Source organism: Sphaerodactylus townsendi, linkage group LG05 (assembly GCF_021028975.2).
Source record: "Sphaerodactylus townsendi isolate TG3544 linkage group LG05, MPM_Stown_v2.3, whole genome shotgun sequence".
NCBI lineage: Eukaryota > Metazoa > Chordata > Lepidosauria > Squamata > Sphaerodactylidae > Sphaerodactylus > Sphaerodactylus townsendi.
In genome coordinates this window covers 111,084,002-111,156,090 of record NC_059429.1, presented here as the reverse complement: position 1 = coordinate 111,156,090, position 72,089 = coordinate 111,084,002, and the positions used below count along the sequence as shown (strand labels likewise).

The 72,089-nt window shown below is 44.3% G+C and overlaps 1 protein-coding gene across 1 annotated transcript; it reads left to right on the top strand.

Annotated features, from left to right (window-relative positions):
* Nucleotides 1–14,160: 14,160 nt before the first annotated feature.
* On the top strand, nt 14,161–55,293 carry HNF4A (hepatocyte nuclear factor 4 alpha). The gene is given in 11 exon segments (XM_048497313.1): nt 14,161–14,337; nt 26,228–26,402; nt 30,024–30,118; nt 39,651–39,757; nt 41,143–41,180; nt 41,182–41,296; nt 44,860–44,947; nt 46,879–47,034; nt 49,170–49,406; nt 49,937–50,062; nt 52,057–55,293. Coding segments are annotated over 11 exon segments (1,401 nt in total). The 5' UTR covers nt 14,161–14,216; the 3' UTR covers nt 52,200–55,293.
* The last annotated feature ends 16,796 nt before the right edge of the window (nt 55,294–72,089 follow it).

Sequence of the window (72,089 nt, the reverse complement as noted above, 5' to 3'; positions counted from 1 at the left end):
AGCTGGATGGTGGTGTGGTAAAGACATTTGATGCTCAGCTCATGAGAGACCATGGTTGTCAGGCACAGTATGCTTCCCTGCTGAAGCTATTCACTACAAAGTTCATGGCATCTCTACATGAAATCGGAAAGAAACAACCGTCATCCTACTGTCTCACCTTGATGGGAAGACTCAGCAGAGACTACCCACTTGCTGGCCTCTCATAGATCTGGATCAGTTAACTGCAACCCTAATGCTTTCATCTTCGTGGAAAGCTACAGTGTAAGAGCAAAGCAAGACTTTCTGTCTGCATGATCTCCTGTTCTGTGATGAGGTCCCATGAGTACCAACTTGGTTGTAATTCCAAAAATCAGTTCCTGCCCCTTCCTCAGAAGTACTTTTAAACATATCAGAAAGGTACCCTGCTGGCAAATATATGCTTACCTGAGCCCTCCGGGGGAGGGCGGTTTATAAACCCAATAAATAATAATAATAATAATATATGCCAGCTGAATATCAACCTTGATCATTAATCCTTAGCATTCAAAACCAGCCTGCTTTATTTCCCTCCTGACACAGCTTCTGAACCTGTAGAAAGGCAGGACAATCAGGAACTTTACTAGGGCCGTTTCCGCACGGGCGGAATATGGCGGCAGGCCACTCGTTATTACAGGGGGCGAAGCTGTTTCAAGAGTCAAAGGCCACGCGCCTACTATCTCGCTGAGCCGGCGTTTTCAGAGTGCGCTGGGAAGCGCACTTTTCTGGAAACGCCGGCTGGAAGCCGCTGCCGTGCGAACGGCAGCGGCTTCCCGGCGCTTCCCCCCCCCCCCCCCCCCCCCCCCCCCCCCCCCCCCCCCCCCCCCCCCCCCCCCCCCCCCCCCCCCCCCCCCCCCCCCCCCCCACCCCCCCCCCCCCCCACCCCCAAAGCCGCTGCCGTGCGAACGGCAGCGGCTTCCCGGCGCTTCCCCCCCCCACTCCCTGCCTGCACTTACCTCGTCCCCGGGCCTCCGGCAGTCACCGCTGCCTGGGGATATGCCCCCCTGCCTCTGGCGCACCCGGAAGCAGGCACGCAGGGCCGGGGGGGGCGTATCCTCAGGCCTCGGCGACGTGCCGGAGGCCCGGGGACATGCCGGATCGGCCAGGCGATGGCGCTCCGTGGTGCCGTCGTCCCAGCCGGTTCTGGGACCGTCCATGCGGATGGTCCCAGCGTCGTTGGGTCGGTGCCGACCCAGCCGCTTCCGCCTCCGTGCGGAAACGGCCAGTGATTTCCCACCCACCCCACCCCCCCCCCCCCCCCCCCCCCCCCCCACACCACACCCCCCTCCCCCCCCCCCCCCCCCCCCCCCGCCCCCCCCCCCCCCCCCCCCCCCCCCCCCCCACCCCGCCCCCCCCCCCCCCCCCCCCCACCCCACCCCCCCCCCCCCCCACCCCCCCCCCCCCCCCCCCCCCCCCCCCCCCCCCCCCCCCCCCCCCCACCCCCCCCCCCCCCCACCCCCCCCCCCCCCCACCCCCCCCCCCCCCCACCCCCCCCCCCCCCCACCCCCCCCCCCCCCCACCCCCCCCCCCCCCCACCCCCCCCCCCCCCCACCCCCCCCCCCCCCCACCCCCCCCCCCCCCCACCCCCCCCCCCCCCCACCCCCCCCCCCCCCCACCCCCCCCCCCAGGCGCGCAGGGTAGGGGAGGCGCGGTCCCCAGGCCCCGCGGACGCGCGGGAGGGCCGGGAGAACAGATAAGGCGACCGGGCAACGGCGCCCAGCGGCGCCGTCTCCCCGGTTCTTTCTGGGACCGTCCGTGTGGACGGTCCCAGCGCTGCCGGGTCGGGCGCCGAAGTACGTATTCGTCAGCTCAAGACTGCAAGTGCGGAAACGGCCTAGGTGAAGCTTTTCCTTATAAGCAGAAACAGCAACGAGAAAAGTTTCCTCTGCAGAATTTCTGTTTATCATGGAGTTGTTAAAGACTCAGGAGTCTTGCTATGTTAAACACTGATAACCTTGTAGGAGTCTCAAAACTTTGCATGCCATGGGAATGTATTAGGCTTTTTTTGGCTTCCTTGATTCTGGGCATATCTGGGGAATCGCTTCCTGAGTCTTTGGTCTGATTTTTTAAATTCTAGTCCAGAAGTGTATCAGGAATCATGGAGAATGACAGGTCTGGTTTTATAATTACATGCTATGCTGACAACTGGAAACCAGTCATAGTGAATTCATAGCCTACGTCAAGCTGATTGTGGCTCCTGTCAGCCTTATGCAAAGTCAAGGGCCAATACTGGCTGAAGCTACCATTTGTCTGGATTGTATGAATTTGCTTGTACACTGCGGTGCTGTGGGTTTTCTGGGTTTATCTAGGAATGTACTGATCCCCTGAAGATGCCAGCCATAGATGCAGGCAAAACGTCAGGAGAAAATGCTACTGGAACATGGCCATACAACCCGGAAAACCCACAACACCCCAAAACTCTAGCGGAGGAAGGGGAGGGGTGGGGTGGCATGCAAGGGAGAGGGAGGGGAGGGAGGGGTGGGGTGGCATGCAAGGGAAGGGGAGGGAGGGAGGGGTGGCATGCAAGGGAGGGGACATATAGAGCAGCATGTCATTTGGACATATAGAGCAGCATTTCCTAGTGGTTAGAGTATCTGACTAGGATAGAGAGGCCAGAATTCAAATCCTGCCTCAGCCATAAAGCTCACTGGGCATCTTAGAGCCATCTTTCAGTCTAAACTATATCATGTTACATTATAAGAATGAAACAAAGAGGTAGGGGGAGAAAGTTATATGCCACTCTGAGGAAGGAAGGGGTAGAAAAATAATTTAATAAAACACACTAGATGCACACTTTCTTCTGGGCTGCAGTGCAGATGTACCCCTGACTGACACATGCCTGCCGGCCACTTTTTCCATGGGGAAGTGAACCATAAATGTTTGACCCCTTTCCGTCTGATTCAGCTGAATTCCTCAGGGGTGCTTATTAACATGACGGGGAGGCGGGGAGCTACTGCTCTGTAATTGTTTAAGAAATGAATCCAGGCAAAAGGCAACTGGGATTTGATAGTGTGGAAAGAAGATTCCTGTTTACTAAAGTCTGACAAAATACAAGCCTTTGGTGGCTTTATCTCTTCCCACTTTGGAAACAGCCAAAGAGCAAATATATACTCAGGTCATGGAAAAGGGGCAGGAACAAAATATTGACAGGGAGGGGAAGAATCAGTTCTTTTTATTTATTTTTTAAAACCTCAGGGCCCTCGATGTAGGGTCTTACACAAGGACTAAAAATCTTCCCTGGACAATTTCTGGTGCTATTTCTTTCAGCGGTGAACAGGTCAGGCAGTAAACTATCCTCTGTTAATTTTTTAATGCCAGATAAACAGGCCAAGAAATGATTAGCGCAAAAGCAAGTCTGGCCTGCTTTGGAGGGAATTGGGAAGAATGAGAATGAGAAAAAAATCTGCTGGAGTTATCTGTTAACCACATCAAGCGTCTCCAGCTGGAAGAGTTATTTCTTCCTATCGCTTCAGCGTTTGATCCCTTACCCTTTTTACATTGTCTTCCTTTTCTTTTCCTTTTTTAAATCATAAATCATGGCCCAAAATGATGAATTCAAACACAAGCAGGACTTGCAGGTGCCAAGAATCTTCCTACCTGTTTTGTCACTGGTGATCAGTAGGTATCTTCGTCCCCCATTTCTGACTCTGTAGTCAAACAGACACACACAAAAATAAAGTTTAAAAAATCCATTCCTTCAAAGTATGAGGCTGTTCTGGCAAGAAAAGTTGGCTTGTGATCCTCTTCTCAGCTTCAGACATTCAATGTCAGCACCTGGGGCAAAAGCATTACTAGATAGTCGCTTGAAATGGAGTTTGGTCAGTGGTCGGAGATCTATATTCTGAGATAGTTAGGACTTTGTCCGCAAACTGGAATTTGAAATTTCAAAGGGGGGGAAAGCAGAAGGGACGGTTTGAGAGATGATTGTGCTGGCATGATTTCCCTAGGACTTTAGTTCTTAGTCTTGTCACCCTGGGCAGTACCTGAGTGAGGTTTATTTCACAGTCTGCCTTGATGTGTGAAAGATGGCTTCAGATGGCGTTTTCAGTTATGGGCACAGCATTCCTACGTACTTAATACAAGAGCTGCAGCACTGCTTGTGTTCATCGCCACCAATGTAAAATAAATCCAAATAAGTTGAAAAGTGCAAACAGGCCGTCTTTGCACAAGGTGCCTTCTTTGGCCAGGGGTGATCTTAGTTTTCCCTCAGCTCTTCTCAAGCAGGGGCGATACCAGAGAAAGAGCCAGCTGGGGGTCATTATTGACTTTGCTGTCAGCATGACAGACCTTTCATTATTCAAGTCAGAGGTGTGTTTCTTTCTGTTCTGTACTTCCTCCTCACAAGAGGCTAATCTGGTCTCAGTAGAAGCAGGTGTTGTGTGAGAATAGGAGGAAACTTAAAAACAGTTTAACTTTTGTAGCTGTTAACCTGTATGAGAGCCAGGATGGTTTAGTAGTTAAGGGGCGGGACTAGACTCCGGGAAACCCAGGTTCGACTCCCAACTCTGCCATGGAAACTTGCTGGGTGACCTTGGGCCAGTCACACAGTCTCAACGTCAACCCTGGCAAGTATTTGGATGGGAAACCACCAAGGAACACTAGTGTAGGCAATGGCAAAGGATGTCTCTTGCTCTGAAAACCCTGCAAGCTCCCCATAAGTCAGCTGCGACTGGATGACAATACACGCACAATTTAGAGGAGTAGTGGGCCTATATGAATTGTTCAATCCAAAACAGGAGTCAAGACAACGCTAGGGCTAGATGGTTATGAACCAGGAAAAGTCAAAGGCCATTTCTGCAGAAGTTGTTTACTTCATATCATGGCTGATGCCACATTGTTTCACAGATGATCACTCAAATCTTGGTTTGCTCTAAGAAATGCTAGTTTCGTTGCTTTCCCTCAATCTCTGCAGCTGGGCAGTGCAAGAAGCCAGCACTGGACAACAACCCAGGATTCAGCCAGGATATCTGCATTCACTCACCATGCAAAACTGCAGTTCAGATTAAAGTGGTTAATAAACTATGGCTTCCAATCCTGGTTTGATAAACCATAGTTAGTGGAATGATCAGCCTTCCCACAATGATGCTGACAAGTATGAGCGTTTCCCCACTTACCATCGACCACCCTTTGCTGTGCGCTACTCTCAGCGCGCGTCATTTCTGCCGTGCTCCCGTGCTTCCCCACGACAGCGCGGGGTCATCAAAAGGCGCCGTTTTGAGGAGCACCAGGAATGACACGCGCTGAGGGGGCACAAGAGCGGCAGCGTCAGGGCGGCTGCGTTGTCACTGCCCCTGTAGTGGGGAGTGCCGCAGGACCCCACGCTACTTGGTGAGAGTAGCGTGCAGCAGATGGTAAGTAGGGATATGACCTATGTTCACTTTAACCATGGTTTTGTATTATGTCTGAACTGAGCTTACTTCCCTGCACAACATACGGCAAGCTATTGTCCTGCTATGTGTGTCTGTGTAGTTGTCGAGTGCCAAGAAAAGTAGAAAGACATGTACTGTGCAGTGCTGAGTAAACTCTTCTAAGCCCTTTGACTTCAGTGTACTTATAATGGTGTAATCTCTGCTCAGTGCTATTCACTAGGAACTGCTATTCACTAGGAACAGGACTGCAGATTCCAGCAGTAGTATATCTGAGTCATCTCTGCTAGAGATGAAAGGTTTATGATCCCTTGACAATTTCCAGGTATTTAATCCTTCTGTTCCCCTTAAGAAATACCCCCTTGTGCATACACCTCTTTAGTTTGCTATTTCTAGCATCCTTAATCCTTCCGGAGCTGGTCCTTCAGACCTTGTAGCAGGGAAAGAAAGCTATTGGTGCCCTATTTAGTTAGGCTTGTTTTGCTGAACTGAGCAAAACATACTGGATGTTTACGATGTTGCACTAGACACTATGGCAAATCCTGGTCATATTTAACTTGGTGTCTGTGCGCATTTATCTAATCACAGGGGATCACTTTATCCAAGCCTGGATTGGGGCTGAAAACCCTTCAATTGAGTTGTTAAGGCTCTTTCTGTACCTCCCTGACCCTCTCACGCTCCATTGTTTCTTTGTATCTAGCAAATGAATTATTGGCTCAGCAGGCTCCAGGCTGAAGGGAAGTACTTCAGAAGAATAATTCTGTGTTTCATGGTCACACTAGGATTGCCAGCCTCTGGGCAGCTGTTTTGAGACTCTTTACGGTTGAGAAAAGTGGGGTATAAATCCAAATTCATATCATAATTTCTAGGTGAAATCCCACCCCAAATTCCCACCTCTACGGCCAACACCTCCAAATCTCCAGGGATTTCCAAGGCCAGAAGCCTGCTCCATCTGCTCATAGTGGCAATGGAAAGGCACAAATCATGATTTTTGCAACAGTGACAGTCCTTTTTCAAGCCAGCTGTGGGTTTTTTGGAAGTGTTGGTAGAAAGTGTTTTTTGGAAGTGTTTTTTGGAAGTGTTGGTAGAAAGTGTTGTCAAGTTATTGCCAGTTGATGGTGACCCCATTGAGTATTCAAGGCAAGAGATGGCTTGCCATTGCTTGCTCTACATGACAGCAGGGTTACCAACTCTGGATTGGTAAATTCCTGGAGATTTGGAGGTAGAGCTTGGGGAGGGGGGATTTGGGGAAGAGAGGGACCTCAGTAGAGTATAATGCCTCCAGCAGAACTGATCTTGTAATCTGGAGATCCATTGCAATTCTGGCCCAGAATTTCTGGGAGATCTCCAGGTCCTATCTGGAAGTTGGGCACCTTAGAGGCCATGTTCCCAGTGGTTGGTAGACTCACCTTTCTATGTGGCCCTATCCAAATATAACATGCAAAAATGTTTTTTTAAAAAAACTCTAGTTAGTTTTCGAAATGAAAAATCTGCTTGCAGATGTTTGGCCAAGAGGAAAGCAATTGACATTTCTTACTGGCAGTATCCCTTGGTGGTTCAGACCACCAGATGGACTTACTTGTTTGTTTACAAAATGTTTATCCTGCCTTCTTGCCCTTGCAAGGGCTACCGAGGCTCACAGGAGCCGAGCTACCCCTTCAGCCATTTTCTTATCAGTTCCGTGTACTGGCCTGTTAGTTTCACCCTTGATAATCAGTGAAATCTGGATGTGTCTTGGCACATGCTCGTTTCATTGACTTTGTTCTGGCCAGGCGTTTCTGTCACCAGGGAGTACATGAGGGCATTGCCAGGGAACAAGCCAGTATGTCTGCATCTGTGCTTCACATCAAACCATAGCTAGCACTAAGGCCCCTTCTGCACAGGCAAAGTACAGTGGATTGCAGTCGGGGTAAAGCAATCCAAATTGGTGTCGGGGCATTCACACGCCTCCGTGCAGGCAGTGAGTGAAGCCTGCGGAGGGAGTGCGAGTTGCCACCGCACCTTCACATGGAGGTGCATTTTTTTCCAATCACCTCCCTCTGCTGCATGGCTATGGGGGCAGGCAGGCATGGACCTCCACAGCCATTCTGCTCTCTCCTGTGCCCCTGCGTAGCTTTGCAACAGAGAGGCAGGGACTTTTTAAAAAAGGGAAGCGTGGTCAAGTAATGCGCTTCTCGGGACAGTTGTTCGCTTGCGATCGGCTAAAAGCTGCATTACAACCAGAGAATCACGGATAGCATGATTCTCAAATAACCCATGGGGGGGGGGAGGAGATGCAGGGTGGACTCACATTAGAAGTGGGAACCGTGCGAAGTTCCCCCTCAAAACAGGTTTTATCCTGTTGTTACCCTGGGATTATTGGCCCATGGGGAAGGGGCCTCAGTTTGGTTAATAATCCAGCTTCACATCCTGGTTTCAGTTCTTGGTTTGATAGACCCAGACCTGCACAGTTTTGGATTATGATTGCATTGCTGTCTGCCAGGAGAATTGACATGTATGGTGGCTGATGCTAGAGCAGGGTTGTTAATTTGATATCTGCAGATTAAATCACCTAGGTTGCAAAAAAATGGAACAGGGATGTTTTCATTATATAAGCAGCAGGTCATAATGATTAATTATTAGTAGCTGTTCAGTGTAATTCAGCTGATGCTGTTAAATGATAAATTGATTTAGAGTTATTGAGTTCGAGTAATTGTACAATAAGTGGATCATAAAACCCACTGCTCAGCTTAAGTGGCTACAACCATTTCTCTACATAAATTGGTGCCTCCCAGAACGAGCGATTAAAGTAGTGTCAGAAGAACTGTATGCTTGCTATTCAGGAATGTGATTCCAAGACCAGTTAATTGTATGAATAGGCTCCCAATGACTTTAGCTGGGTGAGAAGGGTACACAAACGTGGTGATTGATAATGTAGGTAGGGCTGCCAACCTAGAAGTACAACCAATCTCCATCACAAGAACAGCAGCGAATTTCACATTTTAATCATTTTAGTTTTATTTTATTGCATTTATACCCTGACTGTGGCCGGGCACAGGGTGGCTTACAAATGTATAAAACAATACATATGAAGATATAACTCTGGATAACATTAAAATACCAAAAACCTAACGCACCTTCACAGATGGTGAAGATTATAAAAATCTCATTCATCTTATAATCAACCTCTCCAATCTTCCATTACCCCCTTTCCTATGATAATGAGAGGGGTAATGAGGATCAGATGACAATAAAAACATATTCAGTGTTTAAAGAACTATTTTTTTTAATGTTCATCATGCATCTACTATCCATCAACATGGTTGGATATCCTCAAGTTTTAGTATTTTGGGAGAAGAAGAAAGAGTTATCTTTGTCAACTCTCCAGTGGCGTAGCACCAAGGGGACAGGGGTGTGTGCGATGCACCAGGTGCATGCCAAGGCGGGGCAGGGGCGTTCCGGAGTGTGATGGGGTGTTCCGGGGCGGGGGTGAGCAGGGGTGAGCAGGGGCATGGCAGGGACATGGCAGGGGCATGGGACGCAGTCCCCCCTCACTCCTGCCCTGCAACTCTCTCTACCTCCTGCATAATTTTATAAATCTATATCACGTCCCCACCTTAGCGGTCCTTTTTCTGAACTGAAGAGTGCCAGATTCTTCTTTATCCTTTCCACATAGGAAAGGTGGTCCAGCCCTTTAATCAGCTTGGCTGCCTTCTTCTGTTCTTTTTTTCCAGCCCTGCAATGTCCTTTGTATTTAGACTAAGGAAATTCCTTCCCCTGCAGATACAGCTGCTTTGGAGGGTAGACTTCATGACATTATATCCCACTGATGTCTCTCCTCAAGTTGTATCCTTCCCACACCCACCCCCAAATCTCCAGGAATTTCCCATCCCAGAGTTAGCAACCCTGGACAATACTCACAAATATCTGAAGGAAGGGGTGAGGCTCTTTTGTTTTATGTTAAATGCATGTGAGATGTATCATGTGTCCTTCAGCCCAAACGGCCAGGAAGAAGAAGAAGAAGAAGAAGAAGAAGAAGAAGAAGAAGAAGGAGGAGGAGGAGGAGGAGGAGGAGGAGGAGGAGGAGGAGGAGGAGGAGGAGGAGGAAGGAAGAAGGAAGAAGGAAGAAGAAGTTGGATTATACCCCCCCCCTTCTCTCCTATTGGAGACCCAACGGGGCTTACTAACTCCTTTCCCTTCCCCCTTCACAACAAACACCCTGTGAGGTGGGTGGGGCTGAGAGAGCTCAGAAGAACTGACTAGCCCAAGGTCACCCAGCTGGCATGTGTTGGAGTGTACAGGCTAATCTGAATTCCCCAGATAAGCCTCCTCAGCTCAGGAAGCAGAGCAGGGAATCAAACCCGGTTCCTCCAGATTAGAGTACACCTGCTCTTAACCACTATGCCACTGCTGCTCCTTAGAGATTTATTTATTTCCTTATCGTATTTGTACAATTTAGGGTGGTAACCATGGGATTATTATCCTATTCTATCATCCCAACAACCCCTATTGGTTACTAAAACTGCCAGTCAAGTACTGAAGTGGCAGCATACATCAGAATGGTTTGCACTCCTCTTGGAGAATCAGGTTTGAAGCTTACAGCATCTATTTGCAAGGACATTCAGATCTCCTCTGTAGTTCACAAGCTGTGTCCCTTTGAAAAAAAGATTTGGTCACAGATATCCATTCTTTGATCATATCTAGGTTAAATTACTACTACAGTGTGTGTGTGTGACTTTGGGTTCAGTGGGGAGATTCAGCAGGTTCACACCACTTCGGCAGAACCGGTTGTTAAAATGGTGCTTGTAAACAACCACTTGTTAAATTATTTGAATCCCACCACTGTTTGGGTTCCTCTGCAGACTGTTCAGAAATTTAGTGTACTTTGGTGCTGCTGAGCCTGCTTGGAAACATATTTTGCTGGTTTAACAGAGCTGTACTGCCACTGGTATGGCTCTGAGCACAACTCAAAGTGCTGCTGATCATCTCTAAAGCCTTCAGATCATACATATTTCCTTATAATTTTTGTACCACGCATTAGACAGCCTTCTCCCTTATGAACCAGCTTAACCATTAAGATTTGAATCAAAGGCTCTGCTGTATCTGCCCCATTCTTAAATTTGAGGTGGTCGGACATGAAGGTCAAGACTTTCTTAGTGGTGGCTCCTTACTTGTGGAATGCCCTCCCACAGCTGTGAGTTTGAGGCATTAAGTGAAGTTGTTGCTGTACTTCTGGGCAGTTGGCAATCAGTTTAGGGATGGTCTCTATGTTTGGTTAGGCTGTAGACCAATGAAAACCTCTTCCAGAATGATGGAGATAGCACAGGAGTAAATAAATAAGCTTATCTGTCCGGTTGTAAATTAGTCTGAGAACCAGCCATTTTTTCGTTCTCAACTACAGTCTGTTTACCCCAAGCGTGATCATCAGTCACATGGAGAAGTTCCATATCACTTTATACCCTTCACAGTGTTTTTAAGTCAGTTCACACACTTAAGTGCTTTAAGTGGCCATTAGGATCAAACTGGATAATACCCTAGAACAGAGGTCCCCAATGTGGTGCCCATGGTCACCATGCACCTGCCAACAACTTTTCCGATGTCCACTAAGGCCCCTTCTGCATATGCAGAATAATGCACTTTCAATCCACTTTCTCAATGGTTTGCAAGTGCATTTTGCTCTTCTGCACAGCTGCAAAGTGCATTGAAATCAGATTGAAAGTGTATTAGTCTGCATGTGCAAAAGGGGGCCCAAGTGTTTTTAGGAAGTGGTTGGGGACCAGAAGAGTTTTCCCCCATCAAGGCTTCTGTTCTGACTGACTATTGGAGATTTTATTTGCTCTGCAATAAAAGAATTGACACTGTGTTACTGAACTAATGTTGTGACGATCATTTTGTGGATAGCTCCACCATGTTGTGTCAGGATTCCAAAGATGCCTGCCAGATCAAAAAGGTTGAAAAACTCTGCTCAAGGAAATCCATGACGGATTTCCAGAACATTTTTTAATTGCAACATAACAACGGTGGGAAATCCCAATTTCGATTAATTCTCCCTGCTATGTTCTTTTCCCAAACTCAAACAGCCCCTTGGAGTGTTTGGTTTTCCTATTAACAGAAACATTCAGACAGTATACGGGCAATGTGTATATGTCCTCAAATGAGGGATACTATTTAGCAATTAAAAAATGCTCTGACGATGCATTCATTCATTGATCTTTTTGCGCCTGATCTAATGTGATCTGGAATCTCAAGATCAGTCCTAGTCAATGAATAATTAAATTAATGCAGAGGCTGGGAGGGAGCCGACTAATATCAGCCCCTCACCCTCCCTGCCCCCAGTTCTGCCTCTCTGCTGGGGTAGGGGCCCAGGAGAGGGTGAATCTGTCGGCATGGCTGCCCTGCCATTCCCATGGGTGGATTCGCCTGCCCTCTCCCTCTTTGAATGGGGCTCCTAATCAAGCTGATTGCATTCTGCATTGTATCTTTGTTTCCTGACTCCTTTCTTTCTAACATCCCTCCCACCTCCAGACTGGGTTATAAGGACTCAGGGGTCTCAATTCCTACTTGTCTCTGGTAAAGGGAGCTTTGACATTCAAAAGCTCATACCCTCCAAGTCTTTGCCGACCCTGCCAATTGGCTCCACATTTTTCTCGTTTGGCCCTTGCCACTGTGATCCACAGGAGGGTCACCTCCAGCTTAGTCTACTGGAACACAGTCTGCATTGAAGACTACTGGACTGCTGACCGGGTCTTCCTGATTGGTTTTACATAACTTCAATCTTGCTGCAGCTGCACTGGCTCCCATTTAGTTTCTGATACCAATTCAAGGTGCTGATTTTGACCCATACAGCCCTAAATGGCCTGGGACCTCATATCTTTGGGACCGTCTATCCCTGTATGACCCCCTCTCACCCCTCCAGCCTTCATCATGGGGTCTGCTACAGGTACCTAGTCCATGAACAGCGCATTTGCCATCCACTAGGGCAAGGGTCATCTTGGTAGCTGCCCCTGCCTTCTGGAAACAGCTGCCTAAGGACATTTGTGCATTGTGGGATTTATTCACGTTCCATAAAGCACGCAAGGCTGCCTTGTTTTGTGCAGCATATAATTAACTAAGAGAATGGATGAGCTGGCTGGCTGTCCAGAGTTGTTCCAGAGTTGAATACCCAAGGATTTTAAATTGGAGTCTGTTTAATTGTATTTATTATCTATTTTAGTTTTAATGTTATCTTGTGGACCGCTCTGAGTCCTCTGTTGAGGAGAGGGTCCGAGTTTGACATCAAACAGTCGATTGCTAATGTGCTCTGTGATTTCAATTCACTTCTTCTACTGCAGATTAACAGGACTCCCTTCTGAAACTATCTCGCACATTCCTGTTCAAGGAACATAATGTATCCTACTGTACACATGAAATTGCAACCATGCAATCCCTCTTAATCTGTGAATGACCTGCAAAAATCATAGTGTCTAAAAAACCTCAATCTAATCCGATATATATCATGCCAGTCTGAGGAAATTCATAAGGAAGACTGGTTCTGGTGGGTTTTCCGGGTTGTGTGGCCGTGGTCTGGTGGATTTTGTTCCTAACATTTTGCCTGCATCTGTGGCTGGCATCTTCAGAGGTGTATCACAGAGAAAAGTCTGTTTCGCACTGTGTCTAAGTGAGAAGGGAATGTTTAATGGGGAATATATTGTCCATGTCCCAAGGTGGGGAACCAAACATTAAGTGTTTGGGTGGAACTTGCTATGCAGAGGTGTGGTTGAGTGCACTGTATTGCGGGTGGGATTATCAGTCCATTTTTTTAAGTACTGGGAGCCACGCTTTGCTAATTTTTAAAGTCTCTTCTTTCTTATTGAAGTTGTCCTGCTGTTTGTGAATTTCAATGGCCTCCCTGTGCAGTCTGACATAGTAAGCTTCTGAATTGTCCAGAATTTCAGCGTTCTCCAATAAAATATTATGTCCAGTTTTGTTTAACACATGTTCTGCAACTGCAGATTTTTCAGGATGGTTAAGCCAACAGTGTCATAAGGAAGAATTGATAAATAATCTAAATCCTTTCCAGTGGCCTACAGAAGGAGTCAGTGCGGAAATATACTAAATGCCCAGTTTCCCTGTTTTGCATTTGCGTGCCTGCACCTGAAAGATCTGTTGTAGGTAAATGGTGTGGAGTGGGAGTTGTTTATACTGAAGTTAGAGCCTATAAAACATGGTTTTATAGGGAAGTAAAATGAAAGTTCCACATTGTTCCAGCGTACGATGGTGTGTAAATTACACTTCCAGTTACACTGACCTTCAACAACACGAGAGGCAACAAGGTGTGGGTGTGGGGAAGAAAGAGGATCTAACAGAATGAACTTTATGAAATGGAGACAAAATGAAAAGAGAGGGAGGAATGTTTGCCTGTGGTCCAGATCCACTGGGTCTGATTCTTTGCTATTGTGGCATCCGGGCATCTGTTTCGGCAAATCCTGAGGAGGGCACGGCTTGCTCGCCCAGTTGCAAACCTTATCCATGCACCTGTCCCACAGTTGCTGTCGGCAATGAGGTGCCAACCCATACAATGATAAACAGTCAACAAAATTGCTACTGCTCTACCAAAAGAGGAGGGGAAAGGAAGGAAGAAGAAGCTGAGCTGAGCAGCATGCGCTAGAGGGTGAGATGATTAAAGATTAACCCCCCTGGCCTCCTGCCTCCACCCCTCTAGGTAGTATAGGCCTTGAAGCTCCGCAGATCTTTTCAGAGGAATATTTGAAATAAAAGCCAACAGATAGGTGGACGCCAGCTAAATCAGTTTGGAGAGGTTGCGGGGCCAATAACCTCTGGCTGAAGAATCGCTGCAATCCGGCCCCGTGTTTGCTGATGATAATGCGCCTTTCCAAAGCCCTGATAGACATGGAGATGGCAGATTATAGCGCAGCTTTAGACCCAGCTTACACTACTCTGGAGTTTGAGAACATGCAAGTCCTGGCAATAGGCAACGGTAAGTCACAAGATGGAGTTTATTCTTCTCTGTTGACCCTGGAAGGACAAAGCAGCCAGATTTCAGAGATAGATTTGTTCAAGTGGACTGGAGTGTGTGTCTGATTCATCCTTTCGCTTGTTGTTTCTTCGTGACACAATGAAAACCTGAAAGGGCCATGTCCGTGGAGGTTCTCCACACGAATCCCTTTCACCCATTTACAGAAAGCGTTTTTTGTTTGACTAGCGCTCCACTTGGCATGTACTGGCTCACATTTCTAGGGATGGGTGCAGTATAGAAATATTATAGATCTTCTCTCACGCCGCATAACTGGCTATGAAAGGCAGAGAAACAAATCTGAAACGTGGAATGGATGGTGAGTTCTGAGGGGGAAGGGGAAATATTTGGAGGATGACTGTTGTTGAGTCAGTTTTGGAAGGATCAGATGGGAAATGCAGAGACATCTTCAGTTTTAAGCGTTAGTAGGGACTAAACTGCACACTGATAGTGTAGTTGAAATCTCTGACGTTCCTGGTGCCGTGCACCACAGGAGATTGCAATTTAAATTAATCTGTTTCAGGATTGTAAGAGCAACATTTTAGAGTGCATCACTGTAGGGTAATTTCAGACAGTCATATTTGAAGCCTTGTAAGGTAGTCTTGTGTTATTATCCCCGTATTGCTGGTAGGCAGCAAAAGCTAACAGACCAGGGATGCCGAAGTCCACCTAGTGAATTTGAGGCGATGGTGAGATTTGAACCAGGAACTTCTTCCTTCACTGTTCACAGATGCAACATCATGTGCAGTTCTCCGATGATCTTGCCTCATTTATGTCCAACCTGGGAAGGAGATTTTGGTGGCCACTTTTATAGCCTGCCTTTAGTCTGACACGAGTCAAAGCAAGACAGGGGAATTAGCCCAAAAGGAAGCCTGCTTTTTCAATACCTTCATTTTGTCTGTAGACCAGAGTAGAGAAACACAGTTGACATAGTTCTGCCCTCCTCTAACATACCACCCCATCTGCAGCCGTATATTGCTGTTTGATTTGAACCTTTTGAAGAGGAAGGTTTGGATTTATACCCCACCTTTCTCTCCTGTAAGGAGACTCAAGGTGGTTTACAAATCCCTTTCCCTTCCTCTCCCCACAACAGACACCTTGTGAGGTAGGTGGGGCTGAGAGAGTTCCAAAGAACTGTGCGGTTTGGGGATTTGGGGGATTCAGTTTTTGCTCACTAGGTTGAAGAACATTCTTTGGCATGTTTCTTTCAGGTTCTCAAATGAGCAGATGAATACCTGATGTTAATTCTTAGCACTGCGCTGTGGTCTATTGCTTATGAACATCGCCAGGTCTTATTAAGGGCTTTGTACATGGAAACTTAGCACTGATGATTTGTGTACTTCAGCTGTAATTATTTAGTAAAGCCTGTACACGGTTTCCAAAGATGGGTACAGTGTGCTTGTATGCCATATATGGAATTTTGTACCTGGTGATGCTGTCTGGTTGTTACCTGTACTTGTACTGCACTGCATTCTGCTCAACTTAGTTTGGGATTACTTATTCTTATATATTTACTACATTTATATCCTTCCTTTTTTCCCCAGTGGGGACTCAAAGTGGATTGTATTATTCTGCTTTCCCCTATTTTATCCTCACAACAACACTGTGTGATGGGTTAGGCTAAGATTTGTGACTGGCATAAGGTCTTCCAGCAAATATTCATACTGATGTGGGGTTTCAAACCCAGATCCTAGTTCAACAATCTGTTCACTGTACCACACTAGCTCTTATTTGACTGTTAGCTGGTGCCGAAGTTGTCACTATTTTACTATTTGGGGAAGCAGACGTTTTCGGGCAAGAAAAACTCATGAGGTTATGATAAATGTGCATTGTAAATAAATGTTTCAAAATATCTCATGATTGGTCATACCACCAGACCATATTAAAATATTATCTGATTTGCCCACTATCTGACTCTGATTGTGGACACATCTACATTTGAAATGTAAGGCTATTTTAAGCTGCTGGCTGCTAAACGCAAGAGCTGCTAGCTGCTAAACGCAAGAGCCTCAGAATTGTAGTTATATGGTAAAAGAAATCTCAGCACTTTGAAAAATTATAATTCATAGGGTTTCTTGAAGAGCATCTCATATAGGCTTAGCAGTTTCAAACAGGTTTAAGTTTCACATGTGGATGCCTGCTATAAAGACCTTGATCAGTGGATAAAGCCATTTCATTCTCTTTTGCCAAATAATGGCATTTCTGTTGTTTTCTTGGAAGATTATGATAGTGTACATCTTTTTCTTTTGGAAAGGGTTAGACTTGTGACAGATCAGAAGTTGATTTTTTCTTTATTATATCAGTTTATGGTTTAATTATATTACACTATTTTTATTTACTTTATTTATATACTGCCATTCTTCCCAAGCGGGACCCAAAGTGGCTTACATTATTCTCTTCGTATTGTCGAAGGCTTTCACGGCCGGAATCACTTGGGTGCTGTGTGGTTTCCGGGCTGTATGGCCATGTTCTAGCAGCATTCTCTCCTGACGTTTCGCCTGCATCTGTGGCTGGCATCTTCAGAGGATCCTCTGAAGATGCCAGCCACAGATGCAGGCGAAACGTCAGGAGAGAATGCTGCTAGAACACGGCCATACAGCCTGGAAACCACACAGCACCCAAATTATTCTCTTCCATTGTATCCTCACAACAACCCTGTGAAGTAGGTTCAGCTGAGAGTATGTGACTGGCCCAAGGTCACCCAGAGAGTTTTCATGGCAGAGTAGGGATTCAAAACCGGGCTTCCCAGATCTTAGTCTACCACTCTAAGCAATATACCACTGACTGGTTGTCAGGGCTTTGGGTTAATATGTTGTAATATTCTTTTTAGAATACCATCCATCAGCTATAGGCCATTAAATAGAGAGAGAGTTTAGAGATAAAATAACGAGGGAGATGTTTCCTATGTTTAGCTGGGCTGGGTGCTTTGGCTGCAGCCACACGGGCCTGCTGCTCCCACAGAGGCTTCCCAGTGGCATCGGGAGACTTAAAATGCCCCAAAGCCTCCTCACTGCCAGGAAGCCCCCACTGGTCTGAATAAACTTACGCCACCTTTTCCATGGTGTAAAATCTGCAGCCCCAGCCACCAGCACAACGGGCCAATGGCTGGGAGAGAGTTGACTAATATTGGCTCCTCCCCTTGCCACAGCATTGCTGCACCGGCGGGGGCACAGGGATGCTGGCGCCACATCCCACCAGCGGCTGCAAACCAGCTTTCCACTGTGGCAAGTGACCCAGAGAGGGCAAATCCACTAGCAGGGTCAAAAGCCACTCCCACGGCTGATCCCCCCCCCCCCCCCGGATGGGGCTGAAAAAGCATTAACTAGCCTAGTTGTTTTATTCAAGGCTGTTTTCTTCAATCTCTGAAACTATCCTTTCCCCTGTCTTGGTACAGGGCATGACTCAAAAGTACAAAAATGGTGTAATGGCATTATACCTGTCTGTTCCATGCTTCAATTACTGCATGTACCTGCAATTACTGTTCTTTGCTTCAATTACTGCATGTACCTTGATTGCTCTGAGCCCATTCCAAACCTATGCATCGACAGAGTCTTCCAGTTTCATTGACTGAACCAACCCAAAGTACTCCTTCAAAAAACCAGCACAATCAATCACAATTCTCTGAAATAACACCTTGGAAAATTGGCATTCCATCTATTTTTAAAAACGTTTCCCTTATTCCATCTATTTTTAAAAAACTTTTCACTTATCTTAAAACTTCTGTAAAGCTCAAAAAGGCTTTAAAATATTGGTCCTACAAAATTGCAGCGGTAAGGCAAAAATTATCTCCTGAATTTTCTATATTCTTTCCAGTATTGGTATTTTCCAGACATTGTTTCTGATGTAACATTCTGCACCAGTAGTAGGTGAATAACCAAAGGGATGAATGAAAAGAAAATGAGTTAATGGGCAGGCAATAGTATTTCAGAGAGCTAGAGGCTGTATTGTGAATATTCCTTCTTCTGTCTTCTGTGTGTACACCTGAGTATCATCTGTACCACTGCAAAGCAAGTGAGGACCCTTAAGGGTGGCTGTTGAGACACCTAGTGAAAAAGGCTCACAATAAGGAACGGGTTTTGGAACTATTTGACTGATTATGAGTCCAATCCTGCTAAGGTCAGTTCAATGGTGCTTACTCCCAGGAAAGCATTTTTAGGATTGGACTCCTGCTGATCAGTAGCCAATGTAGGCGTAGACTTTTCTGTTTTGTTTTCCGGGGGGTGGGGGGGGGGGGTTGTATTCCCTCTGTGATAGTCATTGACCTTCCTTCCAATGTTTGTGCTAATGTGTTTGTGGTCTGCTGATTTGCTTTGTTTGTATATGCGTGTATGTAAAATACACGCATATATAAACAAAGCAATGTTTTGTTGCCTTTGGAAAAGAGATTTAATAGATATTGTTTACCAGTGGATGTCATTGTCAGGATTTTTTTCTCCTAGTTTGTTGGCAGCCCTTTTGGATAGGGGGCAGGGAGGGATCTTATGCGCCACCTTTTTGGTGGCATATGTCCTTTAAACCCTATGGGGCTTTCCGGTGGCGAGGGAGTTTTGGGGCTTTCCTGAGCTGAGACTCAGAGGAAAAGAGGTCTTGGGCTTGTAGTGCATAGTTCTATGAAAACGTCAACTTAATGCATAGCGGCAATGAAAAAGGCAGACTACATACTGAGTATTATTAGAAACAGGATTGAAAATAAAATAGCCAATATTGTGATACTGCTGCATAGATGCCCTATGGTGAGGTCTCATTTGGAATATTGTTCAGGGTTCTGGTTGTTGTATCTCAAAAAGATTATTACAGAGCAGGGGAAAGTGCACAACCAAAATAATTAAGGGGTTGGAGCACCTTTCCTATTAGGAAGGCCTAAAGTTTAGGAAACAAATAAAAGACAACTAAGGGGGAGCATAATAGAGGTTAATAAAATTATGTGCAAGGTAGAGAGAGTGGAGGGGAAGACTGTTTTGTCCCCACTGCATAATACTAGAACTCAGAGGCACCCAACGGATCTCATACAAACAATATGTTCAGGATGGAAAAAGGAAGTACTCCTTCACTCAACGAGCAATTAAATCGTGGGATAAACTGCCGTTGGGTATACAGATGTCTATGAGCATAGATAGCTTTAAAGAGGAATTGGGCAGGTTCATGGGTAGATTCATCAATTGCTTGGCTTCCATTCTGTTTGTTGACCACCCCAGGGCAGCTGGCTGGCCGCTGTTTGAAGGTGCTGGACCAATTGGACCACTGGTCTAATCCAGAAGGTCTCTTATGTTCTCAACAAGCAGACCTGGAGCCTGACTACAATTAGACACATTCTGAGAATATGTTCTATTATTGTTGTGATTGTAATTTTTATTGCTTACAAATTACTGGGTGCACAACAACAGTTCATGGGCACAGGGAGAGCAATTATCCCTGTACCTCTTTCAAAGATACTGTTGGAAGGTGAACGGAATTGTTTCACACTATCAGTCTTTGGGACCAGCAGAGCAACCAGTTTCATAAAGCATAGTAAAGTGTTGATATCATCAGGGAGGGGCTTGATATTTTTAGCCGCAAAATAATAAAATATGTGATTCATGATACAAAACCCTTTATCTTTCCCCTTGTGCCAGTATTCCAGGAGTAATTGGTGCAATTAATTCTGCAACGGCCAGATTAGAGATGTAAAAGACAGTCCTTCTTTAATGAAGTTAGCCATCAGCATTTTTTGTTTGCCACTGCCAAGCCCTTATCAGCTCACTTCATTCCCTGCCATCTACATTTACAGCTTTATCCTTCTTTCTTTTTCTGCTGGAGAAGTTGGGGGTGTATAGGGAGGCCTGGCTCCCCTATAACCCCTGCCAGGGAAGGAGGTTGATAACCCTTCCCTCCACCCAGTCCTGCTTTTCTGATCAAAATTTCACCCTGTCTCCAAAGGTATTATTAATCCTTCAAGAGCAAAAATACATGCATGGTGATGAAAAAATTTACAGTGAGCAGGACAACAGCGACAGGATTACAGCAAATCTATTACTACCGTGTTTCCCCGAAAATAAGACAGTGTCTTATATTAATTTTTGCTCCCAAAGATGCGCTATGTCTTATTTTCAGGGGATGTCTTATTTTTCTGTGTTCTGTTCGTCAGGCATGCTTCCAAACAAAAACTTTGCTACGCCTTACTTTTGGGGGATGCCTTATATTTCACACTTCAGCAAAACCTCTGCTACGTCTTATTTTCTGGGGATGTCTTATATTCGGGGAAACAGGGTATGAGTGTGACTGGCCATGCTCCAGGGCAGGTGGATATGTTATTGTCCCTGGATCTGCAATTTGGCAAATGCAGAAAGATTTTAAAAAGGGAAGGAGTTTAGGGTTGCCAACTCTAGGCTGAGACATTCCTGGAGATTTTTTGGTGTGGAGTCTGAGCAATGCCCCAACTTATCAGAGGAGGCAGTGTTGTATGGTGGTTAAAGTGCTGGGCTAGAATCTTGGAACCTGGGTTCAAATATCTAGAGCTGTGAAGTCCACAAAATAACCTCAGGCCAGCCACTGTCCTTCCATCTGACAGGTGGATTCCGCATGGGCCCAAAACAGCAGTGTGAAAATGGTGTGGAAACAGTGTAAACCCTTTTACACCGTTTTAAACCATTTCACACCGTTTTCACACAGCTGTTTTTGGCCCACGTGGAATTCGCCACAGACTAGTTATGAGGCTAATGCACAGAAGGGAGATACAAGTGTGGGCTAGCATGAACATACCTGAGGTAGGACATCTGCCAGGGGCCAGGGCTTCTAGTAGGGCCCACTGCCATTGGCCCCTGCCCACACACCTCCTCTGCCTCCTGCTTGTATGTCCTTCCTGGAGGGAGACTGTAATCTGGAGAACTGAGTTTGATTCCCATTGCTGCACATGAAACCTGCTGGGTGACCTTGGGCTAGTTACAGTTCTCTCAGAACTGCTATGGCGGGCAGGAGGTGATCATCACCCACTTTAAGACTCCTTATGATAGAGAAAAAGTGGGGTATAAAAACCACATCTTCTGCTTCTTCTTTCCTCATCCACGTGTTTGCAAGTGCCCCATGTAGGATTGCCAGTCTCCAAGTAGGGCTTGATCTCCACACAACAAAATGGCTGCTTTGAAGGATGGGTTCAAAGGCATTATACTCTACTGAGAAGCCTCTTTTCCCTAAACCCAACTCTTTTCAGGCTCCACCCCTTAAATGTCCTAGTATTTCCCAACCCAGAGTTGGCAACCCTAGCTCCACATCTTGTGCTCCCAGCTACCCAGGCTGCCCAGCACTGCCAGGAAAGAGTCTCCCAATGTCACTGATGAGAGGACATGCAGGTGTCTATGGAAGGGGTCATGAGCAGTCAGGGAAAGAATGCACAGGCAGGTGTAGGAAAGGAAGGTGGGAGTCCTGTTGGTGGGCATAAGAAGGGAAAGGGGCCCCACATTCTCTCTGGCCAAGGATCATAAAAAACTAGAGCTCATCCTGGATCCCTGCAGGAAAGGTAGGATAAAAATGTGACAGATATTGAGGGGGGAAAGGAGAGGCGTTGGTTTACCAAGAAATATGGGAATTCTTGATCCCAAGCCAGTCACCCACCAAATTTGACCCAGTTTCTGCCCTGTAGTTTTATTCTCACCACTGTAAATGTGATAAAGAACAATGCTCATAAACGTTCCTATAAAAATGATAGAAAAGGAGGAAAAGAACAACAACCACAGAGTGGAACAGAAGTGGAGGGCCAGAACAGATGTGACACAGGAGACACATGTTTAGAACCTCTCAACGTTTCCTACCTCTTAAAAAACAGCTATGTAGGGCCCCAGCTTTATCAGAGGATGGTGTTGGGAAACGAGTCACATCATTCTCCCTTCCCAACCCCTCTCCAAAATGGTTAACCTTTCAAGGGGCAAATGCATGCATGATACAGAGACATCTATCTATCTATCTATCTATCTATCTATCTATCTATCTATCTATCTATCTATCTATCTATCTATCTATCTATCTATCTATCTATCTATCTATCTATCTATCTATCTATCTATCTATCTATCTATCTATCTATCTACCTATCTACCTACCTACCTACCTACCTACCTACCTACCTACCTACCTACCTACCTACCTACCTACCTACCTACCTATCATCTACCTATCTATCATCTACCTACCTACCTACCTACCTACCTACCATTGCAGAGCAAAGACCAGCTTAAGGGCCTGGGTCTATTTAGATCAGGAACATGCCTTTCAGAGTAAGTGGTTGGCCACTGTGTAAGAGAGGATACTGGAATAGATGAACCACTGGTCTGAGATAGCAAAACTCTTCTTACTTTCTTAAAGTATGCACAAAACTCTCATATTGCTGCTCTGTTGCTCGTGCAAATGTCTCTGAATTTGTGGCAGAGTTCAGAGGGAGATGGAGAATCATTTCTGCCTGGAGGCAACACAAACTGTAGGAAGACTCACAATTCACAACTGATGTTTGCCTCAAACACTGACTCCTCAGCCTTCCTCCAATCTAAGGGTAACAACACCTTATAGCATTTCTCAGAAAATTGTACTTCTCTTACAAAGCAATGTTTGCCAAACGTTTTGTAAATATTTTGAAAAGAATCATTTTCATAGGTTTTGTCCGCATAGCCTGTAAAAATAAAACATTCCAGGTGAAAACAGTTCTTTTTTTGAAAACCTGCATGAGTGGCTTAGATGCTACAAAAACTCAATCTCCAAAGCCTTACTGATTCTGACATTGAATCTACATAGCATTTGTGATGGAATAGTACTGTAAAACTAGCAAAATCACACATGACTGTGAAAAGCATCTTTGCCTTTTGATCTCCTGGAGGGAGGAAAGGGAAACTATGCAGAGGTGCTAGGATGAAACTTCAAAGGCCTAAGTTACCTCATGGCCTGAACAGAGTTTTCCTGAGAAGGGGGAAACAAAGGTTTTAGAATTCCATCTTGAGACGTGGCCAGAGAAACATCCTTGGGCCATGGGTTCCTGGAATGGGGACAAAGAACCAAAAGGGATATAACCACCTAAGCAATCCCTTAACCGCAATCATGTTTTATTTCTTTTATTTCTGTTTTTCAATAAAAATCGTTGAGCCCTCAGCTGGTTGGAGTTATTGGAGAAAAGAACCCAGGTTTTAATGAAACAAGCATTGGCTCTCCCAGGCTTGCTTTCATGATATGGTGGCAGCTTTTGTGGTCTCCGATACTCCAGGACACACACCTTCGTGGATTTGCGGCAGGCTTGCTTTCGTGATTCCAGTGTGAGCATTTTGGGAGAAGAAGGCTGCGTGCAGGTCGAGATGGTAACCAGAGAGTCTGATGCTGATGGCATGAGTGCTTTGGGAGAAGATGTACCAGGATCCGGCAGGGAGAAGTCAAGGGGCCAGGGCTCAGGTCTTGAGCGGGGCGCCCAGAGGGCTTTCTCAAGCGGATGGCAGGAGCTCCTAAGAAGCCTTCATGATAGCATTGAATACACAGCATGCAAAATTTAAATTAAAATGGCATGTTTGCATAATTGGCAGACAATAATGAATTTATTAATGAACAGCATTTATGGAAAGAGTGAGCAGCCAGATGAGAAAACATCTGTAGGAAACGTCAGAAAATGGCAGACAGCCAGAGAAGTGCAGGTAGCAGAGTTGAAGAAGGGCGTGGCACTTCAAATTTGGGCAGGAGAAATAAAATGTTTCCTGTTTCTCCACACAAGCAAGGAAGAAACATTTTGTAAAGGATTCTAGAAAAAAGATATTTTACAGGATCCAAATAAATTGTTTTGAGGATGAAATGAAATACTTTCAAAACATTTTGGGAGAAAAACTGTGCAGAATTCCTTGGAGGAAACGTTTTATTTCATTCCTTATTATTTTGGGCCAATATAGAGAAGCTGCTTTGAACAGTCTATTAAAAATGCTATGGATTGTTTATATCCCCACATTTCAGTTTAGTCTAAAGCCCTCAAGATGGTTTATAGAAGAAACTATAAAAAGCCTCCAATGCATTAAAATGCTAACAAACCAGTATCAACCCCACTCTCAAACCAGCAGCATAGAAAATTTAAAATTCACAAGCACACTTCAAAATAGATGCTTTTTTTTTTACTTTTACTTTTAGACCTTTATTAGGCATTAAAACATAGCAGAGCTAAGTAATCCAAATACAGTTTTACAAGATAGAACAGGTACTCCTGTTTCAAAAATGCATACATCAGAGCGAAAGAGGAGACCAGGAAATTATTTCGTAGTAGTGAGCAAGAATTTGGCCACTATGTCCAATTGCTTGGGATTCTCTGTATTCAGAAGATAGTTCAGTTTAAGATTAAAAAGGCTTGGATGGACCAGTAGGGGATCCCCTAGAAACAGGTTTGGTCTAAAATCGTTAAATTTTGGACAAACTAATAAAATGTGCTCCAATGACTTCTCAGAGGTTTGACAGTATTCACAGGTACACTTTTTTGCTGTAGAAGGTGCCGCGTGGAATCTCTCTTCTGGGGAAAAGGTTAGTGGAAATGTGGTTGGTTCCTCGCTCTAGGGTCAATAGCCCAGCACTTCAGCTTAGGGTCGGACAAGATGTTTAAATATGCAGCTGTCTTGCATTTCCCAGGCATGATGTTAAAATGGAGGGGGGAGAACAAGCTCCTTGCTTTACTAACTAGGATATTGGTGTTCCTGGTCGAATAGCCGCATTCCTTGATACAACGTTGTATCTCGCTGGGAGAAAAGCATGAGGAGCTAAGGTCCCAAGAAAGACTCCAGGGAGTGAAATTCTTTGATTTGATATGAGCCCACCCAGGTAGAAGATTGGAAGTTCGTGGAGGGTGCAATAAATGATGAGACTGTTAGGGGTTGTTAAGGAAACATAACCCATCCAAAGATTTAAAGGTGGCCCACCATGCTTTTTTTGTGGTTTCCAAGAGGTGTAATCCTGCCTCAGAGGCAGAGGGCGGCGTAGGGTAAGTGCGCAATGGGGGACCCCAAAAAGCTTGAGTATAAAATTTAGATTGTAATTCAGCTTCCAAGGATATATGCCGGAGAAGCTTCTCGATCCATAGGGAAACCCCCATAGAGAAGTTGTTGGGACACCTTTGGCATTAAATACCCTTAAGAGCAGCCGGAATAAATTCGCCTTTCTCTTTCTGCCACCCTTTAGTAAAGAAAAACCTTTCAATTGCAGCAAGAGGTGATTTGTGACAGCTCTTGACAACACTTTCCTATGTTTATTGACCCAACTAGATTTTGTGATGGGAAATTGATTCCCCTCAGATATTTGAAGAACTTTAACCTTGTTCAATGAGTGTCATTATCTAGAAGTGCCAGTTAGAAATCACTTGAAGGTACTTTTTGAAAAGACCAGCTGATCTTAGATTTGAGAGGAGTTAAGTGACCGCAGGTCGTTATTGCAATATTCAGTGCATTTATGTAGGAGGCTGCAGATAGAGGCCAACTGCCTTGGAGCCTGCAGATAGGTAAGAGCGCATCACATCAGCATAAAAGCAGAATTGGCAGCGGCTTAATCGTTCCCTCAACAAAGGGACAAAGTGTAGAGTCAATTCTGTTCCTCAAAGTAGGGGCAAGGTCATTTAAAAACAGATTGAACAGGAAGGGGGCCATAACGCAACCTTGTTTGACTCCTTTGGTTACTCTAATTTTAGGGGTCAGTAGGCCAAGAGGCGGGCATTTCACTTGACAAGTGTTGTTGGTATGCAGGGCTTTTATAAGCGCTAAAAGTTTGGGATGCATCAGCTGGTATGCCTGATTATTGTCACTCTCCTGAATTTGTGTGGTGTCTCCTGCTTGAGTTTGTGTCCATCAGTTTCACTGTCACCCTTCATGTCTCCCTTGCTGAACAGATACCTCGCCCTCAGAAGCAACAAACCTCAGTGCCTCCAACAGCATCGGGGTCAGTGCCTTGTGTGCCATCTGTGGGGACCGTGCCACCGGGAAGCACTATGGAGCCTCCAGCTGTGATGGCTGCAAAGGGTTTTTCAGGAGAAGCGTCAGAAAGAACCACATGTACTCTTGCAGGTAAAGCAGGTGCAGGGAAATTGAGTAGATCCTTAAAGCTGAGCAATAATACTTTGTAAGCAAGGGGGGGGGGGGCAAGACTGTTTTTCCTACCAGTATAATACCACAGGGTCTACCTTCAAAGTGGCCATTTCCTCTAGGGAAACTGATCTCTGTGGTCTGGAGATCAACTGTAATACTAATCACGGAAGAACTCTAGCTACCACCTGGAAGTTGGCAACCTAATGACCCTTTCTTCCCTTTCCCCTTCCATTTTGAGCACTTTTTTTCTTCTTCTTGGGAAAGCTTAACATCTCTTCTTCCTCTTCTTCTTCTTCTTCTTCTTCTTCTTCTTCTTCTTCTTCTTCTTCTTCTTCTTCTTCTTCTTCTTCTTCTTCTTCTTCTTCTTCTTCTTCTTCTTCTTCTTCTTCTTCTTCCCCTTCCCCTTCCCCTTCCCCTTCCCCTCCTCCTCCTCCTCCTCCTCCTCCTCATATTTTGGGTTGTAGTTTTTTTCAATGAAAATACAAAAGGAGAGAGAGGGGTTAACATTTTGTACTCTTCTGATTGTTCTCTTTCTCTTGATATAGCAATCAGGCAGCTAAATCTGCCACAGGGGAAAAAAAGTCCTTCTAAATAAACACAGAAGAAGTGATAAGGTTTAGCTGAGCCTATCTATATATCTCCACAGTACAATTACTACATCTGTGTTCACATGGGAACTTTCCCCTGCTTGGAATGCACTAAACCACTAGATTAAAAGTGAACATCCACGTGATATAATAGTGCTCATTCTAAACATGACTTGTGGAGTTCCTGGGGTTTCCCCCTTTAATCTGGAGACAAACCAATGGGATTTGCCTCTTGTTTAAAGAGGAGTCTTTTGAGCAGCTATGGGATCAGCATCTCTGTGGATTTTCCTTACATGGTTATTAAAGGTAGTGGTCAAAGCTAAGCTTCATTTTCTCTGCTGTGTAACATATTCCCCATTTTAACCTTTTAAAGAACCATATTGCCCTTCCCTGCTGAGCTGCACTTTAGTGCTACAGCACAGCTTGACAAATTAATGAAACATTAGGGGAAGGGGGGTTGGGACTCTCTCTCTCTCTCTCTCTCTCTCTCTCTCTCTCTCTCTCTCTGTGTGTGTGTGTGTGTGTTGGAGGGTCCTGGTGATACTGCAGTCATGTCTGCACTTTTGTGCAGTTGTGACAGGGAAGGTGTAGGTGGGAAAGGTAGCAGGAACAAGTGAAGAAGAGAAGAAGAGTTATGGATTTATACCCTCCCCCCTTTCTCTCCTGTAAGGAGGCTCAAATGGGCCTACAATCTCTTTTCCCTCCCCCCCCCACAAACACCTGTGAGGTGGGTGGGGCTGAGAGAGCTCCATAAAGCTGTGACTAGCCCAAGGTCACCCAGCTGGCATGTGTTGGAGTGCACAGGCTAATCTAGTTCCCCAGATAAGCCTCCACAGCTCAAGTGGCAGATCAGGGAATCAAACCCTGTTCTCCAGATTAGAGTGCACCTGTTCTTAACCACTGCATCACTGCTGCTCCCAAAAGAAAGTCTGTCATGAAGGGGCATGAAAATGAGGTGTGTGTGGGCACAGGTGGCACTTTTGCCTGTTCCTAAGCAACTATTTGACTACACTCACTCCCTTGAAACAGTTCATGGCTTCCATGAGGGGGTTTCCTCCCTTTTTGAATTATTTGTTGAATCAGTTCTCCAGAGCTTCTTGCTGTGATTCTCTATAGCTCATATAATTGATGGTTCGAAGATTTTACCCCACCTCCCCCACAAAAAATGAAATACCCACACAGAAATGGTGAAAATAAACAGGCAAGGGGGTAAGCTCAGTGACGTGATAAAATGGTGCGAAGGAGGAAGTTTAGGGACAGCCCGGAGGTGTGGAAAATGTAGTAAACATATTGCACCACAAGTGAAAATGTTTTGCAAAGTTTCAGGCTAAAGAACTGTTTTAAAAGGAGATTCATTTAAAGCCTTTCAAGGCTGGAAATGAAACTTTCAGGAACGTAAGGAGGGACAACACAATATGAAACTCTATGGGGGAAATGTTTAATTTCCTGCCTCAAAACGCTTTAAAAGGTTTGTGTGGAAAGGGCCCGTGTTGCTTATTCGTATACTTTTCCCCCCAAGACACCAAAGTCACTTTTCTCTGTACAGATTCCGTTTGTCTGACTGGATATGGCACCTACGAACACAAATTGCTGCCTCAGGGTGCCAGCATTTTTCCGGCATGGTTTCTATGCTTTGACAGCTGAGCTATGGACACATTCAGGGGCTCACCTATCCCCAATCATAAGAACTTAAGAAGAGCTTGCTGGATCAGGCCAGTGGTCCTAATCCAGCATCCTGTCTCAAAAAGTGGGTCTGTTTTTCGAAACCTGTTTTTGGTCAGTAGATCTTCTCCAGGGCAGCTGATTCTGAATGTTATGTGCATCAGCTTTAGTACTCAGGTTGTGATTGGACAAGGGTTGCCCAGAGAAACACCTTTTCCTTTTAATAGAGGCGTGAATGGGCAGCTGAAGTTTTCATGGCATAGAGGTAAATAGCATCATATGGTAACTATCACATTAAGCGTCTATTAAAGGGACAGAACTTTTTTTTTTCTCCACACCAGTTGGCAGCTGTAGAGTTCTGCTTGGTAGTGTAGTGAGAGGAAAGTGTCACAGATAGGGAAGAAGCAAAAGGCAGAAGAATGCCTTCTCTTTTCAACGCTTTGAAGATAAAGATGCATTTTCTAAGTTATAGCAGGACAAATCTAGTATTGTGCTCCTTTGTTTGCGATTATTTCCTTTCTTGTTCTCCCTTCTTATCCTTCAGAGATCCTATCTCATTCTTGGTTTATCTGAAATCCACACTGCAAAGAGCAATATAGGTATAATAGCTATCTGCTCTCTTCACAATAAGCAGATAATTCCTGGCCTAATCAATTCACTTCCCCCCCACTCCTCCCCCAATCTGCTAGGGATTCTCCTGTTAGAATTAAAATTCACTAGACCACAAGCAGTAGATCCAACCAGCCACTAAAAATGATAGACTGGAAAGGGGACAGGGGTGTTAACTGCCTTTGAAGTTATTATCTGGCTTTTCATTTTAATCAACAGGCTCATTGGGGGGGGGGGGTGATGTTCACAGTGCTACATGATGCCTGACTGCACATATTACACTGTGAGGATGGGGGATGGTACCTTTTTGATGAGGCACTCGCTTTCCTTTTGCAAAACCTGGAATGCGGCCTTGACTATCCCAGGTATTTCAAGTACAATAATATCTCTTGTTCCTAAGGTGCTGTCAAAACAAAGCCTGGAACACAATGAAAGATAGGTCCTGACCACAGACCGAGAAACTAATAGGATATATCATGACAAATATATCTGGAAATACAACAAGAGTAATTTTTTTTATATCATCTAAACAGGCGTCTATTTGAAAGTCTTAAAATTGCCATGAGTGTTTGAAAGGTTTTAATTATTTCTTGCTCAGAATGCTGATAGGAACTACGATTTATTGCTGAAACAGCCTCTAGTCTAGGCTACTAGGGTATCAAACTTAATAAATCCTCTGGTGAGGCTCTGAATTAATTCATTTTTTAAAAAAACTCATGAGTCTCTCTCACTTCACCCCCAGGTTTAACAGGCAGTGTGTTGTGGACAAGGACAAAAGAAACCAGTGTCGATACTGCAGGCTAAAGAAATGTTTTCGAGCAGGAATGAAGAAAGAAGGTGAGGTCACTCATTTTCTTGTATCATTGACCAGAGAATCTCCTTCTTTGTACACCTTTCATTCACTAGTCATGCTGTCAAGCAGTGCTTATGCCAAGCACGTCCATGAGATTGTATATTGCGTGTCTCTTCCACTCATGAGAACATGCACCCAGGATTATATGGCAAATTCACATGTTGCAAAATGTTCAGTCTCCCACGTGTTTGATCAAAAGAGATGGTCTGGCTGTTCTGAGTTTGGAACTGAGGGACACGTAGGGCCAATTTGGATCAGGATCCCAGTGCATCGAGTGTGGGGGCTCAAACTCTGTTTCTCATACTATTTTGTTTGTTTGTTTGTTTATATCTTCAACTTCTATACCGCCCACCCCCGAAGGGCTCTGGGCGGTGTAATTTTCAATATAATCTTAACAGGCGTCTATTTGAAACAGGTGTCTATTTCCCAACTGGACACAGCTCAAGGAGGTATTTTCCTCCACTGGAAAACTTACATGTAGTTACCAGCAAATGCACATCTTCGTAGATCCCTGGGGCTCTTCCAGATCAGAGAAACAGTGCAGTGGGGAGGTTATATGGGGCCAGAGAATGACTGGGTATTAAATTCTAAGCATATAACTCCTAGTGCTGATCAACAAGACTTTGGTCCATTCTTCACAATGCAAATAAAATATTTTGAGGCAGGAAATAAAATGTTTTCTCCATGAAGTTCCACAATGTTTTTAGCTCAAAACATTTTATTTCCAACCTGAAGATGTTTAATTTGCATGCTGTTCCCGAGCAATTCTTTGGTGGAAGTGTTTTGACAATATTTTCACTTGCTGTACGATCTGCTTAAGATGTTTCCCACACCTCCCAGACTTTCTCATTGGCGCTGTTTTCTGAGCTTGTGCAAGCTGTCTGCCGCTGTATTTTCATTAGGGTACTTTTAAATTTCAGGGTTGTGTCTTCAAGGCTACAAAGACATGATCCCTAAAGAATAGCAGTATGAGGTTTTGAAGCCTCATAGCATTGGATCCATGAGGTTTTTAGAAAAGAAACAGATCGACCATAAAATGGTGGCCAGGAATTGTTTTGAGGGAGTGAGTGCAGACGAACAGGGGATTTTGAATATGTTTTGCAAACAGTTGCAAAACGTTTTCAGGGGCTTGTGTGGAATGGAACATAAATAACATAAATAAGGTGGACTGGCCCTTACTGAAGTGTCTATGTAGACAGAAGATACTTTTGTAGTCTGTGTGAGGGAAATGTTGATCAAATACGTGTATGCATAAAAACTCTGGCATGTATCCAAACATTCAGCTCCTGTAATGAAATGGCACTTCCATTTGTGGAAGGGGTGACAGAAATCTTCCCACTGTAGACCCTGCTTCGACCGTATGTTTACTCTTTCGCTGACACCCAGGAACAAATAATCAGGTGACCCAGTAAATTACAGAGGAGGAAAGAAGTGGAAAAATCTTGCTCCAAAATGGTTGGATACACACCCTCTGCATATATTTGCCTGTTTGTAGTCATGAAAAATATATGCATACACATAGAGTTTATGTAACTCCGTCTCTTGAAGCTCAAATATATATTCATTGGTGGGGCTTTTTTCATATTTGATGCTGTCTATCTGATTTTTTTATATAACTACTGCCTAACCTAGGGTTGTTGTTTTTAATTACTGGGCTTATCTTGATTGGGATGAGGATTCGTGTGGTCTCTTCTCCCTAACCAGGTTTCTGATTAAGTCCATACATGTTAAGGTATATCACTGAGTTCCTTTCTGGGCTCATCTGTTGCTACATAGTAAGAAACTCCTGGGCTGTTCTGGACTATCACTTTTTGGAGTTAAACTTGCATTATCTCTATTTAGTGTTAATTATCTAGTTCCTACCCCATGGCTAGTCTCACCTGCCCACTAGAACACCTGCTACTGCAACTGCTAGAATATAAGCACCACTTGTCTCCCTTTAACTATGCTTTGTTCCAAAGAAATATGATAGTTCAATCAGTTGAGGTACAGCTGTTGAGAAAGTTGTACGCTGCCACATTAGAATATAGTCCTGAATGAATATGAGAATTATCATTCATTTTTACATGCTGCCTTTATCAAAACCATTGTTTTGTGCATTATTGAATGTAGTACTTTGATACAAGAGCATTTAAGTCAAAATGTATTTTTACTTTCAAACAGATTAGGGGAGCAGGGCTAGGTAGGCACAGGCAGAGCATTCTACAACAAAGAATGCCCAGCATGCTTTGTTCTGTGGTGGAGGGATATATATAATCTATTGTCATCTTTATGTGAAACAGAATATAAAAGTTGCATGTTATGATTTCTAAGGAGCTGAGTCCAGGTTCAAGCTGAAATGGCCATGGGAGCTGGGGCTATTAACTTCCCCTCTCCCAGACCATTTCAGCTAGGGAAAACACTTTGGGGAGAAGTCATCCTCCTCTCCACATGCTTTGACCCTGAACCAAATTGGGTCCCTACGGACTTTTAAAGTACCATTCCCTGAAGCTCCTGTGAGGCTGTGGAGAAAATTAATAAGTCCTTGGAACCCAGATCTGACTAGTTCATTATCATAAATTCTTTATGATCCCAATTGCCCTAAGAGCCAAACAAAACATTACCGTGGCCAAGGGTCCAATGTATTGGCCCATAACCCTTTCAGGGAAGAATTTGACCATTTCAAAATTCCACCATGGCACAACGGGACAAAGTGATCTTGTCCTACAAAGTGATTTTGTCCTACCTACACCCCTACATGTACTTTTTCAGTAAACTGGCTTAAAACGATTTATGGCACGCAGCATTTGGAGTTCTAATGTGAAGTTCTAATGTTTCAGTTAGCACAGTAGGACTGTAGACAGCAGTTACAAGCGAATCTTCAGCCTTTCCCCAACCTTAAGAATCTTGCAGCAGAAGTGTAATTCTGGAAATTCTAATAACTTAGCCTGGAACCTCTGAACACTAGATCCTGAGTCTCCTCTTTTAAATCTTCACTGAAATTAGCCTGCTTTATATCCCAAAAGCCTGAGGCATACAAAGTCTCCTGAGAAAGGATTTCTTCCCACCTACTGTTCTGGAGGCTTCCCTATTTGAAAACATTCACTATTTTAGCTGATTCCTTTCAATGTCTGAGACAGAATCCCTCAGTCTCCCTTTCTGAGGGCTCCAACTGTATTCAGTGGTAGAGTGAACAGTGAACAGATGTTCTCTTCCCCCCTTCTGTTTGGCTTTCAGCCATTCCTAGGTCTTGATTGGCTGTTATCCTCTACACACACATCAAACAGGAATAGGGGGATTGGAGACTGACAGAAAAAGGCAAGTCCTCTGCCCATCTGTCATTGTGACCTTGGGGCAGTCATTCACTGTCTGCCTTATCTATCTTCAAGGGTTATTGTGAGGATAAATGGGGAAAGGAGGACCATATGAGCTGCTCTGACCTTCTTGGAGGAGGGGTGGGAGAAAAATGCACTTTTCTTCTGACTTGTGCTAATAACAGCAGAAGATAGAGTGATGTAATAGTTAAGGTTTCAGACTAGGACCTGAGAAACCCAGGTTCACACCCCTCTTTGCACCCTGCAAGTCTGCTGAGTAATCTTCTTAGCCCTGACCCTGTCTAGTATTTGGATGGGAGGCCTCCACAGAATACCAGGGTCATAACACAAAGGAAGGCAATGGCAAACCATCTCTCTTACAGTATGGGGTTATCTTAACTCAGCTGTGGCATGACAGCAAAAGTTAAAACATGAAAACATGAAAAAGACAGATAATACAGTGAATGTGAAGCTTAAAACTCAAAACTTTCTATATAAATACAAATCCAACCTGATCCACATCTGAGATGCATCTTTTTGAGATTCTTTTCTGTTTTGGTTGCACTAGACAAACACAACCACTCCTGTGGAATTAGCCTATATTCTGCAGATTCATGCCTTGCGATTCGTGTTGTTAGCTTACATGGTTATGGAATGGATTATACATATTAATGTGAATAAATATATCAGTGGCTGTTGGACATGATAGCTGAAAGGAACAATCATGCTGAGAGGCAGTATACCTCTGAATTTGATCACTGAGGGGAAGAGCTGATCCCCTCATCCTGCTTTTCGCTTTCTGGGGACTTGTGATTGACTGCTGAGGGAAATATGATTCAAAACTTCATATGTAGCTAAATGTAAAGTGATGCACATAGGGGCAAAAAATCCAAACTTCACATACACGCTACAGGGGTCAGTGCTATCAGTCACAGACCAGGAAAGGGATTTGGGCGTCTTAGTTGATAGTTCCATGGGAATGTCAACTCAATGCATGGCAGCTGTGAAAAAGGCAAACTCTATGCTGGGGATCATTCGGAAAGGAGTTGATAATAAAACTGCAAGGATTGTCATGCCCTTATATAAAGCAGTGGTGCGACCGCACTTGGAGTACTGTGTTCAGTTCTGGTTGCCACATCTCAAAAAGGATATCGAAGAGATAGAAAAAGTGCAGAGAAGGGCAACGAGGATGATTGAAGGATTGGAGCACCTTCCTTATGAGGAGAGGCTGCAGCGTTTGGGACTCTTTAGTTTGGAGAGGAGACGTCTGAGGGGGGATATGATTGAAGTCTATAAAATTATGCATGGGGTAGAAAATGTTGACAGAGAGAAATTTTTCTCTCTTTCTCACAATACTAGAACCAGGGGGCATTCATTGAGAAATGCAGGGAAGAATTAGGACTAATAAAAGGAAACACTTCTTCACGCTAACGTGCTTGATTGGTGTTTGGAATATATGCTGCCACAGGAGGTGGTGATGGCCACTAACCTGGATAGCTTTAAAAAGGGCTTGGACAGATTTATGGAGGAGAAGTCGATCTATGGCTACCAATCTTGATCCTCCTTGAGCTCAGATTGCATATGCCTTAGCAGACCAGGTGCTCAGGAGCAGCAGCAGCAGAAGGCCATTGCTTTCACATCCTGCATGTGAGCTCCCAAAGGCACCTGGTGGGCCCCTGCGAGTAGCAGAGTGCTGGACTAGATGGACTCTGGTCTGATCCAGCAGGCTAGTTCTTATGTTCTTATGTTCTTATGTCAGTGTCACCAACCTTATTGAGCCTTTTTGGAATGTAAGAAAGAGTTGGCTGAAGGAAAAAACCGTGTCTCTTTAATAAAGGCCTAATGTATGAAAATCGGCAAGGAAAACTTCACGTGGCAGTGAGATAAATAATATCACCTAGAAATAACATCTCATGAACCTCAATTAATGGGACTGGAGATATTTCTCCAGGCCATTTGGCAACTCTGATTTGGCACCACCCCAAAATGGCTGCTATGGAGGTTGGGGCTAATCACAAAGTATTGCTGGTTCTAAGCAAAGGATTCTCTTATGATCGAATGTTTCCAAATGGTTGTTTCTTGTAAACGTAAGAACTATGTCTCCTTTGCTCTTATGAAGGACTTCCTGTTTTAGTGACGTAAAGGAAGGTCAGGATTGGATTGCTGCTTTGGGAAAGAAAGAAGTGGACACCAGTAAATACAGTAGTGGGTGCCATGGCTCTTGCAGGGTCCATGTTGGGAATCACTGTCATAGGCCATCGGTTAGTTTCAAGAGAGCTTTTCCTACATCCTGTCCTGAATACTGATAATTCCCATAAGCACCGGTATTTCCAAACTTCGCTTAAGTTTGCCTGAAGAAAACAGCAATCCTCTCCTCTCCCTGAGCCCATTTTGTATTTGTCTGTTAATATTCAATAGAAGTTACATTAGGTCCATGACCAGCTAAATACTGAGTAAACATTTAGAAAACATCATGCCGTGACTGAGCCGAGGGAAGGGGAGGGATCCTGATAACAAATTGTGTAACCTTGAGCACTCCTATTAACAGCTGCTGACTACATGGTTTTAATTTCTGTACAGCCTCATTATAGCCCTTTTATCAAGCTGAATGATACGGCCGGAAAATAAATCTGGAGAGCTACAAGTATAATATCAACAATCAGATATTGTTTCACACAGATATTCTTGTGATTAGCCAAAGAGCAGATTGGTTGTCCTCAAATGATAGGTGAATGCATGATTTGGCAATCTCGAGACTTCAGTAGTTGCCACAAATGGACCACACATCCTGTCAGGAGATACCAGAGTAGAACTCCTAAATCTTCCAATTGCAGCCAGTACCATAGTTTATAACCACCTCTTCACAGGGATAAGGCAATAAAGAAAAACATCTTAGGCCCCTTCCGCACACGCAAAATAATGCGTTTTCAAACCACTTTCACAACTGTTTGCAAGTGGATTGTGCTATTCCGCACAGCTTCAAAGAGCACTGAAAGCAGTTTGAAAGTGCATTATTCTGCATGTGCGGAATGAGCCTTAGCTAGGCCTACTGAACACAGACTGATAACATTTATTTATTCAATTTGTTAGACCCCATTTGCACAGGCTCGGAATGATTTACATCATTATTCCTTCATACAATGAATTTGTTAAAATATTACACAACACAAGTCGATCATATAATGTAAAATATAAAAGTCAATGAGGATGGGAGGAAAGAGGGAAGCAAAAAGGGGATGGGAGGCCAGCCAACGATGGATATATGCCATCACTGTCCTCAACTGTAGGCCTGGCAGAACAGCTCTGACTTACAGACCCTGCAGATGGGGCAAGATCCCACAGGGCCCTGGTCTCATTTGGCAAAGCTGGGACCAGAGCTGAGAAGGCTCTGGCTCTAGACGAGGACAGCTGCACCCTTTTTGGGCCAGTCAATTTCCAGTCAATTGTTGGGCCAGTCAATTACCAGTCAGTTGTTATTTGCAGAGCGTCATGCCCTTTGGGGGTATATTGGAGAAGGCAGTCTCGCAGGTCAAACCAAATGCTTACTTCCACCTCTCGGTCAACAGTTCTGCCTGTTTCTGATTTCATCTTGACATTTCAATCTTGACATATCCCTAGTTAGCCCACTGATACTCAGAACACCTTTGCCTTTAAAAAGTCAGCAATCTCGCCTTTGTGGCTTCAAAAAACAGCATGAAAAGTTGTGGGTAGTTTCTGTCCAGAAAGTTGTGTGATACTTTTAAGAGAACAGAACTAAAACAGCTGATACATTTTGTATAGTCATTGTATTGTATAGTCATTGTATAGTATTGACAAATAGTCAAAAGCTTCACTGAGCAAGAAATAATTATTATCTAAAGAAAAACATTAGAGTGGGATTATTGGGAAGCCGTTTCTTTGTATAATGTGGCCATTATTTCTAATTGTTGCTGTCTTTCTATTGTTTATCTTCTTATCATGAATCTACATGTATATTGCAAGGCATATGTGTACATTTCTGTGTCTTATGACTGATTATAATTGCCTTGCCTACAATGCTTATGATTCTTGCATCGTTAATTTAATAATTTTCTTGTTTAGCAAAGTTTTTGGTTATTTTGTTCCTTTCCCCTTGGTTATAAATCCAAGCCCAGTCCCTGGTTATTTTGTTCCTTTCCCCTTGGTTATAAATTCAAGCCCAGATCAAATTCTTTCATTTTAAACTCAGAATAAAGTAGGTGAAATAGATCCAAGCAAATTTGCTTAATTTCCCTAATTTGGATGGAATCTGATTTGATTTTTAAAAAATCCTTACTAATATATTACAGTTACACAATACAATGCTAAAAACACTTTTGTAGGAGTAAGACCCCTTCAACTGAGTGGAGACAAATTCTGAACTGCCCTGTTTAGGATTTTTTTCACAGATATTATTGCCGTTTGATCGTTACAAATTTGTCTGAGATGAAGCTCTTACAAAGCTTCCTGGGTTTAAATCTCACATGCATTTTAACAAGTCTCATTTATCACTCAGGAATCCTTACAGCCCCATCCGAGGGCAGGGGGAATGTGGTGCCATTGGGAATGGTGTGGAGCTGCACCGGCGGATTTGACCTCCTTAGGCTGAATCCACCTCCATGTACCTGTTATGGTAGGCTGACCAGACGTCCCGCTTTTGGTGGGACAGTCCCGCCTTTAAACAATTTGTCCCGCGTCCCGCGGGTTCTTCAAATTCTCCCGATTTTTAGGAGGCTGCCGCACTGCCTTCTGGGGCGCGAGGCAGTGCGGCAGCCTTCTGCGCGCGCAGCCGCAGGAGCACACGGCCTTCTGGGGTTTGCCGTTTGCCACCCTGTGACAGGGCGGGAAACGGCAAGCCCCAGAAGGCCGTGCGCTCATGTGGCTGCACGTGCAGCCACCTACCCCCGTCCCGTCCCGGTTCACAAAGGTGACCATCTGGTCACCTTATGTTATGGCCCTCCTTGGTGGTGGGACACGGTGCTGTATGCCATGCCAGCATCCCTACATCCCACCACCGGTGGTCCAGAGGCTTGGCCAGTGGGGCGGGGAGCCAACAGTAGTCTGCTCTCACCTGGCCATTGCCCCAGTAGCCAGGCCTTAGGACTTATGCCACCTTTTCAGTGGAATAAGTCAATTAAACCCAATAGGGGCTTCCCAGTGGCAGGGAAGCTTTTTTGCTTCCCCACGCCACCGTAAAACTTCCTTGGGGCCACAGGACACTACAGCTGCGGCATCTCTTTTGGTTACTATTTAAAACCACCATTCCAGAGGTTACGCCTTTTGTGCTTTAAATGTCACCAACTAGCCCTGATCTCATCAGATTTTGGAAGCTAAGCAGGGTCAGCTCTGGTTAGCATTTGGATGGGAGATCACCAAAGTCCAGGGCTGCTATGCAGATGCAGGCCATGGCAAATTAAACATTTCTTGCCTTGAAAACTCTATGAGGTCGCCACAAGTCGGATGCAACTTGACTGCACTTTCTACCACCACCAGAGCAGAAGAAAACACCTTACCACCTGCTTATTCTGGATGGTGGCCTTACTTCTTTCTGGCTAATACAGTTCCACAGGTGCCCCATCCTGATCCACAGCTAGCTTCCATCTCACCCTCTGCTCACCTGTGAAATAGACAAATGCTAGGTACAACCTTTGCAGTTTCACCGGTTTCTTATTTTTGATTAGACCATTACTGCCTGTACTAACAGTACACCTACATGACTGTCCCCAGTTTCTCCTCTTTCTCCTCGGAACAGCAGAAAAAGAGCTTAATGTTAAACGAATAACATTTTCCCTAAGTAAATTCAGAAGCGTCAAGACTTTTTTTCAAACCACGGAGGAAGGAACTTGACATGCATGAAACAGGCTTTCTCCTGGCAAACAGAGGATGGGGACAATGAAGTAAATCTGCATTGTTAAAACAAAAGCTTTTTTTCTCCTCTCATCCATACCAGGAAGAGAGATTAAGATATTTGCCAAGGATGGGGAGTGGAAGACAAAAAAATATGCCTTGGACAGAACACGATTACAGCTGACAGATAAAATTCAGTGAAGATGAAATGTAATTTTAGACATCTATTTCATGCATGGCTGTTGATGAATTTTAAAAGTGATGTAAATTTTAAAACGGTATTTTTCCAAATGCTGAAGAATTTGAAGCCTTTTTTTGTTGTTGTGATGAGCTTTTTAGAGCAATTTAGAAGGATTTTTTTTCATTTTGTTTTTTGTAGCTGTACAGAACGAACGTGATCGAATCAGCACCCGTCGCTCCAGCTACGAAGACAGCAGCTCACCTTCCATTAACGTTTTACTGCAAGCAGAAGTCCTTTCACAACAGGTACTTCTCTCAATCTGTGAAAAAGTGAGCAATACTGCATCTTAATGTTTTCTTTCCCTGTCACCTTCCTTTCAGTTGACATCTGTAAACTGAAAGCTAATTTTGTAAGTCCTTCTCTTTCTATTTCTTAGTGTCTAGAAAAAAAGAGTTTTTAGTTTGGCAATCTATTTTGTATCACTCAGCACAGGGAATATCCAACTGGGTGCTGTGTGGTTTCCGGTCTGTACGGCCGTGTTCTAGCAGCATTCTCTCCTGACGTTTCGCCTGCATCTGTGGCTGGCATCTTCAGAGGATCTGAAGAAGATGCCAGCCACAGATGCAGGCGAGATCTCTGCCGGAAGCCTAAGCTGCCTATAAGTATTCGACAAAAGCGAAAGCCGACAATACACAATATGACTGAATTAAGCTAAAATACCTGGGCTATCATATTCGATCCCACAGTTGAAATAGTGGATGTGCTGTGATTGTCAGCTTTTCGCCAGGTTAAACTACTCTGCTCAGAATTCCAAAAATGGTACCTGGGTCCTGTCTGTACGAAAATCTAGAAGTGCTGCTGAAGTGTTACTACTCAGGAAAAGGCAGAATTGTGACTGAGTCTGTGCAGCATTTTATCAAATGATGCGGTTTTACAAAGGAATAGGATTGTAATCTATCACAATGTTTATTGCATGAATCTTACTTTTACTGCCCTGTCTTCTGCTTTTGTAATCTGCTCAGTACATTGTTTATAATATGTCTCGCCTTAGACCATTTCGTGTTGGCCTTGTTTTCTAATTCTGCAATCCTAGACCTATGGCGTTGTTTATCGGATGCCTTATGCTGTCAAGTCAGCTTCTGTGTGTGTGTGAAGTGCTGTCAAGCTGCAGTCAGCTTATGGCAACCCAGTAAAGTTTTCAAGGCAAGAGACATTCAGAGGTGGTTTGCCATTGCCTGCCTCTGAATAGCAACCCTGGTGTTCCTTGGTGGCCTCCCATCCAAGTACTAACCAGGGCCAACCTTCCTTAGCTTCTAGGTTCTGTCCAGGTCAGGGCCAAGGCAGCTTACAATAATAATCATACATAAAATAGATTACATTAATAAAATAAAACCAAATTTTAAATAGGCATCCAACCTCTGCTTAAAAATCTCCAGTAGTGACATAATGGTGGTTGCAAAGCATACATACCTGTCAGAACCTTATGCAAAAGTAAAACTGAAGACATTAAAATAGTGAAGGGGGGGGGAATGTTTTAAGTCAAAAGGTAGAATGATGTAATGACTGGAGTCCTTGGTGGTTTATTTATTTATTTAAACATTTATTTATTTAAACCCTACTTTGCCTCATGGTTTATAAGGCAGCTTACCTCACCAAGCAATGTCATACGAAGTGCCTCTCACTCTTTCAGATGTCATTGCCCCTTTCTGTGATCAGTGGAGATATCAGAGAAAAAGATTGCTAATATTGCGGACGTGTGTGAGTCTATGAAGCAGCAGTTGCTAGTGCTGGTGGAGTGGGCCAAGTACATCCCAGCCTTCTGCGAGCTTCCTTTGGATGATCAGGTGAGCTTCTTTTCCAGTTCTTTGGTTCTCTGTTCAGTTTTAATCTGAAAGTATACTATGATTTTTCAGAAAAAAATTCACATTCCTCAATTAGTTGTAAGGACTTTTCAAGCACTTTGTGATACCCAGTTAAGCATAGTTATTATTATTCATTCCCACTCACCCAGTTTTTTGGACATGATTTGAAAAATCAGGCTCATATAAACAGTCTTAATGCCAGTGGAACTTCCAGCACATGGACATAGATTGTAGGAATTCTGTGCGGGACTGGACTGCCAGATGTACATTTAAATACTGAAGATCGCAATTCTGTGCACGCTTATAAGGCAGCAGGTTCAGTGAACTAAATGAACTTGGTTAAGATAAATTGGCTCAGAATGAAAGACCTGTTGGCTTCAATATGGGCCCCTTCCGCTGCACTTAAAGAGTATTCGTTCAAACCACTTTCACAACTTTGTTTGCAAAATTAGTTTTGCCATTCGCACTTTTAACTTCAAAGAGCACTGAAGCCGGTTTCAAAGTGCATTTATTCATGCGTAATGGCGGCCGAAAAGAGCCATGGCTTCAAAACACCCAAATCCTGCCCTTCACAAACCTTCGCTGGCAGCCAGGTAAATAGTCCCTCACATTTCAGCCCCCAAGAGAAGTTCATGCACTGCTCAAATTTGCCAGGGGGCTAATTTTTCATTGAATGTGGGAACACACTAGAGAAGATAACGCTCACTGTATTGATCCATGCAATTGTGTACCACACTGGCTACGCTTCTGCTGAAAGTGTCAATGTAAATTCAAATCAGAGACAGTATTACTAGATACAAAAATGGGGGATCTATGATCAGACTTGTCTGGGCTATCCTGATCAGGGGTATGCCAACCCGAAATACTATCCCAATACTGAAATACTATCTCTTGCAGGGTTTCCTTTCTTTCATCTAACTTCTACACATGGAAAAAGATCACTATTAACTTAGGGAGCATTAAGCACCCCAATGTGCTTTTTTAAAGAAGTGAATCTGGGGGTGGTTTTACATTTGCACAACTCTAAACCATATCCTTGGCTGGCTGTATTGTCTGGATTCATCCATCCCCAAAGTGGATATCCCTGGGGACTAATGATTATAACCTGGATGGCCCAGAGTCGACCAGGGGTCTGCAACGTGCGGCTCTCCAGATGTTCATGGACTACAATTCCCATCAGCTCCTGCCAGCATGGCCAATTGGCCATGCTGGGAAGAGGCTGATAAGAATATAATCCATGAACATCGACCTAATAACTATAATCCGATTTGCGGAGCACTTTGTGAGGTAGGTGAGGTTGAGAGAGTTCTGAGAGAACTGTGACAAGCCCAAGGTCACCCAGTAGGCTTCATATGGAGGGCTGGAGAAACAAACCCAGTTCAAGGTCAGTACTGTCTACTTGAACTGGCAAGCTGCTCTCCAGGGGTGTCAGGTAGAGTTCTCTCACATCCCACTACTTTATCCTTCTAACTGGAGATGCTGGCAGTTGAACCAGCCATTCTCTACCAGTGAACCACCCTGCTGCATGGTCTAGTTCAGCAGAGGATGTTATGTCGTTACGTTGCTTTACTTGTGGGGGATGGCTGCGCACCAGAACCTATCCAGACCATGAACAAGGCTGGTGAAAACAAGCTCTGCTGCATACAACATGGACCATTTTTCCTACATTTCCATTTCCCCTGCATTTTCCCTGCTACTGGAGGTATTTGCATTTCCCGTTGCATGCTCTGGTTTATTAGTAGAATGCCTTTATATTATATATATGTTTTGAAGACTTGGTCCCTTTCTTATTAACATCAGTGCTCTGTTCTGTCAAATATGTCTCCCCTTCTTTGGCTCGCTACCGTGAGCTAAGCCTTTGAGAACTTTTCCGTTTCCTTAGCTCTTTCTTTGCAAGATATTTCTCCTTCTCTGTTTGTTCAGTATGTACAAATTGGCCCATCCCCGTAAAGAAATCCTTTCCCCAAACCCTTCGGTTAATGTTTAGTGGTTGTTTGCCACATAGCTCAGTCCTGGTCGGACATTAAGAAGCATCTGTGTCATGCTGCATCTTTGCGTTGACCTTTGTTTCTACAGAGCTTTTTAAGAGAAGTAGGACAGGAGATTCGGAACATTCTTGCGAACCACTGAACAGTACAAAGTGACACTGTCTGTCATTAACAACAGGGCACAGAGAGAAATAAAACAATAACAACAACCTTATATCCTTTATCCTTTGTTACAACAAGATGCACACCAGACAAATCATGGCACAGTCTGGGCTACAAGAGTGAGGTGTGGTGCCATGCCTCCGAGCATCACAGGAGAGCCTGAAAATTGCTTTGAGTCCCTCCCCTTTCCCCATCCCCCACCTTCCACACTTACCTTCGTTCCTTTCCTTTTTCAGAACTTTTTCAGGCTGCAAAGGCCTATTTGCAGTAAAATGGCCTGAGGAACTACAGTTTCCCCAGGAGACCTTGAGACTCACAAGGTCTCCTGGAAAGTAGATTCCCATCAGGCCATTTTACTAATGAACAAACCTTTGCAGCCTAGATTCTGAAAAAAAAAAAATTTCAAGTAAATGTGCAGAGAGCTTGAGAAAGGAGGAGTGCCATGGGGGGGGGCATTAGAGGTGAAAAGTAGAATCTTGCCAAGGGCAGTTTGGCTCAGCTACGCCTCTGTCATGGCATAAGGGTAGGAATGATAATCTTAGGGAGGGTGTCCCACTGTTTGATAGGATTGCCAGCTCTGGGATGGAAAATACCTGGAGATTTGGGGGATGAAGCTTGAGAAGGATGGAGTTTGGGGAGCAGAGGGACTTTGATGAAGTATAATGCCATAGAGTCCGCCTTTCAAAGTGGCCATTTTCTCCAGATGAACTAGCTCTACTGCCTGGAGATTAGTTGTAATTGCAGGAGATCATTAGCTACCACTTGGAGGTTGGCAAGCTCACTGTTTGATCAACAAAAAATACAGGTATAAATAAGCCCAAGCAACCAAAACAATATAAATAGCTATAGCTTATCTACAACAATATTAAACATAACCATGAATTGCAGTACAACAGATAACATGAACATTTAATGTCTCTGTGAAAACATATACACTTTAACATGTGAGTAGATCATAAAGGGTTAGAGACAGTGCAACCCCAACAAGGAAGAGAAATGGCCCTAGATGAGGTCCCTGGTTCCTTTTTGCTCTTTTCATGATGTTATTTAGTCCAGTTCAACAATATAGCATTTTTCTTAGAGTTCTGCCCCCAATTCTAAAGAATCACCTCTAAATATAATTCATGTTCATAATTCATTCATTCAAAATGAGGCTGTCCCAACAATGCAAAGCTAAGTGGTATGCAACGTGATAGTTGCTCAGCTTCTAACATGATCTCATTACCATCTGGGCCCATAACCTAATACCGAGAGCATATCTAACATCAACAGTTACCTTCTCGTCTTCACAGAAGGTGGTAGGAAGACATGCTTTGTCCAAATTCTTTTCATTAGAGCCCTTTGCTCTGCCCTTCCTATGTCATCTGAATAATGATGTTACTTTCATTCATTCAGGTGGCTTTGCTACGTGCACATGCAGGGGAGCACCTCTTACTAGGAGCAGCCAAGCGGTCAATGATCTTCAAAGACATCCTGCTACTAGGTAAAGTATACCTTTGCCAATATCTCAGGAGGCTCCCATCTGAGATGTTTTCTTTGAGGGAATTTGGAAGGAAGGGGGCACTGGCATCCTGTTTTGATTCAAATGTTGGATTGGCAATTGATTGAACAATGAGGGTGGGAAAAAGAGCATAGTTTTCACAAGAGCTGAAAGTAGGCTGAGAGAGGATCAATCCTCATGTTTTTCTTTAATGATATGAATGTTTGAAACAATACAAAAGTCAGCAAAGAAGGTCTGTTTCCTAGGGGTGAAAGTATGGGAGAATATTTTAACAGTCCTGCTGAATCAGACCCAAAGTATATTTAATTCAGCATTCTGTTGAGTCCAGTCCAATAAGCAGAGAAGCCCACAAGGAGGGCATGAATGCAATCGTCAGCTTCTCTTTCCGAATCCTTTTTGCCAATCTGACATGGCCTGAGGACACCACACGTTCAATGGCCCCTGCCTGGTGGAACACTCATCCTCCAACCGTCTGGGCCCTATGGGACCTTGGTGAGTTCCACAGGGCCTGTAAGACTGAATTATTCCACTAGGCTTTTGGGGAAGCTGGCCACTGATCGCACCCCTCCCTCCTTTAACCTAGGTGGTCCCTATTACACCTATGGGGTCTTCCATTCCCCCTCTCAGGAGGGGTTTTTAAGCTGTTGGATGCTGTATATTGTATGCTGCATTTTAGATGGGTTAGTTATTCTAATGTTATAGACTAGAGCAATATTTATATTTGAGATTATGATTGTGCTCTTCCTGTTATGTTAAGTCATTTGATGTTGTACACCGCCCAGAGCCCTTCGGGGGGTGGGCGGTATATTAAGTAAGTAAGTAAGTAGGTAAGTAAGTAAGCAAGTAAGTAAAATGAAGGGATGCATGACCAATGACACTTGAAGCTGCCTTACGATGAATCAGACCATTGGTGCATCAGAGTCAGAATTATGCACTCAAACTGTCCAGAGTCTCAAGCAGAGGTCTTTCACATCACCTTCTATCTAATGCTTTTAATTAGAGATGCCGGGGATTGAACCTAGGGCCTTCAGCATGCCAAGGAGATTCTCTACCACTGAGCCATGGCCCCTCCCATGCATAAAGGTTTCCCAATGGGGTCAGCAGTGCTTCTTCATGGTTGTTTGGGGTTGGGAAAGCATATACACCCTCTTGCCTTGTGCTGTATTCCTGAACAGCTCCCATGCACCTGGAAGTTCAGTTCCCAGCAGGAAACAAACAAGTAGATATCTGACTGAAGGATCAGGATCACTTAGGCCCTCAGGTATGAGGACCTGGAAAAGACATTTCTTTGCCTGGGACCCTGAAGAGCTACTGCTGTCAAATGAGACAATTCTATACTCTTTTCCACCAAAAGCTCCTAGTAGAATTGTAACTTCATCCACCACGTGCTGAACCATCTTTGTTTCAGAATGGTCTGCTAGGGTCCTAGTGTCTACCAAATAGAACTATGTAGGCACTGTAACCCAAGGGGTCCATTCTAAAACAAAGATGGTCCAGCACAGTGGTGGCGAACCTTTGGCACTCCAGATGTTATGGACTACAATTCTCATCTGCCCATGCTGGCAGGGGCTGATGGGAATTGTAGTCCATAACATCTGGAGTGCCAAAGGTTCGCCACCACGGGTCTAGCATCTAGATGGCCTACATGGCGGATGAAGTCACAATTCCACTAAGATGTTTTGGTAGAAAAGAGTATAAACTATTTGGGCCAGTAATCAAACCTCATATAAAATATGGCACCATCAATTGATGTATAAAGAAAGGGAATGCCTGATAGCTTCACTGATAAATTTTCTCTGCTTACTAATTTATGTATGGGAAATATTAGCACAGTTTATTATAAAACCTGCAGTGTGTACAGAAGAGTGAAGGCATCTCACTTGATCTTTTAAAAATACCACTTTTGTCTGCAGGAAATGATCACATAATCCCTAGGAACTGTCCGGAATTGATGGAGGTCAGCCGTGTGGCCGTGCGGATCCTGGATGAACTCGTGTTGCCTTTCCAGGAACTGCAGATTGATGACAACGAATATGCATGTTTGAAAGCCATCATCTTCTTTGATCCAGGTAGAATCAATTTTTTTCACTAACTTTAAAAGAATCAAACAACTAAAAATAGGTTTAATCACTGAATTCAGTTTTCTTGGTGGTTAGTTGGTTATACTATGAGGAAGTATTGGCAAAGGATTCTTAAAAAACCTGCTGGCACATGAGACAATAGTTGTACTGGACACAGCTGGTGTGTGTAGCTCTTTGTTTAAAGTGCCTGAAATGCACTTTGTTTAAAGTGCCTCAAATGAACTAGTATCTCAATAGTCCTTATGGCAGTAAGAGGGTGGAAAGTGCTGTCAATTTGCAACTGTCCTATGTGCTCTTCCTTGTCTCTGCATAGCAAGCCTGCACTTCCTTGGGGGTTTCCCACATAGGTACCAACCAGGATGTATGGTAGGTTCATATGAGCGTACTGAACATTGTATCCCAAGCCTGAGAGAAAGTGACTTTTCTAAGATCACCTGGTGAGGTCATGGCAGAAGAGAAATTTGAATGAGAACTGTCTGGTTCACAGCTCTGTCCTTCCTGGGATTAAGCCAGTGGTGGGATTCAGCAGGTTCGCACCACTTTGGCAGAACCAGTTGTTAAAATGGTGCTTGTAAACAATCAGTTGTTAAATTATTTGAATCCCACTGCTGGAATTAGTTGTTAAATTATTTTAATCCCACCACTGGATTAAGCCCCATTAAATAAAATGGGGCACAGACCTCCTTAGTATTATTCTCTTAGCCACTACATGGCAAGCAAGTGAGTGAGGGTAACTGCGAAATCGTAAGCCCTGTGCCCATGCAGCCCCCCGCACTGACGTGCGCCGATGCATCACACACCCCTGTCCCCCTTGGTGCTACGCCACTGCTACATGGCATTTACTTTATTGTTCCAGCCCAAAATGAATCACACAAATATGACTGGTAGCTTGATGGTGTGTGACCTCACTTGGATTTGTAAGAGAAGGGTTCCGGTAACCCCAAAACTGGCGAAGGGAGTTAAGCATTTTCTACCAGCAACAGCAGTGGATTTGCTGCTTCCTGTTTTTTGCATTCAGCCAGGATCAGGCAACAAATCACTCCCCCACCCTGTGCTTCAGAAGATGGAGAGCTCGGAAAGGGGAATACACCCTCTCCTTTCATTCCTTGAGATAACAGTTCTGGTGTGCGCGCGTGTGCTGTCAAGTCACAGCTGACATGGTGACCTCATAAGGTTTTCAAGGCAAGAGACATTCAGATGTGGTTTGCCATTGCCTGCCTCTCTGTGGGCTGAGAGAATTCTGAGAGAACTGTGACTGGTCCAAGATCACCCAGCAGGCTTTATGTGGAGGAATGGGGAATTCCCTGTTCTCCAGATTAGAGTCCACCGCTCTTAACCGCTATACCACACTGGCATTTAGCAGCTATTGATTGATTGACTGACTGACTGATTGCCTTTCTTACTGGAACTCAAGGTGGATTGCACAGAATGAGTCAATACAATTAACATGGTGGGATATTCAATAAACAGTGCAATAGGATTAGGGTTATAATGGTAATGGAAAATACCATCAAGTTTGCCACCAACTTATAATGCCCCCATAGGGTTTTCAAGACAAGAGAGGTAGTTTGCTGTTGCCTCTGCAGAGCAACTCTGTTGCCTCTGCAGAGCAACTCTGGAGTCCCTGGGTGATCTCCCATCTAAATGCTAACCAGGGACAACTGTGTTTAGCTTCTGAGTTCTGATGAGATCAGGATGGCCTGACCATCCAGGTCATGTCAGGGTGGTAGAACCGCCAGAAGTCTAAAAACAGTTTGAAGCAAAGTAACATGATACATTAAATGACGCAAAATTACATACTATGATACTACACAAAGTTATCTATACATAGTAGTGTAGACCATAGTCCTCAATCATTTGTTCAAATGAATCATTTTGTACAGTTTGAGGGGCATGAGTTGAATGTTCAAAGATTTGTAGCAACAAGATATTACAGATAAGAGAAAGAATTTATAGGCAAAAGCAAAAGAGCTGGGTAGTCTTTAGAAGACATCTAATCCTGATTGTGGAGTCAGTTGACTAAGGCAGCACAAAGGCATCAGACTGAATCCAGAAGTCACATTCAATGGCTCTGCCCACCCTTTAGAAACGGTACAGTTTCTAACGTCTTTGGTTATCTCCAGATGCTAAAGGCCTCAGCGACCCCACCAAGATCAAAAGGATGCGGTACCAAGTCCAAGTCAGCCTGGAGGACTACATCAATGACCGGCAGTATGACTCCCGGGGACGCTTTGGAGAGCTGCTTCTCCTGCTGCCGACCCTCCAGAGCATCACCTGGCAGATGATAGAGCAGATTCAGTTCGTCAAACTCTTTGGCATGGCTAAGATCGACAACCTGTTGCAGGAGATGCTGCTGGGCGGTGAGTACTGGCACTGAGAACTTTGCTGCTGTTGGCCTTCAAGACTTTAGGTGTTAAGCTGCAAAGAAGGTGCTGGCGAAAGCATCAGTCCCACTTTAAATGGGAGGAGGAAACAGCTGGAAGGAGCCCTTGGCCTTCATCTCTGAACTCAGAACTCCCTGCTAAAGAAACACTTTAGTTAGTCCTCTCAGTGTGGTTGGCATATAATAGAGATGTTGCTCATTGAAATCATTCTATTTACATTCTTTTACCACCAGCTGATGGAAGGAGGAAATATCCTGAGATATGTCTTTCTCTTTTAAAACGCTATTAGTAGATTGAGGGAGCCAGTTCCCAATATCAAAATGAAGTGGAAGTCAAAGGGTTAAAACCCCTCCCTGTTTCCATCATGGCCCTGAGGCAAATGGAGGCTCTACAGTATGTGTGTGTTCTGTGGTTACTGAAACTGAAGTCCATTGCAAGTGAGAAAAGAATCTCAAATTGCCAAAGAACACTTCACCAATTATTTTTAATCATGTAAATAATTGCAGGGTCGTCGAGTGATACGCCTCATGCTCACCATCATGCTCTGCACCCACACCTTATCCAGGAGAATCTAGGTACAAACGTCATTGTGGCCAACACAATGCCGGCTCAGATCCACAATGGGCAGCTGTGTGAGTATCTCTGCACAACAGATTTGTCTTTCCAGGAACGCTTGTCTTTGCAATAAATCATGATACCTAGAATGAGTTACGCTATGTACAGATAATATTCTTGTGCAAAGGATACAGAGGACATGGGTTCTGCACCGGAGGGTGCAATGCATGGATAGCTAGAACTTTTTTCCTGCATGTTATTTATATGACCAAGCTGCTATTTGCTGTATTTGAGGAATTATATAATAATATTCAGGGAATTTGTTTGTTTGTACCAGATAAGTAAATAGGAGCTCTGGGGAGACCAATTAAAGTCAGGCCTAAGGGGAAAGAGTAATGCATGTGTTTGCCCACTGAGAATGTCATAGCTGCAATATGAATCTATTGCTATTTAACAAGGGCTCTTTTCAATAGTTAGGTCTTTGGCACTCCTAGTTTGCCTACTGCAGTGGTGGCGAACCTATGGCGCAGTGCCAGAGAACAGCGCCTCAGAGCCCTGTCTATGGGCATAGTTGGTCATGTGGAAATGGCTCCCCCCCATCTAGGCTGGCCCGGGCCGCTGGGCTTCATTAAATCTAAGACCTAGTTTTGGGGAAGCAGTGTAGGTAGCCCTGTTAAGCGCTGTTAAATCCCACTGATTTTCATGTGAAGAACTAAAGCACGATCCTTTACCTGGGAGTAAGCTCGGTTGCTGGCAATGGGGCATGCTTCTGAGTAAACCCTGCTGGGGTTGTGATTCACCTGTTAGAAGCGTTGCACAATTGCTTCAAAGCAAAGCCACTGACTACAACAACTTACTCGATAGCAGCATGCCTCAGAGCAACCATTTTTCTAAGCTAAAACCTCAGTATTCAGGGTTAAATTTGCCCGTGTGGCATTGCGATAAATAAGTGGGTTCTGGGCTGTAATTTGGGCACTCGGCCTCAAAAAGGTTTGCCATCACTGGCCTACTGGAACTAAGAGTAGTGTTTCAGTAAAAACTGAATCACCGAAAAACCCAAAAACCAATTTTTACTGAAAAAAATCAAATCTGAATAGTTCAGGAGCCAATGAAACCGATTCAACTTCCACGCCAGACGGCTTCATTAGCTCCTGAAAATCAGGTGAATTTTAGTAAGAAATGGATTTCTTTTGATGATGATACATGGACTTGGGAAACAGCAAGGGGGAGAAGTTCTCCCTCCGGCCATGTGGACTTGAGAAGCTGCAGTGGGGAGAACTGAATTTTTTCCAGTTCAAGTTTTTTAAACCCAAAAAGAATTGTTAAAAAGTTAAAGCGGTGGGTATTGGCTTCATCCAGCATTGCCAAAAAACCAAAATTTACCAAGCACAATTGTGTGATCCTCTAGACCAGACCTGGGCATTATACGGCCCGGGGGCCACATCCAGCCCGCCAGATGACCCTGACTGGCCCCCCTCCCCCCTGCCGTTATGCTACCACGGGGGGCGGTAGCCTTTGAAGAGTCCACAGAAGCGGTTGCCCGGCTGCGACTGCAAACTCACAAGAGTACCCTCGCCCTGCTGGCTTGACCCTCTGGCCGACAATTTCTGTTTCTTAACATGCGGCCCATGAAAAAAAAAATTGCCCGCCCTGCTCTAGACGCGATTCCAGCTACCCAAAATATTGCCAGCGAATAAAGTGCGCAACATTTTCAAACTTTGGTTTGCAGTTAGAAACTCATATTTGTTGTGGGCTGAAGCTTGCAAATACCCACGCCACTCTGTTCGTAACAAAATGGCAACCACACATATTGGCTGGATTTCTCCCAGTAAACATATAGGAGCAGGGAAAATACAATGACTGAATAGGGATAACTTTATTTATTTGTTGGTTTGTTTATTCAATTTGCTAGACCGCCCACCCCTAAAGGGCTCTAGAAACTGCTAGAGGTCTGTCTTCCAACATATCTGCTTTGTCCATGGCGTAAGCCTTGTCCATTAAAATGCCTATGTTTCACTTGTATGCACTGACTACACAGCTGCTTATTTAACATAGTTTTTTCTCCTGACAGCCACTCCTGAAACTCCCCAACCTTCCCCACCATCTGGGTCAGGAGTCGAACAATACAAACTGCTTCCTGGAGCCATTGCAGCTGTAGCCAAACAGCCCAGCTCAATCCCTCAACCCACCATCACAAAGCAAGAGGTTATCTAGCATCCAACTGAATGAATCCACTCGTTGTCACAAAGACCCTGCAAGGGGACTGGGGGAAGGACCCCACTTGTTCACATCTTCATCACTCTGGACATGGGATATCCACTGAGAAATCCGAAGGCACAGAGACACGGACTCTTCAGGTGGCCACTGCATGCAAACGATGTCTCTGATGCAGCCATAGAACATCTGTGCCTGCAGAACTGGTGCGTTGGTCTTGATGGACACCTTGTTTGCAGAGCAGGATCCCATGCTGCATGGTGGACTGTTTCAAAAATTGCACTGATCTGCCTATTTCTTCACTGCCACTGAGTTTTCATTTTTTTTTTCAATTTCTCTGCCAATCTGACTATTTGGGAGAAAATGGCATCAGACCGGGGGGAGGGGGGCATACCTACATTGGGGCATCTGTAAATAGCTCCACGCTCTTCCTAGACATCAAGGAATTATACATTCCCTGATGAGCATGTTCCCCAGGGAGGAAAATGCTGAATTTGAACTGGCTGCCATTGACCCAGAAGCCTACATAATGCTTTTTCCAGTTTCGCTGCAAGCCTCAGGACAAAATGAACTGAGTGCCTGACTGTAATGCTTCCTGTGACCTTCAACAAAAAACAAAATTCAGAGACATGACCACGTTCTCCTGAAGAATGGATCACACAGCTGATAGTTCTTGACTGAAATGAGGAACCCGGGGAGTTATTTGAACAAATTACTACCTTGCTGTTTCAGACCAAGGGTCATCTATCCTTCTACTGTGGAACGTCATGGGAATAAAATGTCCTCCTTCACTTGGTTCAATCCTGAAATTTTTCTCTTAAGTGTACTACTTGTGACCATGAAGGTTCCATGTAGCTAAGATAATTCATGCCCTTTGATACAGCTCTCCCCTTAGTGAATCCTAACTTGGTTTGCTGGAGCAGGTCAGTTTATTTTGGGGTGGAGGGGGGATTCATCTATGTTGACGTTCAGTGGCTTAAGTGCCCTTGTTCCCTTTCTGCATCCAAAATAGAACTGTTTTGCGGAATAGAATGGAAATATGATGGCAACTGTGTTTCAGTGAATATCCTAATCAAGTTAAACAAGTCAAGCTCCACGTAACTTCAGTTTACTGACTCAGACCATTGGTTGTCTACCTTAACTGTCAGTAGCTCTCCAGGATCTCAGGAAGAGGTCTTTAACCTCACCTATTACATGATGCTTTTAATTGGCAATGGCAGGAGTTGAACTTGACGAGGAGATTATCGCTGAGCCATAGCCCATCCACTTTCCATCCACTTCTAGACTTGAATAAGAGACAAAATAAAAATGTTATATATTTTCCAGGTGCTACTTTTTTGAAGATTGTGAAGGATAAATGAGTGCATACTAGTGGGGAAGATGCAGACACAAGGGTGATCTGACTGCCTGGGCCTTTTCTTTTTTTTTTATGGCTGTCAAGTCACAGTCAACTTTTGGCAACCCTGGTAGGGTTTTGAAGGCAAGAGACAATCAGTGGTTTGCCATTACATGGCAACTTTCTCAGTGGTCTTGGTTGTCTTTCTTAACAAGATCAAACATGTCTTACCATGACATGCCTTAGAAGATGCCAGCCATAGTTACAGGTGAAATGTAAGGAGCAAAAACTACCAGACCATGGGCACAGAACCAAAAAAAACCCCACAACAGCCAGAATAAACCCTAATTTTGCAAGAGAAATAACAATTTGATTTGCTGTCTATATCAAAGGAAAGACTTATGAGGACCCCATTAATAAAAGTATTTAGGAGGATCTTTAAGGACCACAGTCCCCTCTGCTGAAGCTCTTCTCCACATGGGGATTTCAAGGCAAGAGAGAAACAGATGTGGTTTGTCATTGCCTTTCTCTGCTAAGTCTTCCTTGGCAGCCTCCCCTCCAAGTGCCAATGCTGTTTATCTTCTGAGATTTGGCAAGATCGGACTACTACACCATGCCTGTAAGTGATGAAAAGGCAGCCTTTGCTGAAAGTACTCTGAGCAGGAAAGAGAAATGGGAACATCTGTCATATACATTGTACCTGTGATCTGGATAAGTCCCAGCTTCAAAACTTCTTCCCACGTCAACATCTGTCAAAAAGTTGCACATTGGCCACACAGCACCTATGTATTGCAGAGGATTCTGGGAATGGAGAAGAGCTGTACACTGCTTACAACTCACATGGTATAGTGACCAGACCATCTTGTGCCTCACCAATACCCCACATGGGATGGACCATAAAAAATACACACCTTCCTCCACCCTGCAATGGAAGTTTAACACTGACAGACAAGTGTCTTTCAGGGAATGTATAGTGCTGCTGGTAGGAAAGACCTGGGTCTAGCCAGGAACCAAACCTGGGAATTTTATTCACTCAAGGTACAATGCTCTGCTACTGAATATTGCCCTCTTTTGCTGTTTCTGACCTTTCCATTCAGAAACCCCCAAAAGTAAAGAAACTTTAGAGGATATGAGACTCAGCTCCTGCCATCTCCTTGCATTTAAGAAGTGGAATTATACATTGGGGAACTACTAGCCCACGATGACCACAAACACTGGAGCATCATTTCTGGACTGTGAGGGCCAGCTGAAGTTATAACTGCCAAAAGAATTCCAGTCGGATTCTTTACTGGAGAGTGACCAGACTGTTGAGATTATCAGACCTCACATTATTTACACTTACGTGGGGGGGGGGGGGGGTCTTTGTTCTTTACTTCAGATGCAGAAATATACATATTTTGCCCCCAGACAGAGGGTGTCAAAGTATTGTAACATTTGCCAAACAGGACTATGTTATGCTGTGTAATTTATTTCCATGATGGATCTAATCGCTTTTCCTGCAAATTATCTTGTAAATCACATTGATTATAATTGCAAAACTGAATGTGAATAACAGAAATTCTGAAAAACTGCTGCCTCAACCGCGCCCTCCTTTTCTGTATGTAGCGATAGCTTGAGGGCGGTGTTTGGGCCACAGAGTTCCCTCATACCAAAAAGTATAGTATGGTACACTAATCTCTGCCGACTACTGCCTTCCCATGGAAACAGAGCTGTATTTCTTTATTTAGTGTTTTTGAAAATACAAAAAATGTTTTATAATCTTTTTCAGACGAGTGTTTTCTTTTCTGCGCTAAAGTAAAAGCAGTGAAGCTGTCCAGGCCATATTAAGACCAGAATTTGCGTATTTATGTCGATCTGTGGACACCTTCCACCAACAGTAGTTTTCTGCCACTTCAGGGAGCCTTCTGCCAGCGGAACAGCAGTAGAAGTTTCCATGTACCAGAGAAGGCTCCACCTTAACTAGAATGAAATCATAAGATCCAGCTAGTTGTCTTCCTAAACAAGAGCTTTCAATCATTTTCAGACCTAAAACATCAATAGGGTTGAATCTACTTTACATTCATAATCATTATGAGTGGGAATCAGATAAACCAAAATTAATGCACTTTTGTAGACCAGAGGTCCTCAACCTTTTTTTTTAGCTTATGGGCACCTTTGGCACTCTGAAGCAGTGTGGTGAATGCAGCCCCAAAATGGCTGTCACAGGAGGCGGAATCAGCCGTAAAACGATTGCCGCAGCTTAACTTCAGTCACAGAGTGAAGTTCCTTGTGGCAGCAGCTGTTGCCAAAGCAACGTTTGGAAAAAATCTGCAGAGCCAATCAAATCTCCAAAAGCCAGTCAGAAGCCTTGCTGGGCAAATGGGGATGCCAGCCTCCACATGGGGCCTGGGGATCCCCTGGACTTACAGCTCATCTCCAGACTACAGACATCAGATCCACTGGAGAAAATGGATGCTGTGAAAGGTAGACTCCATGGCATTGTAACTCCCTGAGGTCCCTTTCCTCCCCAGACTCCACCCCCAAATCTCCAGGAGTTTCACAGCCTGGAGTTACCCCTATCAGTGACCAATAAGCAACGGTATGAGCAAAAGTCCTACCTGGCCTTGCCTACTTCCTAATAACCACCTGGGGCATATGAGCAAAGGTGTCAGTGGGCCTTGGGGACCTTTGTTATAGACCAGGGGTCTGCAACCTGTGGCTCTCCAGATGTTCATGGACTAAAAATCCCATCAACCCCTGCCAGTATGGCCAATTGGCCATGCTGGTAGGGGCTGATGGGATTTGGCAATCCTGAACATCTGGAGCAGGCTCTGGTCTGTTCCTGGACAATCAACCCAACTGTAAAGTAATGGAGCATCTCCAGGCAGCAGAAATTCACAGGTATCTTTTACATTGACATCTCATCCTTTAGCAGAGAATTTCAAGATGGTATTCATGGTTCTCTTCTCCACTCTCAAAATTTCACAAAAGCTCTGTGAAGTTGGTTAGACTAAGAGGCAATGATTGGCCCAAGTCAAACTAAGGGCCCCTCCGCACTGTAGAATTCAACCTTAGTTCGACGTAGGTCCGACCCGGGTACTTCGCACAGCCGTAGCGTTCGACTCATGTCTGACTCTGCTCCCCCCCTCTTGACTGGGAGGTGCAACTTCCTGGTGAACTCAGGTTGCACTCAAGCCGAAGCCGGTGGAGTGCGGAATCTCCCTCGGCTCGACTCTGCCAGCCAGCCAATCACAGTGCAGTATTTCGGCTATGCGCAGAACAGGAGACTGCGGCGGCGAGAAGCGCGCCTTAAAAAAAACCAGTAACAGCAGAGTCGAGCTCAGGTAACTCAGCAACCAATCGGGATGCAGTGCAGGGAGGTGGTCCCACCCTCTGAACTCGGCTCCGGAGACACGAGCTCAGCTGCTGTGCGGAGTAACAGAGGAGTCGAGCTCAGGTAACGATTTCCGCGGACACAAGTCAAACCTGAGTCGCCTTGTGTGTGCGTAAAGGGCCTAAGGGGCCTACTGATCTGGGCCCCCTGTTCCCTGCTGCGGCTGCTCAACAGGCTGACAGGGTGGAAATGAAGGGGGCTCTTCAGCAATAATGATAATGATGATGATGATGATGATAGTAGTAGTAGTAGTAGTAGTAATAATAATAATAATAATAATAATAATAATAATAATAATAATAATAATAATAATTTTAAAAATGTATATCCCGCCCTGTCCTGGCCAAGCTGGGCTTACAACATGACAGTATATACGTAACATAACAATTAAATTTAAAACCACAATTTAACTTTAAAATATCGATAATTTAACCCATTCCTAGATTGGCCCTCACTCCCTGATATTCTATTGTGAGAATGGTCTAGTCTGACAGTCCCAGGGGCGTAACGAGGCAGCCCTGGGCAAACTGTAGCCCTGGGCAAAACCTGAGTTGGATGCCCCCACCCCATGGGCGACTACTCCACCACGACAAAAAAATTTTGCACCAGGACATTGGTGCCTGCAGGGGGTGCATTTTTAGACATATCAGCACCAAAATTTCTGTTTCCAATAGGAGATGGGGGCTACAGTTTTGAGGGTCCATAACTTTGGCCCCCCTGAACCAAACTGCACCAAACTCTGGGGGTGCCATCATCTCCAGATGATACCCTGAAACTTTGGTGCCAATACATCCAAAAATGCACCCCCTGCAGGAACATCCTAGAAATTTGCCCAAGAATCTTTGTTCTGCATTGAGTTTTCTGCATTGCTCTCAATGGGGGTTGCAGGCTGTGGGGGGCACATTTCTGAAGTCACAGTCTCAAAACGTTCAGGGTCTCATCAGGAGACTGCCCTAATGATACCCCCCAGGTTTGGTGCAGTTTGGTTCAGGGGGCCCAAAGTTATGGACCCTCAAAACTGTAGCTCCTATCTCCTATTAGATCCCATTGGAAACAATGGGGGATAGGGGCACCCCCTTTGGGAGTCCATAACTTTGGACTCCCTGAACGAAACCTCACCAAACTTGGGGGGTAGTATAAGGACAGTCTCCTGATGATACGCTGAAATTTTGGTGCCGCTAGCCTAAAAACTGCGTCCCCTGCAGGCCAAAAATGGAAAACCACTAAAATACCCAAAAACGAACCCAGCATTTTGATGCCCCCCCACAAGGTGATGCCCTGGGCAGCTGCCCACCTTGCCCAATGGGCATTACGCCAGTGGACAGTCCCACAGTAAACTAGAGGAATATGTCACCACAAATAGAGGGGGGAAGAGGGGAGACTTGCAACCTCACTTCCAGAATAAAGTCGGTAGTGATGTCACCATGTCAGGGTGACACTCTTGGATCGAACTCTATAATAGAGTTCACTGGAACAAGCAAACAGGCCTTCTGGTTCATAGCTCTATAACAGGCCTGGTATGTTACAATTGTAAACTGCATACTGATGTTTCCACAAAATATTTTTTCTTACATGAAAGTTGATATCCTGAAAAGTATTGAAGTATTCTCCCCATGCCCTACCTTGCTAAATCCCAGCACATAATCAGAACGTGTGTGGTTCTTGTGAGGCTAAGTAAATTTGGGTGTGACTAATGCATGGATGAACTTGACCTAGAAACATCATATGTCTTTCACTGAACGTTCTGGAAGATGGGTGGGCTTCAAATATCATCAGCTAGAAACCAGTCCTTGGTAATGCTGGCCCAAGTCAACAAGGCGGTCACCAGAGTTGGGTCAGTGCGTGCCCCACCCAGAGCACCAGTTTGCCCATCCTGAAAATGCAGCAGTTCCTCCTACTGAGGAAGGCTGGCTCCAGACTTTCAAACTGAAGGCACTTTCCTGCTGTTGTAATCTCATCAGCAAGGGAAGCGAAACCAAAGGCAGGACAGAGCTACTGATGCACAAAAGAAAGATAAAGTGAAAGTTAATTTGTTACTGGTTGTAACAGTGAAAAAAAATCGGAGATTAGGAAAAGTCTGTAAACTGTTCTGCGCACATGGACCCCGATCACAAGACCCTGTGGCAGCCAGGCATGTCTAAACATGCGCAGCACTGAATCGTAAGAATGCAGACAAAGGGTAGGATTGGGGATGCATCTGCTGCCCCTCATTCTCACTGCCTCTGCTAGTCGTGAACCTACTGCCATAGTACATGGGTGACTAGCAATAATTTCATTCTGCATTGCTGCTGTTATTTTTTAAAATATATTTATATCTCACCCTTCCTCTCAAGAAGAGCTGGTTTTTATGCTCCACTGTTCTTTACCTTTAAGGCGCCTCAAAATGGCTTTCGCTCACCTTACTTTCCCCTCCCCACAACAGACACCTTGTGAGGCAGGTGGGGTCTCACAGAGTTCTGAGACAACTGTGACTGGCTCAAGGACACCAAGCAGGCTTCATGTGGAGGAGTGGGGGGGGGGAACTGGTTCACCAGTGAACAACTACACCACGCTGGCTCTCCTCAAGACAGTGTACAAGGTTCTTTCCTCCAATATTTTATCCTCACAACAACCCTGTGAAGTAGGCCAGCCTGGAAAAAGAGTGGTTGGCCCTGATAGGGATTCGAACCCAGGTCTCCCAATCCTACTTTACTATTCTAACTTTCACATCACATTGAATATAATTAAATGCTGTTTCCCTAAGGATGCTTGTAAGAGACAGTGTAAGAGTGAGAGTTTTGGACCCGTGTCATCTCCTGGGTTTAAATTGTCATTCCTTCCTTTGAAAACTCAATAAAGACTCTTTTATCCCCAGCAGGAGGTCAAGAATTAAGTAATATGTTAATCCCCAGTGAAAGGACATGTGAACAGAAGCACAACCTAGTCAATATTAAGCATTTCAAAATATTATCAATTTCAGTGGGAGATTGAAATCACACAGTCTTAAAAATGCTTCATTTTCACTGATTTGTGCCTGTAGTGTTTTAGGAGCACACCCTACTGTCACACACACACAGCCTTGCGGGTTTTTTTTTCTTATGTAAACTTTCACAAGCTAGCCAAAAAGGCCTCAGAACTTTCCCCACCTTTTTTCAAAGAGTGTTGATATCTCTGTGGAAAACAGTACCATTGAGTGAGTTTTATAGCCCTGTATATTATGCTTGACAAAAGAAGCTATTACTGCTGTAAAAACACACACCTACTCCAAGGCCTGATAGCCATAAAAGAGAGGCTGTGGAGACCGGCTGGCGACGTGGCAGTGCTGAGACAGGGGTTTCTGCGTGCCAGCCCGATCAGTTCCTTCAAGGTTGAAAGCAATTCTCTTTGGAGAGCTTGCCTGGAGACAAGGAAAAAGAAGGCCCTTTCCCACTCAAGCAACCATGGTCAGAAGTCAGGTACTGCATGTAACATTTCAAGTTCCTCCTTCTTTTATGGAAAAGTGCAATGCTTTCAACATTAAACATGCCTACTGGAAATATAAGCGGCAACTCAGGCCAAAAAAAGTCACAGCCTGATTCCTGGTTTGGATGAGGGCATGGGTACATGGTCCTGGCACGTTCGCACTGAGTTTGGTTAATTCACAAGTAAACCTCTATCCACACATCAGATTTAAATCTGATCTAATTGCCATTCCTTCTTCATAGAAGAAGAAGAAGAAGAAGAAGAAGAAGAAGAAGAAGAAGAAGAAGAAGAAGCAGAAGAAGAAGAAGAAGAAGAAGAGGAGAAGAAGAAGAAGAGGAGGAGGAGGAGGAGGAGGAGGAGGAGGAGGAGGAGTTTGGATTTATATCCCCCCTTTCTCTCCTATAGGAGACTCAAAGGGGCTTACAATCTCCTTGCCCTTCCCCCCTCACAACAAACACCCTGTGAGGTGGGTGGGGCTGAGAGAGCTCCGAAAAGCTGTGACTAGCCCAAGGTCACCCAGCTGGCGTGTGTGGGAGTGTACAGGCTAATCTGAATTCCCCAGATCAGCCTCCACAACTCAAGTGGCAGAGCTGGGAATCAAACCCGGTTCCTCCAGATCAGAGTGCTCCTGCTCTTAGCCACTACACCACTGCTGCTCTGGGCACTGTAGCGAATGGCTTGGCTTTCTAACAGAGAACGTTTGACATTTCACTAAATGCCGTGACGTTATAGTAGAATAATATATCAGTTTATCAGGCAGATATGCTTACAGGGCACAACCAGTTGCTCACACAGATACCCAAATGCTGGACTTTGGTGACCGGAACTGCAGACAGGTAATTTGGCCCCTATAAGCAACCATGGAAGGAATGTGGATCCATAACTCAGAAGGCGGAGGGGGCCCTACCTCTTTCCCCTGTTGAAAAAGGTGCTACTGGACTTGTCTCTGAGAGCTGCATTTCTGCAGACGAACACAGCTACCCTCCAAAGCTGTTACAAGAACCAAACCCCATGTTTCCTTGAAAAGGTACTCTGTTCCGCTTTTGGCACAGCTCCCCATAGTGGCTAAACAGTTTTTCTACCTCATTACCATTGCAGCAAAACAAATCCAGTGGCACTTTTCAGACTAAAATAATGCACTGCAGCATAAGGTTTTGTGAGTCAGAGCTCACTTCATTGGATGCACTGATGTGTACCTTTCCTTCAGCCTGCATGGCCATGGTTTGGTAGTTTTAGTTCCTAACATTTTGCCAGCATCTATGGCTGGCATCTACAGATGTGTTTCCGTGGCACAGTATGGAGTGATTTGCATAGCTGGATATCTGTTTTGTCCACCTCTCAGTGTTTCAGATAGGAGTGGTGTAAGGTGAATTTGCATAAGTACATAAGAAAGAGCCTGCTGGATCAGACCAGAGTCCATCTAGTCCAGCACCCTGCTACTTGCAGTGGCCCACCAGGTGCCTTTGGGAGCTCACATGCAGGATGTGAAAGCAATGGCCTTCTGCTCAGAGGTGGGATCCAACCAGTTCTCACCATTTCTCTAGAAGTGGTTACTAATTTTTCCTGAGTGCCAAGAAGGGGTTACTAAAGCAAACTCCCTGCCCAATAGGGACTGGAGGTTTGTGTGTGCGGCCGCGCCACTGTTTGAATCCCACCACCATCGGAACCTGTTATTAAAATTTTTGGATCCCACCACTGCTTCTGCTGCTGCTGCTCCCGCTCCTGAGCACCTGGTTTGCTAAGGCATTTGCAATCTCAGATCAAGGAGGATCAAGATTGGTAGCCATAGATCCATTTCTCCTCCATATCCTTTTTGAGATGTGGCGACCAGAACTGAACACAGTACTCCCAAGTGCGGTCGCATCACTGTAGAGTTTGCCTTTTTCACAGCTGCCATAAATTGAGTTGACATTCCTATGGAACTATCATCTAAGACACCCAAATTCTTTTCCTGGTCTGTGACTGATAACACTGACCCCTGTAACATGTGTGTGAAGTTTGGATTTTTTGCCCCTATGTGCATCACTTTACATTTTGCTACATTGAACTGAATTTGCCATTTCTTAACCCACTCACCTAATTTATAAAGGTCCGTTTGGAGCTCTTCACAATCCTTTGCAGTTCACACCACCCTACATAATTTGGTATCATCCGCAAATTTGGCCACCACACTGCCCACCTCTATTTCCAGGTCATTTATGAACAGGTTAAAGAGCACTGGTCCCAAAACGGATCCTTGGGGGACACCACTCCCTACATCTCTCCATTGTGAGAACTTCCCATTTACACCCACCTTTGCTTCCTGTTCCTCAACCAGTTTTTAATCCATAGGAGGACTTCCCCTCTTATTCCATTGCTGAGTTTTCTCAATACTCTCTTATGAGGAACTTTGTCAAAATGTATCTGGGTAGAGTTCCATGTGGCCATACAGCTTTGTTCCCCTATATTTGTGGGTAGTTTTTTTAAATAATCCTTTTAAAAGTCCTTAATTCTGTAATAATCCTGGCATGTGGTTTCACATCTGAACAATCATAAATGGAGTAAATTTTGTAAATGGAGTTAATTTTTGGACAGGAATGCCAAGCCTAACAGTGGAATCCTTACAAGAGTTACACCCTTCTAAATTTGCTGAAGTCAATGGGCTTAGAAAAGTAAACTCTGTTCACAATCACAGCAATAGATACAGAACAAAATAAACTGTCTAGGGTCGATTCCCCACTTACCATCTGCTGCACGCTACTCTTGCAAAGTAGCGCAGGGTCCAGCGGCACTCCCCACTACAGGGGCGGCGACAACGCAGCCGCCCCGACTCTGCCGCTCTAGCACCACCTCAGCACGTGTCATTTCTGGCGCTCCTCAAAACGGCGCAAAACGGCAGTGGGGAAGCCCGGGGAACATGACCACCATGCCAGAAATGACGTGCGCTGAGAGTAGCACGCAGCGAACGGTAAGTGGGGAATCGACCTAGGTCAAGAAGAAACCTCCTTCTGCCCAAACTGAGGGATCTAAGATAGGAATGCTAGTCATCAAGTGGGACCTGGGGATCCCTGGAATGACAGCTCATCGCCAGCCTATAAATATCAGTTCCCCTGGAGAAAATGGATGCTTTGAAGGGTGGACTCTCTCCATGGCATTGTACAGCATTGAATCCCTGTTCTCTCCAGGCTCTACCCCCAAATATCCAGTACTTAGATCTGGCAACCCTCTTTCCCTCCCCTGCTGGGGGCCAGGGGGACCAAGCAGCCCTAGCTCTGAATCTTCCCTGGGCCCCGGTACTCACTACAATACACGGCAATTATCTTTATGGCTTGACTGTTCTGTTTGTTCAGCATAATGATCAATATCTGCTCCAAGCTTTTGCCACTCCTTGAACTGTAAAGCTGTGCCCCATTTTCTGCACTGTTCAAATCAAACACTTCTCCTGGGACTGTAAAAAAGTTTTATTGCTAATGAGAGATTTTAATAATAATTTTAAAAAAGCATATTCCCAGGCTGAGAACGTGACAGAAGAAGCTGAAGACCATTAAATGGAGGCTATTAAGTATTTACTGGTTCCAACTGCCTTTCATTGTTAACACAGTTTGTGTTACAAGTTTGTGTTATAAGTGCCAGTACCAAAACCAGCATTTTAAAAAATACTGTGGTTGAACAGAAAAACAGGAAGGGAAGCTTTAGAATTTACCTCCTTCAGTGTCAGATCTATTGCAGAGTTTGAACAATTCTTTCAACCCCAAAAAATTACTTTTGGCCAGTTGAAAAAATGAGTTTGAAACAATCTGTTTCAAACAGCAGCTGACTTTAGCAATCACCTCGGATGGCCTATACCTGAAGATGCTCAAGGACTAGTCACTAGCCTATACCTGAATCTGAATAAGGTGGCAACGAGTTGGTACAGTCCTGAATTGTTTGGTCAGACTGTGCCATTTCAGACTGTAAATGGGCGAGATTGCAGTTTAAATGATCATCTTCATAAACAAAGTAAAAAACTGCAAGCAGAAATTAGCAAAGTTGGCAGCTTTCACTGTGAAGCCCTGTGAAGCCCTGAAGATACTTTTAAGAGGGTTTAAATTACCTCCCTCACCTTTGGCCAGAAGTGGTACAGTCCATTCCACTGCCTCAGGATTATACCACTTTATTCAGCAGCATATATAGATCAGGCAATAGTTGAGTGTATGAAGTGAACTGGAGCTGGAATCCCAGAGGCAGTAGTGGCCCCACCCATGGAGACTGTTTGACCAGCAACTTTAAACAAACCCCATCCACAATCCTTTTAGAAAGAAAGGCCTGGTTTATCAGATATTGTATGGCCCACTGCTGTAGTATCACAGACCAAAATGCAGAGTGTGCAAAAAACTTCTAGGTAAACAATCCACAATCACAGCTCCACAGCTCTAATAGCTGCAAAGACAAACATCTGAAATGCTTGTCATTTTTCTGCCAATCTTTTTTTTTTTACAATGAGATACATGCATTACTTCTTGCCTTCTCCAAGAGGTCAGCTTTTTCTCTGGGTTTTTTGCAAAACCCAGGGTCAGACCTATGAAAAAATATTTAGGGAGGGCATTTAATTATGATAAATGATGACTATTGATTTTTAACAATGGTTTCTTAATGTTGTCAACCAGGAGCATTGGGAAGGCGGTACAGAAGATTTCTTTCTAGCAGAATACATAATAAAGCAGTACTGACAAATGGATATTTTGCAGGGATTCATAGTGAGTGGTAGCTTATAAATTTGTAACATTTTGTAGGTAACATATTGTGGAGTAGAGGATTTCAAACTGTAATAAACCATAGAAACTGCATGTGTTTTTGGCACTCCATGGCAGCAATAATGTGTATGTGTGTGGGGGTGGGTGCGTCATGATGTCATTTTCCAGAAACAAGTTTTGGCAAATACCACTTGATCTCAAATATTTAACGTCAAATAAATAACATTTCTGAGGACACATAAATCTTCGCAAAGTACGTCATTTTTAAATCATGCATCAAACTCAGCACCTCTTTCAGAAGGACTAACAAATCTTTCCAATGGAACTGAAAAGTATTAAAAAAATCCTAGTCACCTAAGAACAACACTCTTACTTCTCACAGATGGAATCCTAATACAGCAATATTCATTGGGTTGGATCCAGTCAGGGTTTTTTTATAAGCCTCATTGAATTCCTTACTACAGCCTCCATTCCGTATGGCTTTTGTCCATGCAAGTCACCAGCATAGCCCTTTTGGTAGTCAAGGGGGACCTCTCCTCCCTTTTTAACCAATGGAAAATCTAGTTGAATTCATGGAAGTACTAATGGAAGTACCTTTCTCCACTGCTTTTGCTAACAGGCTTTTCCACTGCGGGTACCTGCTCACGGAGAAAACACTGCCATGAATGGAACAGACCTGCAAGATCTAGCCCTGTGTGCAACAGTTTTCAAGCCTTCCAGTGCTTGTTTTCAAACTAAAAAGGATTTGTGGAGTTTTGCCATTTAAATACTTTGTGTGGTTTTATTTCTGTGTTGTAATGTGGAGTCTTAATTGGATGTATCTGTGATCTAAAATGTAGGCCTGTAGAGTAAGAGAGAGGCCTGGGTGGGTGGATGAGTGAACTGTTTTACGGCTGGATGCAGAGGTGGGATCCAACCAGTTCTCACCACTTCTCTAGAAGTGGTTACTAATTTTTTCTGAGTGCCAAGAAGGGGTTACTAAAGCAACCTCCCTGCCCAATAGGGACTGGAGGTGCGTGTGTGCAGCAGCGCCACTGTTTGAATCCCACCACCATCGGAACCTGTTATTAAAATTTTTGGATCCCACCACTGGCTGGATGGCAGCTGTACCCCAGAGGGTGGAGATGACTGTTCTGTCGAGAGACAGGTTTTGTGTGAAATGCGGAGTGATTAGCAGAGTGTCTGTGTGGAGAAAGGAGCTTGAGTGTGGTGCTGTGAGAGAAATCCGTGTTCTGTGCAGAAATTATTAGACTGGGTGGCAAATTGGGAAGTTGAGATGTGTGGAAGTTATTGTCCTAAGTGGCAAATGAGGAAATAAGCCTGTGTGGCTAGGTCTATTTAACAAACCATTATGCTTATGTATAATTATAGAATCATAGAGTTGGAAGAGATCCCAAGAGCCATCAAGTCCAACCCCCTGCACATCTGACAGATGGCCATCCAGCTTCTCTTTAAAAAACTTCCAAAGAACGAGACTCCACCACACTCTGAGATAGTGCATTCCACTGTCGAACAGCCCTTGCTGTCAGGAAGTTTTTCCTGATGTTTAGGTGGAATCTCTTTTCCTTCACCTTGAATCCATGACTCCTGCTCCTAGTCTCTGGAGCTGCAGAAAACAAGCTTGCTCCCTCACCAACATGATGTCCCTTCAAATATCTAAACATGGCTATCATGTCACCTCTTAATCTTCTCTTAACCTAATGCCACCATTTCACTTATTTCACTTATAAATAAACCCTATTCATTTGGTTTTCCGGGCTGTGTGGCCATAGTCTGGTAGGTTTTGCTCCTAACGTTTCATCCACATCTGTGGCTGGCATCTTCAGAGGCATTTCATGATAAGATGACATACGTCTGAAAATGCCAGCCATAGATGCAGGTGAAACGTTAGAAGCAAAAACTACCAGGACATAGCCAAACAGCCTGGAAAACCCACAACAGCCAGCTGATTCCAGTTGTGAAAGCCTTTGACAATATACTCTATTCATATCTAGGGGGGAAAAACCCAACTTAATGAGCAAGAATCGCCTTTTGCCTCAGAGCTACCCCCACATGCTAACCATGCTGTCATTCTATCATATATGATTAAACCATCCCATCCTTGGGGTCCAATTAAGAATTCTTAAGGGGAAAGCCTTTTATGGCAGTAGGAATAAGGTAGGCAAGAAAGCAACATAACACACATCACCTCAGACGTGCCTTTATGGAAGTTACACATAAAGCGCTCACTAGAGAAAGACCAAAAACATTACAGGATTGTTTTCAAAAATGTGAAAATGAGTTTCAAAAATACAGTTTGAAAAAAAAACCCAAGGGCACCAAGGCCAGTGTCCTCTTCATCATTTCCTCACATGATTGATCATTTTGATGTGTATTTGAACATCCTGCTCTTTATTCGCAAGAAACGCATCATATTCCTTGGTTGCTGTGGTTTCTTATCTCACTATAGAAGCTAACATAAATATCCCCTCTGTTCTAATAAAGGTAATTACTATGTGCATTCTTTGCAACATCCCACTCATCTTCTGATTGAGATATAAAGACTCAGATATTTCAATCCTGCTCATATTTGATGAAGTGAGCTTTGACTTGAAGGTTCTACTGGACTCAAATCTTAGGCCCATTATGAATGGAGCTCTTCCTGCAATGCTCCTCACCTCGCAGTGCCTTCGCAGTGGGGTCTCCTTGCATTTTCTTGTTTACACACGAGGAGATGCCCCACTCCCTGCTGCATGGCTTGTGCAGTTTGCCTGCTCCCACTTCTGGGTTGCTCCCCCGTCCAACACAAGACTGAAGATTGCCGGGGGGTGTGGGGAGGTGTTACCTCTTTAAATGTAATATTGATGTTCCTTATCTCGATATTGTGAAGACTGTTCGTTCTCTCTCTCTCTCTCTCTCTCTCTCTCTCTCTCTCTCTCTCTTTTTAAGGGAAATGCTGGCTGTTGATCCCAGAATTTCCCTGAAACAACAAAAACAATTATAGCAGTCCACACAATATCAATATAAGGAATATTGATATTACATGTAAAGGGCTAAAAAAACCCTGGCAATCTTCAATCTTGTGTTGGACAGGAGAGCAATCCAGAAGGAGCAAAACCCCAAAGTGAGGGGAAAATATCACGGTTACCTTACTTTCACTAACCATGGGGTTTCTGGGATCTTCAGCGCCATAAGTGGGATCACATAAGAACTGAAATCTCTGCCCTGGAGAAAACGTACCCTCACTGCAGGGCAGAGTACCAGTGAATAATCAGCCTTACTGTTCTACTGCAGATCAACATGGCTGCCCTCTGAAACTAAAAATACAATTTACTCGTATTACTTTAAAAAATGTTATGGACGTTTTTGAAAGACGTCTTTACTGATGGTAGAAGATGCCATTGCTACATGAACAGCCAAAGGGTGTTTGAATGTATTTATGAAGGTATTTTGGGAAGTTATAAAAAGCTGAGCTTGGCTACAAAATGGGCCATTTTTCTTTCACCCTCTGAAGATGTCTGAGTTTGAAGATGGTTAACGATAACCCAGCCAAACCCCACTCTCGCTTCTGTTTATTTAAAAGGCGGTGGCATGGCTGCGACAAAGTCAGCTCTTGACTCTACCCTGGTGCTTCTGATTGCTTTTTGTGGTCAGTAAATGAGTCTGAAACTGGAAAATGGTACTGTCATGTTTTGGAAAAGTTTGGAATGCTGTCTGGTTTCCAGGGCAGTATCACAGGATCATAAGGACACTGCATCCTGCATGAAATGCAACAGTATCATGGCTGAGAAGGCTAGCAAGTTGATAGATGATTAATAAGAGGCCATTATTTACGTGGGAAGTTGCAGGAAATCTTCCAAAACATTTTTGAAATCCCTTCTCACAAAGAAATGTAGATGTGAAAATTGGCGGAAGAGGGTGAAATCAGTGGAAATTGCCTCCTGCCCTGTGGAAATGCCTTTCTGTTTATCCAAGGAATGGTTTAGAATTAGATCCAAGCGATGGAGGAGGTTTTCCTGTATCCAAAATCTAAGGTTGCAAACTACAGCTTGGGAAATTCCTTGAGATTTGAAGGGAACTCAGCAGGATACGATGTCACTCTAGATCTTTCGTTTCCCTTGGAGTCTATCCTATACTATAGAGTCCACACATTTCCTTGGGGTGGGGTGGGGGGAACTGGTTACAGAGATTCTGGAGAGAAATTGTCATTCTGACATAAACATAAAATTAGTGACTTTATGTTTACAATCACTAATGAGATCTGAATTCCCATTCACAGCAGCCACCACATTTTCACAGAGCTACCTTTGCTAACAGTTTTGAAGTTACAGCTAATGCAGAAGGCTGCCAGTTAGGAGGTTTAGAGAACAGCTAGCTCCAGTTTGCCAGAGTGTATTTGGCTCCCTCTGCTGGCCAAACATTTGAATGGGACTTCTTACTACAACATACTTTAGGAACGGTGAAAACATCAGCCTTTTCCTCAGCATCTTATCTAGCAGGATTTTTAAAGCTATTATCTCAAACAAACATATACACTACAAAAATTATTTGACCATTGGAATTAGACAGCAAGAGAATTTGCTCAATCCACCTGCATGCCTCAAGAAATGTCAGTGTTTGACTCCAGGTAAGAAACAAGGGAGTCAGGAATTATTGCGGGGGTCTGGTAATTTATATTTTAGAACATTTATTAGCTGCCTTTCCACTTTGCAGAACTCAAGGTGGCGTATAATGACAGTAAAACAACATTTATAAAAAACACATAAAAGATCACAATTTAATTGTCTATTAATTGTAATTATAGATAACCTGACCACTTACAGTACTTATATCAGTAGATTTTGGATTTGGGGCCAGGTGCCCCCTCTTCCCCATGTGGACACACATGGTAGGAAAGGTCAGCTTCTCTGATGTCCACTGGATATTTATGCTCATAGTCAGGCAGTGATTCCTGCTGGGAAACAAGTAGACACTGGTGAGAAAGGACTTGGTGAAATGGCATTGCACAATGCTGCAGCACCACCTCCAGCTGCATAACCAGAAGTGAGATGTCACTGCATTGCATGACACTCTAGTGCCGTGGTGGCAAACTTTTGGCACTCCAGATGTTATGGACTACAATTCCCATCAGCCCCTGCCAGCATGGTGCTGGCAGGGGCTGGTGGGAATTGTAGTCCCTAACATCTGAAGTGCCAAAGGTTCGCCACCACGGCTCTAGGATTTCCCCAAAACTCTGTGCTAAAAAGCATTGAGAGAAGAGAAATGCCTAGAACATCAGATCATATGCTAACGTCTCTTATTGGTTCTGAAACAGAAGTGGGGTCATGTCATTCCCTGCCCTCTCCCACCTTTCCTCCTGTTGTTCTGTTGAGTACCCCACTGGTACCAGGCACCTGGCAACCCTGGAAACAAGCTCTTAGCAGATATATCAACTAGACCAGAACATTATTGCTAGCTCCCAATTGCAGTTCATAGAACACCTTACACATGTGCTTCACTGATGAAGCCTGCTCCCTCATTGGCTGTTAGAACAGAACTTTGGATCTATTTGTTTTTCAAAAGGACAAAACATAGCAAGACAGTTGGAAGGAAGACCACAGCGCCAAGGTTTAGAGGTACTTGTCTAGAGTTCAGGTATTTGCTTTGTTTAAAATACAATTTTAGAAAGAAAAGAAATGCAGTCTTATGAAAAAAAAATGATTTTTAAAAGGTTAGATTGGAGTAACTACATGGAGTTACCAGAAATAGTGGGAGTCTGTCCCTTTTAGAGAGAGGAATTAGCAAGAGCAGACTCTTAGTTTAGCAAAAAGTCAGGCAAGCTAGAGATCGTTGTTGCCTGTTACCAAGGTCAGTTTTTGCAGGAAATCTGCAGAAGAGTGAGGTTTAACCATTTTATTAAAGGAAAAATAATAAAAATACAAGCATGTAATGATCAAAGCAACAGAAAACACACACAGTCCTAGGGTAAAAGCAGTTATACAGAGGTAGGTTGAAAATGGGGGAATTCTTAGGGGTAATACTGTACCAGATCCTGATAGGGTTTTGGGTCTGTAAAGCAGAGTCCAGTGACCTGCACTGGACTCTGGGAAAGCAGGGTAGAAAGCAGGTGGCACTTGCCAGCAGCTTAACTGTGAACAGGCCCAAAGGCAGAGCTCCAGAAGTATTTGGGCTTACTGGAGGCATTGGAGGCAAAGGGGCTGTTATTTTTATAGGGAAGGTTGGGCCCTCTGGCCATGTTAAAAAGAGCCTTAATCTCCCTGGACAAAGAAGATACTTGCCTTTCCATGGAAAGACAAGCGAAAGAGAGAGATAAAACTTAAGTATTGGGACATTAGACCCATGGGTTGAGCACTTGGCTTATGTGGCTAAACTGGGAATGCCCAAAAGGGGGAAGCCACCTGATTAAATCACAGCTGTAAAACAATGACAATGTAAATAAAGCAGTCTCTAGAGAGAGTTTAATCAGAGGAAGAACTTTAAATTAGTACAATAATGGCAGGAACACTTGGGGCATATACATTAGCAAGTCCTTTGCCTTTGCGGGGTGGATAGTCCAGGGCTGGAGATGGGAACTCTTTCCAAGGCAGAGGCATTGTTTCCTCTTAATCCCCTTAATAAGGGTGTGAGGCAGGTATTTTGCGAGCCAGGTATTTCACAAGGCAGATATGGGTGAGGGCAAGTCCAGACTAGATTGTACTGTCCTTGTGGGTACACTATCCAATGCAGAGAATGGGCTCTCCATTTTGGCAAGGAACTGCCAAATTCAAGGCCTAAACGTCATGTAGAAATTCAATAGGTGAAACCTGGCATGAAAGGTTTACAAAGCTGTAAGCTTTGTCCTCCTTGCTCAGCTTATGTGTTTATTTATTTGATTAGAGGATATTATACTTCAAAGCATTGCAATGAATAGCAGCATCTTATTTGGTCTGATTCTGTCTGTGTTTTAAATCTTATTCTGAATAATTCCTGATGGTAATTGTGTAAATCCGTGACTGGAGAATAATTCTGCTTACATGGTCTTAATTTTCAAGGTGCCAATGGACTCCTGT